This window comes from Apium graveolens, chromosome 8 (assembly GCF_009905375.1).
Source record: "Apium graveolens cultivar Ventura chromosome 8, ASM990537v1, whole genome shotgun sequence".
Lineage (NCBI taxonomy): Eukaryota > Viridiplantae > Streptophyta > Magnoliopsida > Apiales > Apiaceae > Apium > Apium graveolens.
Genome location: NC_133654.1, coordinates 242,996,393 through 243,068,481, shown reverse-complemented (window position 1 = coordinate 243,068,481; position 72,089 = coordinate 242,996,393). Strand labels below are relative to the sequence as shown.

General features: G+C 36.3%; 1 protein-coding gene across 1 annotated transcript; it reads left to right on the top strand.

The window, feature by feature from the left end:
- Nucleotides 1–35,786: 35,786 nt before the first annotated feature.
- On the top strand, nucleotides 35,787–37,324 carry LOC141680521 (V-type proton ATPase catalytic subunit A-like). Its single transcript, XM_074486724.1, has 5 exons — nucleotides 35,787–35,846; nucleotides 35,984–36,179; nucleotides 36,380–36,414; nucleotides 36,498–36,602; nucleotides 37,319–37,324. Exons 1-5 carry the CDS (start codon nucleotides 35,787–35,789, stop codon nucleotides 37,322–37,324), a joined length of 402 nt encoding a protein of 133 aa, XP_074342825.1.
- The last annotated feature ends 34,765 nt before the right edge of the window (nucleotides 37,325–72,089 follow it).

The following is a 72,089-nucleotide window of genomic DNA, read 5'->3' as shown; positions in this document are numbered from 1 at the left end:
CTTTGGCAGTTGTGCAATTTATCACATTATCAAACATATCCTTGTCAAGACCATTAAACAAAATGTTCATAGCCTTCTTATCCTTGTGGACTTCTTCTGTGTCTTCCATTGTCCATTCTGCTCTAGGTTTTGGAATGGATTGACCAACAGCAATTGTGGCCGTAGCAACTGTGGCTACTTTGTGGGGAATGTGAGGACCATTCTCAATGCAGTTTACATAACCTTCATCTTGGGAGAGTAGATGAAGGTGCATTTTCACCTTCCAATGGTGATAATTGTCTTTGTCAAGAACTGGGATTTTTACTCCAATATCCTTCTTACTCATCTTTGTTAGTTTCCAAGATCTTTAAACTCTTTGTGTGTCAAGAGCTTGCTCTGATACCAATTGTTATTCCTAGTGGACTAACAATGAGATTTACAAAAGGGGGGTTGAATGTAAATCTCAAAACTTTTTCAAGTTTTGAGCAGTTTTAAAGGCTTTGTGTTCAAGATAAACAAGTGTGTGAATTGCTTTAAGCTAATACAGACAGATATATATTCAAGCACTAATGTAAAGAACACAACAGACCTTAAAAACTTTTCTGGTGGATTGTTGTTCCACCAGAGATGGTATTTCAGAAAATCTGTGATTCAAGATGTTGATCACAGCTCCATCCTAGTACAAACTAGATAATTTTTCTCTCAAGATTTTTCTAAACAGCACTGGAAAAATTCTTATCTAATTACTAGCTGCTACTTGGTTTATATATCACCAAGTGTACAAGTGAAGACAAAGATAAAAATACAATAATAAAATAAGTTCTCCACTTGTTTCTTCTCCATATCACTCAAGTACTTAGTTGACTATTGCCTCTTTGTACTAGAGTAGAACGACTGCTTTTTCTGATGTTCCTGAAATTAGGCTTCCACATTTCAGTTATCTCTGTCAACCCATGTGCCTCTGTCTGCTGTTACAACTACCACTTATTAATTGCTATTTAACAGAACATCCGTTGAAGCCTTCATCCGTTGATGGCTTTATCCGTTGATGTGTTAGCAGTTGAAGCTCTATCCGTTGAAGCTTTAGAGACATCCGTTGAAGCTTTGTTTCTCATCCGTTGAAGGTCTTTAAGACATCTGTTGATACCACTTCATTTATACAAAATTACAAGGCATGAAATATTTACAATTGGCCTTCCTATTTGCATATCTTCTAGTAGTCAACATGACTTATATTTTCTCTCAACTTCTAAGAATTATATCTTAAATACAGAGACTGAAATGTGCTACAACACTAGACTTATTTCTAAGTAAAGCTGCACCATCAATGGATAGCCAAAGTGGTCTTATCCGTTGAGGCTGCAAACACTAAACTTCTACTTAAGTGTTTTATTAAACATTTCATCAAACTAATGCACATATATTCCTAACAGAAATGAATGAGGTGGGAAGAGAAACTATTGTTGACTCTGTGTTGATTGAAGATATTTGAGACACAGATGTCATAATAGAATCTGAAATAATTGGCAAGTGAGCCAACAAATCATCTAAAAGATGATGCTCACTTGCACTAGATTTTGGCTTCCCCAACATAGTTAAAGAAGGGGAATCAGGAATTGAAGTGTTTATCATGTCCACTTCCAGAGAGTTTGTTGGTGAGTATGGTGTTTCAGATGCTTCTATTGTTAGAGATTTTGGCTGTGACTCCACATTTATTGGAGCCACATCAAACTGAATTTGAGAAAATGCAGGGACTGTGTCTTTAGCACCAGTTTGCACTGTGTGTGTGCCCTGTGCATCCCCGGTGGTTTTGGATTTCTTCTTTCTTGTGTAAGTTTGGGGTGAGCTTATGTCCCTAACACTTTTGGCCTGTGCTCTTGGCTGAGAGCTTTGTTCAATAACTACATCCTTTTGGGAGGATGCAGCTAGAAGTGAGCTTTTGTCATTTTTAAGCACTGCAGTTTGTTGAGAAACTGCAATGTAGCTAGGCTGGGATTTACTCAACTCTCCAACCTTATCCTTGGGGTTTCTTTGATGTCCACCCATTCCCTCACCTAACTTGCCCTCCTTCACACTCCCCTCTTTGGCTTTGGTGGATTTTTCAACTGGTACCTTTTGAGAGATACCAGAGGGGGTTTTCTTTGATTTGGATTTAGAAATAATAGTTGTTTTGGCAGCTTTGGTAGGCAACTGTTTGGTCATTGTCACAGTTGCCATAGCTGCTCCTGAATTCAAAGAAATTGAGGGGGTTGGAATAGTTGAAGGGATGGATGAACTTACCTCACTTACCTGAGGTGCCTGCATTACAGGAAAGTAGAACATTGGCACATCCCTGTGATGGTTGGCTCTGTTCAAGTCTGCAATGAGTCTTCTCTCTTGAACCCAACAAGCCAGTTTGTTGTTTGGGTTCACAAGCACAATTTCTTGACATAAATGGTTAGCCAATAACATGAAAAATCTAGCATAATACACATTCTTTCCTCTTTTAGCTAACTCACCTAGTTTAAAACTTAACTCAATCAAGATAAGGTCACTGAAATTGTAAAATTTATCTGTGATTAGCATGTTAAGCATGGAAATGTTTACAGAATCAAAATTGTTGATTTTTTGAGAGAAAACCTTAGTAACTACATCACACATGAAACTCCGATCCTTCCTAAGACCCATTCTTCTACTATCACTTAGTTTAGAAGTTGGAAGTGCATAATGCATGGAATTAAGCATATTGATAAGGTCCGTGTCAGTGTGTGGTGAAGTCACATTATTATCAGGAATTTTGAAACATGCTTTTATCACATCACTATTGATACAGAATTTGTTACCTTTGATGGTTAGAGTGATGGTCTTGTCAGTAGAGTTGTAGATTGCAGTGGTCCACATTTCTTCAATAACTTCACAGAAAATTGTGGGTGATTCCAGCATGGCGTAATTTAACTTGCAGTTCTTTACAAAGTCCATCATCTTGTGATAGTCTTCTGATTGCTGAATACCCTTATTGACCAAAGCAGTGAAGTTGTTCTTCTCATAAATGAACCTAGTTTGAGACATAATCTTTACTACAGGTGCCATTGTTAGAGAAAGAAAGCTTGAAGAGAGAAAGAGAAGATTTGCTTGAGAGACAAAGAAATAGAAGTAGTTTAATTTGAGAGTGATAAAAGAAAATAATTTGGAATGAAATAAGCTTTTATACTATCTCAAAAACAACGGATAAAAATAATAAAGAAGAATAAATTAACCAATAGAAATTGCCTAAAATAGTCTTTTAAAAATAAACTGTAAAAATTCCACCCATTATCCGTCGTGTAATGCTTACAAACTGTAAGTATACTCGATGGATAATGTTCAGGGAATTAACAGCTGAGATTTAGACAATTCGACGGATGAGGATAAACTGTTATCCGTCGAGTTTTAAAAGATTCCAAAAAGGTAATTGATTTTTATTGGCAAATAGTACATCGACGGATGACTAAACTCGATGGATAAGGGTCATCCGTCGAGATGCAAATTTTGACTTAGCCAAAATTTCATCCAAGACTTAAAAATCAGCTACATTTCTGGCTACTTTTCAACTTGCAAGATAACTCAGATAAATTAAGAGTAATTAAGCATACCTAACTCACTTACCAACCTTGAAAAGGTGGATTCATCCAGTGGCTTGGTAAAGATATCTGCAAGTTGCTTCTCACTTGGAACAAAATGTAATTCCACAGTACCATTCATCACATGTTCCCTTATGAAATGGTACTTGATGTCTATGTGCTTTGTCCTTGAATGTTGCACTGGATTTTCAGTGATGGCAATTGCACTTGTGTTATCACAGAAAATAGGAATCCTCTCAACTTGCAAACCATAGTCTAGAAATTGATTTTTCATCCATAAAATCTATGCACAGCAATTGCCAGCAGCAATATATTCAGCTTCAGCTGTAGAGGTAGAAACTGAATTTTGCTTTTTACTGAATCAGGACACAAGCTTGTTTCCTAGAAATTGACAGGTTCCTGTTGTGCTCTTTCTGTCAATTCTACAACCTGCATAATCTGCATCTGAATAACCAGTTAGATCAAAACCAGAATCTCTAGGGTACCAAATGCCAAGTTTTGGTGTTTCCTTGAGATATCTGAAAATTCTCTTAATAGCTATCAAGTGAGATTCTCTAGGATCAGCCTGAAATCTAGCACACAAACATGTAGCAAACATTATATCTGGCCTACTAGCTGTTAAGTACAAAAGTGAGCCAACCATGCCTCTATAACTTGAAATATCCACAGACTTTTCAGTAGTGTTTAATTCAAGCTTAGTTGCAGTGGCCATGGGAGTTTTTGCAGATGTGCAATCCATTAGATCAAACTTCTTTAAAAGATCAAAAATATATTTAGTTTGGCTAATGAATATTCCATCACTAACTTGCTTAACTTGTAAACCAAGAAAGTAAGTCAGTTCTCCCATCATACTCATTTCATACTTACTTTGCATCAATTTGGCAAACTTTTTGCAAAGTTTCTCATCTGTAGAACCAAAAATAATATCATCTACATAAATTTGAACAAGTATGCTAGAGCCATTAACATTTCTGAAAAATAAAGTTTTATCTACAATACCTCTTGTGAAGTGATTTTCTAAAAGGAACTTTGACAAAGTGTCATACCAGACTCTAGGTGCTTGCTTCAGTCCATAAAGTGCTTTCAGAAGATAATAGACATATTCTGGAAATTTTGGATCTTCAAAGCCAGGAGGTTGACTGACATATACTTCTTCCTCCAAATCTCCATTCAGAAAGGCACTTTTGACATCCATTTGATAGACCTTGAAATTGGTATGGGCTGCATATGCTAGGAAGATTCTGATGGCTTCAAGTCTTGCAACAGGAGCAAATGTTTCATCAAAATCTATTTCCTCTTGCTGACAATAGCCCTTAGCAACCAATCTAGCTTTGTTCCTGACTACTATGCCATTTTCATCCATCTTGTTTCTGAATACCCACTTGGTGTCTACTGGATTCTTTCCTTTAGGCTTGGGTACCAGCTTCCACACTTTATTCCTTTCAAATTGGTTTAGCTCCTCCTGCATAGCTAAAATCCAATCAGGATCTAACAAAGCTTCTTCTACCTTTTTTGGTTCTTCCTTTGATAGAAAGCTGTTGTATAGATATTTTTCCTGAGTTGCTCTTCTTGTTTGAACTCTAGAAGACACATCACCAATGATAAGCTCAAAGGGGTGATCTTTTGTCCATTTCCTTTGCTGAGGTAGATTAGCTCTAGATGAAGAGGTCTCATGATTGTCTTGATGTGTGGTTGAGTTTTGATTGCTAGAAACTCCCCCTGAGTTTATGGATCTTTGATTTGAGAAGGAAGAATTTTCTGTAGGTGATCTGTCTTGACCTCCTACTCCTTTTGATAACCCGACGGATGATGAATTTTGATTATCGACGGATGATTCAGGTTGTCTTCCGATGGATAACACAGATTGCCTCCCGATGGATGAAGCATTATGCAACTCGACGGATGTAGAGTTTTGTGCTTCATTGGTAGTGGATTTATCTGCATTATCCTTAGACACTGTTTCATGATCACTTTCATCATTACTTTCATCACTAGCCATCTCCACATTGTCAAATTTGAGGCTCTCATGGTAATCTCCATCTTTTAGTCCTTCAATCTTTTTATCATCAAACACAACATGTATAGATTCCACAACAATGTTCGTTCTTAGATTGTAGACTCTATATGCTTTACCAACAGCATATCCAACAAAAATTCCTTCATCTGCTTTAGCATCAAACTTCCCATTTTTATCAGTTTGATTTCTCAGAATATAGCATTTACAGCCAAAGACATGAAGAAAATTTAGAGTTGGCTTCTTGTTCTTGAACAATTGATAAGGAGTCATGCATCTTGCTTGATTAATCAGAGAAATGTTCTGAGTGTAGCATGCAGTATTTACAGCTTCAGCCCAGAAATATGTTGGTAATTTTGATTCTTCAAGCATTGTCCTTGCAGCTTCAATAAGTGATATGTTCTTCATTTCCACTACTCCATTCTGTTGTGAAGTCCTTGCTGCTGAGAACTCATGTAGAATCCCATTTTCCTCACAAAATGCTCTCATGACAGAATTCTTGAACTCAGTTCTATTGTCACTCCTGATTCTTCTAACTTTGAAATCAGGATGATTGTTGACTTGCCTTATGTGATTGATGATGATTTCACTAGCCTCATCTTTGGACTTTAAGAAATATGTCCAAGAGAACTTTGAGAAATCATATACAATTACTAGGCAAAATCTTTTCCTTGAGATTGACAATACATTGACTGGTCCAAACAGATCCATGTGAAGCAGTTGCAAAAGCTCTTCAATTGCTGAATCAAGTTTCTTCCTGAATGATGCTTTAATCTGCTTCCCTTTTTGGCAGGCATCACATAGTCCATCCTTTGTAAACTCCACTAGAGGAATGCCCCTTACTAGTTCTTTCTTTACCAGCTCATTCATGGTCTTGAAGTTTAAATGGGATAGCTTCTTGTGCCATAGCCAACTTTCATCTTGACTTGCTTTACTGAGAAGACAAGTTACAGATTCTGCTTTAGTTGAGTTGAAGTCAGCTAGGTACACATTTCCTCTTCCCACACCAGTGAGAACCACTTTGTTGCTTTGATTATTAGTCACAACACAGGCTTCTTTGTTGAAGGTTACTGAATTGCCTTTGTCACAAAGCTGGCTAATACTCAACAGATTGTGTTTAAGACCATCCACTAAGGCAACCTCTTTAATGATGACATTGTCCTTTGAAATCAAGCCATATCCCACAGTATAACCCTTGCTGTCATCTCCAAAAGTAATACTTGGGCCAGCTCTTTCCTTAAACTCTGTGAGCAGGGTAGAATCACCAGTCATGTGTCTTGAACAACCACTATCCAAGTACCAAAGATTCCTTCTGTTTCCCTGCACACATCAAAATCAAATCAAGTTGATTTTGGTACCCAAGTTTCCTTGGGTCCTGCCTTGTTAGCTTTCTTCTTCTGTTTCTTAGGTCTTAACTCATTTTACTTAGGAATTTCAGATTCTTCCTTAGTCATTTGGGTTGGGCCTTTGAAACCATTTAATGCAACAGAATTATCATGCATATTATGGCTAACAGGAAATGGCATGCTTGGTATAAACATGTTATTCCAGTAAGGCATGCTAAATGGCATTTGAGGCATACTGTATGCAGCATAATATGGATTAGGTGCAAATGGCATATTAGCAAACTGTGCATTCATATTCTGTGTAGGCATGGCATTAACAGGCATGAGAGGCATTGCATTCATGTTAGGAAATTGAGACTGAACAAACATGGGAGTAGGAATGGCATATTTGCAATTAACAGACAAATGATTTACACTACCACACTTGACACAGATTTTTCTAGGAGCATATTTATCAGGTGTGTAGTTATTGTGTTTGTTAATCCCTACTTTACCATTCCTATTGTTTTTCCTTTTAGTCTCTGTTTTTACCTCAATTTTCTCAAGTCTGTCACTTAACTGTTTGACAGTCATGTGACCAACATTAGCCTTTTCCTTTCTTAGCTTGACTTGACTCTCCTGAAACAAAGTTCTTGGAAAAAGACCCATACTTCTCATTTAGCTTGAAAAGTTTGGCTTTGCTAATGGGCTTGCTCACAGCCGACGGATGAGGATTTTCATCTTTCGACGGATAACACTTTTTGTTATCCGACGGATAGTCCTCATCATCCGTCGAGTCTACATCTGTCAGCAAACCATCTACCAAAATAGGTTCTAGTTTCACTTTATTCTTTTTCCAAGCTTCATCATAAAAAGACTCAATTCCTTGAACTTTGGTGATTTGAGCATGGACATCCCTGGATGTTTTCCATGCTTTAATCACCCCTTGTTCACGCTCAAGCTGCTTCTTTAAAATCTCTTCCTTTTTCAAGGACTTAGTTAATTCCTCCTTGGCAATCTTACACTCAATTTTTTGTTTCTCAAACTCAACAAACTGAGACTCAAGCACATTATTCCTCTCACTTAAAAATAAGTTGTTTTCTTTAATTTTAGCATTTTCTTTAGCGAGAGACTTAAGTGTAACACGCAAATGGTACAATTCTGTAGACATGTCATTTATGGCATCATTACACTCAGCTTTAGATAAATGTGCAAGATTTGTAGTGATTACCTGATTGATTGAGGAACTTGTCTCTGTTTCATCAGACTTGGCCATTAGGGCTAGATTGACATAGCTGACATCTTCATCTTCATCCAAACCATCTGCTGCCCAGTCATTCTCTTGTGTAATAAAAGCCCTTTCCTTTTGTTTGAGTAGATCAAAGTATTTTTGCTTATAATCCACAGACTCAAAACTTTTCTTACTGGAATCTGACTTTCTACACTCATTTGCAAAATGCCCTGCCAAGCCACATTTGAAACATTTGAATTTTGACTTATCCACCATGTTTCTATTTAGCTTGGCTGCTCCAAAGTTCTTCTTGAACTTGAGCTTGGAAAATCTCCTGGAAAGAAATGCTAGGTGCTCATCAATGTCCTCCATGTCATCTTGGCTCAATAAATCTTCACTTTCTGTTGTAAGCCCCTTGCCCTTATTCTCACAGACCTTTGAAGTTGATTCAACAGCTTCCATCTTCATTTCCTTCTCCTTTTCCAAATCAGCAACTAGTGTAATGGATCCTCCTTTCTTCTTTCCTCTCTCTATCCTTTCATCCTGCTCTATCTCAAGCTCATAGGTCTTCAGGATGCCATACAGTCTCTCCAAAGTAAACTCCTTATAATCTTGTGAGTTTCTCAATGAGACTGTCATTGGTTTCCATTCCTTTGGAAGAGATCTGAGAAATTCCAGGTTAGAGTCTTTAGTCTGATAGACTCTTCCATGCAACTTAAGAGCATTTAGTAGTTTTTGAAATCTACTAAAAATGTCAGTGAGTGACTCACTTTCCTCATTGTGAAAATGCTCATATTGCTGAATCAAGAGCTGCATCTTGTTTTCTCTAACTTGCTCAGTTCCATCACATATTATCTGTATAGTATCCCAGACTTCCTTGGCAGTTTTGCAGTTGATAATGTTATCAAACATGTATGCATCAACTCCATTGAACAAAATGTTCATGGCCTTTTTATCCTTCCTGACTTGTTCAATGTCAGGATCAGACCATTCGTGCCTTGGCTTGGGAACTGATGGCTCGTTTCCTGTTGCAGCTCTCATTGGAACGTGAGGGCCTCTTTCTATACAGTCCACATAGGCCTCATTTTGAGAAAGCATATGAAGATGCATCTTTAACTTCCAATGATGGTAATTATCTTTATCTAGAAAAGGAATCTTGACTCCAACGTCTTTCTTGTTCATCTTGCTGAATTGTTTTGATCTTTAAACTCTTTGTAGATTAAAAGCTTGCTCTGATACCAATTGTTAGTCCCTTAACAATATAGCAAGAATTACAGAAAGGGGGTTGAATGAAATTCTTGAACCTTTTTCTCAAAATAAAAATGTTCAACTCGAATATAGATATAAATGTTTTGATTAGCATAATGCGGAATAGAAACTTAATTGAATCAAAACATAAGTAATTAAAAACAAGAGTCTTTAAAAACTTTCTGGTGGATTTAAACAATTCCACCAGAGATATATATTATATATCGAGAGGACTCTGTGTGCAAGAATGCTCACAGCTGCTTACAAATCGAACTGCTGAAAATACAGGGAAATGCTAAGGATTTTGCTTACAAAGATTTCTCTGTTTTTCTTTCTCAACACTTATCTTTTTATTTGCTACATTCTTGGTTTATATATTACCAAGATTACAAAGTCAAAAAGACTGAATAAATATAAAAACTATCAGTCTTAAGCTTTGCTGCTTTTCGTCCTCTATTACCCAGATAATGGGTTTCCACAGTAGATTTGTATACATCTCGACGGCTGTGTTCAGCTTTCACTGTTCAACTTCTGTTTGAATTCTTTACATGATCATCCGTTGGAATCTATGAACATCCGTTGGATATATGATCATCCGTCGATTTTCTGAACATCCGTTGATGGCTTCAATGATCATCCGTCGACTGCTATATTAAACATCCGTTGATTGTCATTTGATCATCCGTCGATGGCTTTGTTAATCATTCGTCGGTAGCTGTTTTGGCACTTGACTTCATTTCACTTATGCAGAATTACAAGACATCATTTAGATATAATTAATCAACCTATTCTGCATATCTAGTTAAAGTCAACATGACTTATAGGCTACTACAGAATCTATACAAAGATGTATACAGAACTGTGCTACAGACTTATTATTACATAAGCTACTCACTCGATGGATAGTTAGTTAACATCCGTCGGGACTATAATGAGTTATCCATCGGGACTATAATTCTTATCCGTCGAGTGCTACATTATTTCACTAAGTAAAAATCCACTTAGATGTTTTGTTTTATGAAATCATCAAGTACACAACATATGTACAATAGTTAGACTATTAGGTATAGTCTAAGGAAAGTGTGTATCAGTTAGAGTGGAAACTAGAGTTAGGGTGTGAGTTAGCTGGAAGCTTTATTTAACCATAATATTGTTTCTTGGTTGTTGTTTTGTGTTTTCTCTCAGGATCCCAGTAGTGGTAGTGACTCAGATTCAGAGATTAGTTTGACCAGTACCCCAGTGGAGCCCATTCCACCCTCTCCAGAGGAGTCTTTATATGTTAGTTCAGACCCAGAGGAGGACCCTTCTGAGAGTAGTGAGATCCCTATGCAGATTTCACCCTTGAGGCCAGATTCAGAGACCCCTGCCCCTGAGCCAGAGTCTGAGATGCCTAAGACTGTACCTGTCAGTGTTGGTGGCAAGTTAGCCCAAGATCGAGACCTTGTTTACTCCCGCATTCCTGAGTTGGGAGCTTTGGTGGATAGGCTAGCCCGAGAGTCTAGGTAGAGTGCTTCAGTTATGGATGATGAGTGGCGAGTTCGGGTGAAGATGGTGGAGCAGGTTGCCCGGAGGAGATTGGATGAGGGACCATCCACTAGTGATATTGATGCTGAGGCCCGGAGGCAGCATAAGATCATTCGCTGGATGTTAGTTGTGTTGAGAGAGATTGTAGATGATTAGACGGGACTGTTGGTTGAGCCCGTAGATTGTTGTTTTTCAGCGCCGGTAGGCTTTGGGATACTTGGTCAGATGCTGGGATCCCTTTTCTATTTATCTTGTTGTATTTCAGAACTGTGTTGTAGTAGGGGTAGATAGGGGGATATTTTCCAGTTTTTCCTCTATTTAACCCTGCTATATTATTGTACCTTATTTCAGAACTTGTGATAGCCAGACTTTTCTTTATGTACCTTTTGTTTAAATAAATCCATTATCTTGTTTTCATTGTGCACCCTAAATATCTCATAAACTGTTCTACATATCATGTTTCTATACAACCATGTTTTTGTATAACCATCGTAAAACCCTATTCTGTGCCATGATAAAACAACACTGATATGAGAATTATGTAGTAATAGGATTGCACGTGCAAATTGTGTAAATCTTAAAACCCGTAAAAGAGATTTTATAGAAACTGTTGTTATATATGCCATGTCGTCATATTGCTAAATAATTGCTCAATCAGGTTTGTAAGAAATGGCCAACTCACCAGATCACCAAAAAGAAGAAATTAAAACCCAAGACCCGGAAATAAACCCAGAAACCACCATGATGAGCAGACTTGCTCAACTTTTGCAACAACCTGTGGCCCCTAAAGTTGGAAATTTCAAACACTTTCAGTCTGTTCATCCCCCAGAGTTCTTAGGTTTGCCAGACCCGATTAAAGCTCAGTCATGGTTGAGAGAAATGGAAAAAGCTTTTGAGTTAGCAGAAGTTAAGGACGACAAGAAAGCTCAGTATGCAAGTTATTACCTGAAAGATGAAGCAAGTTTCTGGTGGGAATCTTCGAATGCGTTGTTGGAAGGTAAGGACTTAACATGGGAGAAGTTCACTTAGATGTTTCTGGAGAAGTATTTGTCGAGTTATATGCAAGATCAATTGGAAATGAAATTTATGGACTTAAGACAAGAGGATATGTCAGTAGCGGAGTATGAATTGAAATTCTCAGAATTATCTAGATTTGTACCTGAATATGTGAATACGGAGGCAAAGAAGGCTAAGAGGTTCCAACAGGGACTTAAGCCGTGGATTAGGAGTCAAGTAGCGTTGTTGGAGATCAAGAATTATGCTGCCTTAGTTCAAAAGGCAATGATAGTGGAAGGAGAGCGTGAAGCTGTTATGGTTGTTGTTATGGTTCGAATTAAGGAATAAAAGAAAAATGGAATAAAATGGTTTGTTAATAAGTGACAGTTATGGTCGCAAAAGATTTATTCATGAATAAATCATGTACTCGTAAGAGCTATACCAGTATGATTTAAGTTGATCGTCGAGTATATATAAAAGGTGTAAAGGTTAAGGTTAAAGTATATGATGTGTGATGTGCTATATGCTATGTGTATAAGCTATACTCGTATATTGAGTCAAGAGTATAATCGAGCTATCGTATTGAGTGATCGTTCCGGAACGAGAGTTGAGAACTGATTAAGATTTTGGTTTTATTGTAGATTCAGAGTGTGAGGGAATTCAGGCTAGGAAAGGAAAAGGTATACTTGGTGGTAGTAGTTTGACCTTCTGGAAAGCAAATTCAAGCAAGTAACTCTCATTGCTTGTGAAAATAAGATATAGAGAGGTTATTGTTCATACCATGTAGAGTATGGAACTGTTAATGATATGAGATATCCCGTGTTGATCTGATAAACTTTTATTTATAAGCTTACTGATTCAACCCTTTGATAACCTATCTTTTCTGTTTAAGTCATTTATTAAGCCATGAATGGTATTGAACCCTATAATTATCCTTGCAAACCCTATTTAATGATACCTCACTTCTTGATCACACTATTGATCCCTAAACAGATGTTGATCCTTCTATTTTAAGTACCTTATTATCCTTGATACAGAATCCTTAAAGTTGTCCCTTGCTTGTCTTGAATCACTCCCTTAACTTTGATTTCTTGAAATTTGACTTAAGAATGAGTTTCGACTCGAAAGAGTCCGAATGATTTTGTTAGGTCACACACACTGTAGAAGGGGGTTGAATACAATGTATAGCACAATCAAATCGAATTCAAAGAACACAAGTAACAGAAAACAAACTTTATTAAACTCTGTTACAATGTAGAACTGTCCTCTCTCAGTGATGAACAAATATCACGAGAGCTGCTAGGGTTATAATGAATAATATTCTCGATAATGATAACACTTATAGTGTAAACCCTATGTCTGTGTTTATATATCACACAGTTACAAGATAATCGCTAATTGATATGGAATATAATTCCGCTTCCTAAAATATATCAATCAGTTATCTTTTCTTCCAAGTATTCCATTCTTCACAGAATTCCTTCTTTATGCATATCTCTTCTTACGTTTGTCTTGATCTTCTTTCCTTTCAATCAGCCGCCTTCCTTATCTGAAAGTTTCCTTTAAGTCCTGATATTATCTCCTGATAAATATCTCCTGAACCTTAAGTACTGATAACTTAAGTTCTGACTTCAGTATAAGTGCTGATTTCAGTTAAGTACTGATTTGTCCTGTTTAAGTAAGATCTGAAAACTAAACATGAATCATATTAGACATGACATTATCAAATATATCTAACAATCTCCCCCAACTTGTAAATTAGCATAATATACAAGTTTAACAGATATTTGATGATGTCAAAAACATTAAGTACAAATGCATGAGAATTTGACTAGATAACTACAACTTACAATCCTTAAAGCTTTACCAACTTTAATTTCTGATAACAACTTCAGTCTGTATACATATCAGAATTTGAGCAGTTGTAGATCTTGACTTGGCTTCACTTTCTTATCTCTTTGATGTCAGGATTTGTTCTGAGATAGTTCTTTAACAAACATCTCTCAACATATCTGAGTTCATCAATCATCCTCCTTTTAGCATCTTTGAGTTCTGCAGTATCTTCACCAGTTTGGAAGATAGCATATCTGAGATCATTAATTTTTGTTTTTCTCAACTCCTGATCTAGTCTTATGACATAGGCTTTGTCAGACTCTAGATTGAATTCAAGTCCCTTAATACCAAGATATGTTCTGATCGTTGCAGTATTAGGCTTTATATCAACAATATCACCCTTGTGATCTCTATACTTGGGACAGTATGTGCTGTCAGACTTTACAGAATAAAGCCTTTTCTGTCTCTGAATTTGAGTCTTTAAATAGTTTGCAGCACTTTCTGTTATTCGGTCATTCACTTGAAGTAAGAATAAAACATGTTCTAGTTCCTCAAAATACTTCAGTTTTATAGCATTTTCCCTTATATGGTAAACCCTTCCATCTGTCATGAAATATAACAAGATGTGTTCTTTCAAGAAGGTATGGTAGACCATTTGTACAGATTCTAGTTTATTCAATCTTTCGGGAGTTGCTCCAACACCTGGTTCACTTAAGGAAGTTGGATCATTGGTTGTGTTCTGCACACTTCTTTCATCAGCACTATCCAATCCAGATTTATCTCTTGCTTCCTTTCCAGTAACCACTCTTTCTTCAAAACCACTTGCTGTAGTCTTCAAAGGTTGAGTCTGTTTGGCTTTAGTAAATCATGGTAGGAGTAACTTTGAGGATTTAACATGAGCAATGTCAGAGGTTTCCTTTGACTTATCTTCTGATATCAAGCCAACTTGAGCTATGTCAGAGGTTGCTTGCTTCATTGTTATATCAGAACTAACAATATCTTGACTCTGAACAACTTGAGCTATATCAGAGGTTGTCTTAGAAATCTTCCTTGAAGTCAGAGTAAGATCAGCATCTTCAACAGAAATTTTTCTTCATCCATAGGAGGCACATAAACCTTTACAGGTTCACCAACTTTTTCTTTGCCTTTGGACCTTGGATCTATCTGCAATTGTGATTTGGCCTTGGTTGCCACATGATTTGTCCTTTCTTTTATCACAATGCCTTTAGCTGTAGGTTAACAACAGAAGCTTCAGATTTGGAGTTGACCTTTTCTAACTTAAGTCTAGCTTCTTCTTCCATTAGACTCTCAAAGTCCATTCCTGGATTTTCTTTCAGAAATAACTGTCTTGAAATTTTTTCATCAAGATCCAAAAGTTCATCAGAACTTATCCTTTTACCAGTATCAGAAGTTATTCTTCTCCCAGTATCAGAACTTGTTATATGACTTGTAGTTCCAACTCTACTTGATGAGAGACCTCCACCTTGACCACGACCTCCACCCATTCCAGAGTTTCCCGGGTCATTACCATCATCCATTTTCTTTAGTGTCTTATCAGGTTTGCATTTGGACTTAATTACTTTCTCCCCCTTTTTGGCATCAGCAGGTAAAAGAAGAGAGAGAAGCAATTCCACTAAGGATTGGATCTCATTGAGTTGAGATTGCTGAGAAGCTTGATTTTTCAAAATTTTATAAATCTGAGACTGTTGCTTCTCTTGGGTTTTCTCAATGTTGGTAATTTGGTCAAAGGAAGGTTTGAAAAACCTTTTCTTGTCCATCTTGACAAGTGTATCTTGCTGCATTAAGGATTCTTGAATCTTGTCCACTTTGGCCTGAGTTACAGACTGTTGACCTTGAAGGTGCCTTGTAGTAAGTGCAATAACTCTTAGCTGTGTCTTGAAATCTTCATTGACTAACAACTCATCAGCTTTTTCCAAATGATCAGCAAGAATCTTTTCAATAGGAATAATGGTAACCGAGTTCCACTCCTTAGTCCACTCTTGTCCTCTAGGAGTTTCACTCCAAGGTATTGGTGCTTCCCCTGTAACAAACTTTTTGACTATTTCAGCCTTTAAAGGAGCTTGCAGAGGTGCATGTCCAGAAGGACCAGCTGCATCAGCATCTAAATTTGTAGCAGCATTACCAGTAGCATCAACATTTGCAGCATCAGAACTTACAGAGTCAATAACTTCAGCATCTTCTGATAAAAGTACAGTATGAGAAGCTATGGATGCTTCAACATCATCCTCTAAGGACTGATCTCCAACTATGTTCTGATCAACAGCCATATTCTGATGCTCACCTAAAATCTGATCTTCAGTATCTAGATGCAGAGAAGGTGTTGTAGGCAATTCTGGATGAAAATCAACATCAGGAATTGGTGTTGTTGGTGGAGTGACTTGAGTTGTTGGAGCTTCTAGATGCAAAACTTAAGGCACTTCCAAGTTATGAATGTCAATTTCATCACTTGGCCCCTGGGTATCAGCATTTATTGGAGATACTGGAGGTGTAGGAATGTGAGTGGATTCTGGATCATGTAGTGTTGAGTGATGAGTAGCATGAAAGTCTGAATCAACACTAGGAGAATTGTGAGCTTCAACAGGGTCTTGTGAGATCAGAGATTCCTGATCCCCTTCCTTAGCTGCTGCTTCCATTTCTTTACCAGAATCTTTAGGCCTTTTTGCCAATGTTTTGAATCTTTTAGCTTTTAAGGTGACTGTAGGAGCTTTATCATTAGAATTATGTTTTCTAAGCCTTTTTAGAGGCCTAGAACTCCTAATATCATCATCCTTCTGAGAAGAGACCTTCTCAGCTTCTTGAACAACAGGTTCTGATACAGGAACCTGTTCCTCAGCATCTGATTCATCTCGCAGAATGAATCTCCTTCTCTTCTGTTGTGTCTGGGGTACTTTCTTAGTCCTCTTAGATTTGGAAGATGAAGGATGCACTGTAGGTTCTGATGGTTGAGGTTGAGAAGTTTGTGGTGGTTGAGTAGAGGTGGTTGGTGCTGATGGATGAGGTTCAGATGGTTGAACATTAGGATATAATGCAGTGTACTTAACATGATCATAGGTTATTAAGGCTTGTTTAATAGATAAAGGAATTAAAAGGGGTCTTAACACAGCCTTCTTATTATCAGTAGATAATAAGTCAGTAAAAGCTCTTTTAGCTATTCTGAATGATGAAATTAATTCACCATAATTTTGGGGCTTATTATCACAACAGAAACTATAAATAAGTTGACAGAATCTAGCAAAATAAACAGTAGATCTATCTTCATTCATTATGTGCCCAATAAAACCTAAAATAGCACGTGCATAGTCAAAATTAGTTCTATTTATAAGAGCATACCCGATTTGTTGGCTGAATATGGGAATTGCATCAAAATTGGAACATTTGTTTGCAAAAGCTTTAGTTATGCAATCAAAGAAGAAACTCCATTCCCTCCTTATGAAAGATCTCTTCAACTGGCCCAGCTTTGCCAATGTTCTATCATATCCCAGTCTGGCCATCATGTTTTGAAGAACTGGATCATCAACAGTAGAGTAGACACAGTTCTCAGGTAGCTGCAGTGCTTGTCGAACCGTAGACAACGTCACAATATACTCATCCTCCCCAGATGAAAAAATAATGCTTGGGGACCCTTGAGCACCATCATCATCATACACACCGCTTCTCCAGAACTCCAGTACTTGAGTACCAGAAACTGCTTCGGGTTCATTCAGAGCATACCCAATATTAGAACTAGCAAGAAAGTCCTGAATGAAATAAAGTTCAGACGTTGCTTCTGACTTGCTAAGAATAGCAGAGAAGTTATTAGGAACAAACGTTGCTCCATCGAAGATTATGTCCTTGGGTGCCATGAGAATTCGTGAGAAAGAAAATTGCCTGTAAGGTGTTTGAGAAAATGTCTGTATGAAAAAATCGTCAGTAGATGAGAGAGTATAAAAGTAAAGAGAGAGAGAGAGGGATAAAATATGAAAGTAAATAAAAGATTGTACAATTTTTTCTCTCTTTTACTTATACACGGTAGAAAAAGTAACCGTTGAGACACCTGTCAGACATGCAGCAGTAAAAGATATTTAATGGGCACGGGTTTTCAGTAATCATTACTTATCACATGCAGTTTTTCAAGGAAAACCCGTTCCACTTACCAAGTAATCCCATTAATTAAGGTAGTTCAGTTTTATTTTAAAATTTAAAATTGTTCCCACTTAATAAATTTTTTATCACTGTGTGACCAATATTCTGTAAAAATAACCAATGAGAGAATGGCCATTAATAAACCAAGTAAACAAAAAAAAACTTCCACGTCAGAATCAGAACTTGATTTGTATCAGAGCTAAAAAGGTCATCAGAATATGGTTAGTATCAGGATTTAAAATATTATCAGAATATCAAACGACTCAGAGACAAAATCTTGCATAAATATAAAATTTCATTAATATATTGAGCAATTACATTTCATGAAATTTAAATCACATGCTGAAAAGTACAAGATTGTCCTAAGCTACAAATCCTAACATCAACAGCTTTTGTCCTAAGCTAAGAATCGAGACAAAGCTGACGGTGAAGAGAAACAGGGAGCAGAAATTATTTCTTCTTCCTACTCTCAACAAAAAGAATAGCAAGACGAATAATACGCTCCTGCTATCGGAGAGCTTCCAGTCGTTCCTCTTCCAGTCGCTCAAGATGGCGATGGTAATCCATGTAAAAGAACAAGAGGTCTGTGAGGACCTCTTGGGGAACCGAGTCCCAAATTTCATCAGGAATGGCAGTGACATGCCATTCCTGCTACCATTCTGTACACCTCATATTGATAGTGAAGGTGTCATAGTTTAGAACTAAGTTGTAATGAACCATAGTTGTGATGAGTGAAAAAGACATGAGTTTGAGAGTTTGAGAGAAAATGAGAGATGTGTTTGCTGGAATGAGGTGTTAGTTTATATAGCCAATAGAATGCCAAGAGATGCAAGGAAAATTGAATGGTTATAGGTAGAAATAATTCTACCTCGTCTCCCTAGACTGATGAGAATAAAAACAGCCATTGGAAGTGTAAAACAGGATTTAATGCGCACATAAAACAAGTAAAAATTATTGTGCATAGACGTGTACCACTAAACCAAATTATATTGATTGTTAATATCTCACCCAAACATATTCTGATTTTAAATAAGACTGTTTCAGATTTTAACCACAAATAAGTCAAGTAAAGAATCGGAGTTTAATATCAGAACTTAGACTTATATCAGAACTTAACAATCATCAGAACATGATTTCTTAACTCGAAAAGTGAATGCCTATTTCTGTAATTCTTCACACAAATTCTGATTTTGTTTCTTCAGAACTTAATCATCAGAACTTCTATCATAACTTGTCCTCAGAATTTATGCAACTGACACTTAAACGTTCATCTAAAACAACATTTATCACCACAGTAATTTTTATCATTCATATAGAGTGTATGTGTGTGCAGTAAGCTAAATATCAGATAAAGATTAAAGTCTGATTCACTTCAGTACATCTTAAAAATAAGGCATAACTAAGAACTTTGCTCAAAATCTGTCATGATTCTGAAGTCTACTTTAGAATGAGTTCATGCATGAGTCCACCTCAACTATTTTGTGCTCATTTTATGCATCTTTTGAAATTCTATTTTACAGTGGCTTCTCAGTGTAAGTGAGTCATGACTGCTTATCAGAATTTATGCTATTATCAGAGTATTTCTCCAGTAATCATAGAGTGTGAAAAGTCACCAAGAAAAATATTTATTTTTTGCTTTTCTGATGCATATTACTTAATACTAGCAATGCACTTGGGTCTTCCCTTCCACAGTTTTTGCTCTAGATCTCAAAGGAGTACCTGATTTTTATTTCTTTTTCTTTTCCTTTTCTTTTGATAAGTGAGGCTTATCAGCACTTAGTACATTCACAAGATTTACTAACATCAGAACTTAACAGAGGAGAAGCATTATTCTAGTTTATGACTTAGTAATAAGATAGACAAAGTAAACTTAATTAAGCTCAATATCAGAATTTGCTTGTGTCAACAGATTTGCACATAAACAATTACTTCAAACATGGGATTTGTTAGTATATTAAAGACTACTAGGTCAGCATCTAGCATATTTATCCTCATTGGATTGAATAATCACAGAAACATTCATATCACTATCAAAGTTTAGAAATTCACATCAGACAACAATCAGTACTTAAGCAATTTTCAATTAAGCACAGAATACACAAAGATGATAATATCTGTAAATACTGATCATAAAGTATGATGCATTAGAACAAAAACTAAGCAGATTTAGAGAAAGAACCTGAAACCATTCCAAGTTCATTTACCAATCTTGTAAAAGTAGCTTCACACAGTGGTTTTGTGAAGATATCTGCCAGTTGTTGATCTGTTGGAACAAAGTGCAATGCCACCGTACCTTCATCCACATGTTCCCTTATGAAGTGGTACCTTATGCTGATGTGCTTTGTCATTGAGTGTTGAACTGGATTACCTGTCATAACAATAGCACTTTGATTATCACAGTAAATAGGGATTTTAAAACTTGTTAACCCATAATCCAGTAACTGATTCTTCATCCCAAGAATCTGTGCACAACAGCTTCTTGCAGCAATGTACTCTACTTCTACAGTTGATATGGAAATTGACTTTTATTTCTTGCTAAACCAAGAAACCAATCTGCCTCCCAGAAATTGGCAGCTTCCACTTGTGCTTTTCCTGTCAATTTTGCACCCTGCAAAATTTGCATCTGAGTAACCTATTAGTTGAAAGTCTGATTCCCTAGGATACCACAATCCCAGATCAGCTGTTCCCTTAAGATACTTGAAAATTCTTTTCACAGCTGTTAAGTGAGGTTCTCTTGGATCTGCTTGAAATCTTGCACAAAGACAGGTAGCATACATGATATCAGGTCTACTAGCAGTTAGATAGAGTAGAGAGCCAATCATACCTCTGTAATCAGTAATATCTACTGATTTACCAGTATCCTTATCCAATTTTGTTGTAGTGGCCATGAGAGTGGATGCACTTGAACAATCTTCCATTCCAAATTTCTTCAGCAAATTTCTGGTGTACTTGGTTTGACAAATAAAAGTGCCTTCTTCATTCTGCTTGACTTGAAGGCCCAGAAAATAGCTAAGTTCCCCCATCATACTCATTTGATATCTTGACTGCATCAGTTTGGCAAACTTCGTGCAAAGTCTGTCATTTGTAGAACCAAAGATGATATCATCAACATATATCTGAACTAGAAGTAAGTCCTTTCCATGGTTGAGGTAGAACAGAGTTTTGTCAATAGTTCCTCTGTTAAATCCACTTTCCAGAAGAAATTGAGCTAAACTCTCATACCATGCTCTTGGAGCTTGTTGAAGGCCATAAAGTGCTTTATCAAGCCTGTAGACATGAGTTGGATATTTGGGATCTACAAAGCCTGGAGGTTGTTCAACATATGCTTCCTCCTCTAATTCTCCATTGAGAAAAGCACTTTTCACATCCATTTGAAAGACAGTAAACTTTTTGTGAGCAGCATAAGCCAAAAATATCCTTATGGCTTCCAATCTAGCAACTGGTGCAAATGTTTCATCATAATCAATTCCCTCATGTTGAGAATATCCTTTTGCAACCAACCTTGCTTTATTCTTTTTAATTATGCCATCACTATCAATTTTGTTTCTGAACACCCACTTTGTACCAACAACAGATCTGTTCTTTGGTCTTGGCACTAGGGTCCAAACTTTGTTTCTTTCAAATTCATTTAACTCTTCCTGCATTGCTTGCACCCAATCAGCATCTTGAAGAGCTTCTTCCACTTTCTTTGGTTCAGTCTGAGAAAGAAAAGAATTGTAAAGACATTCACTTGAAGTAGCTGTTCTAGTTCTGACACTTGCATCAAGATTTCCAATTATCAAATCAGGTGTATGTGATTTAGTCCACTTCCTTGTAGATGGAAGGTTTTCTCTAGAACTGGATGCTCCCCCATGATCCATGCCATCTTCATCAACATCTTCTGATGCTCCCCCTGAAAGTATGCTCTCCGAATTGGATTCTTCAGAATTTAAGTTTTCAGAAATATCAGAACTTGGCTTATCAGAACTTGATGAATCAGAACTTGAAGAGCCAGTTGTATGTTCTGATGCTTCTTGAGATGTGGTTGTATCTTCAGTATGCTCCCCCTGCACATGTGCATTCTCCTTTGACGTAGTCACCACAGTTTCAATGACATCAGAGTTTAATCCATCAAAGTTTGCAGTATCAGGACTTAGACTGTCAGGGTTTTCAGTATCAAAATTTAATTCTTTATTTTCGAATCTCAGCTGATCATGATCATTGAAATATTCAAGTCCAGTAATCTTCTTATCATCAAAAGAGACATTGATAGATTCCATGACCACCCTTGTTCTCAAGTTATAGACTCTGAAGGCTTTTGTGGAAAGTGGATATCCAACAAAGATTCCTTCATCAGCTTTTAGATCAAATTTGGATAGTTGTTCATGATGAGTCTTAAGAATAAAACACTTGCATCCAAATACATGAAAATACTTCAGATTTGGCTTCTTTTTCTTCACCATCTCATATGGTGTCTTTCCATGCTTGTTAATGAGTGTTGCATTCTGAGTAAAATAAGCAGTCTGCACAGCTTCAGCCCAAAAATAGGTTGGTAGCTTTGCTTCATCAAGCATAGTTCGTGCAACTTCAATAAGAGTTCTATTCTTTCTTTCAACAATTCCATTTTGCGGAGTTCCAGGAGCAGAAAATTCCTGCTTGATTCCATGGTCTTTGTAGAACTCTTCCATTGTCAAATTCTTGAACTCAGTGTCATTATCGCTTCTTATGATCTTCACAGAATCTTTGACCAATTTATCCAGTTGCTTGACATGATCAATCAAGATAGATGCGGTTTCACTTTTTGTGTGCAAGAAATACACCCATGTGTATCTGGTGAACTCATCCACTATGACTATAACATATTTCTTCTTTGTAATAGACATGACATTCACTGGACCAAATAGATCTACATGAAGTATGTGATAAGGCTCAAGAATTGATGATTCAGTCTTGCTCTTGAATGAAGATTTTCTTTGTTTAGCCTTCTGACATGAATCACAAAGGCCATCAGGAGCAAATACTGATTTTGGCAGTCCTCTCACAAATCTTTCTTGACTAGTTCATTTATATTGTTGAAATTTAAATGAGAGAGTTTCTTGTGCCAATTCCAGCTTTCTTCAATTAATGCTCTACTCATCAGACAGATTGCAGAACCATCAGTACTTGTTGAAAGCTTGGTTTCATAAATGTTACCATGCCTGTATCCTTTCAGAACAACTTTGCATGTAGATTTGCTTACAACTTCACAGTGTTCTTCAAAGAAATCCACATGATAACCTCTGTCACAGATTTGACTAACACTCAACAGATTGTGTTTAAGTCCTGAGACCAGAGCTACTTCTTTAATGATGACATTCCCAAGATTGATATTTCCATATCCTAGTGTCTTTCCAATGTTGCCATCTCCATATGAAACACTTGGGCTAGCTTTCTCCACAAAGTCTGATAGCAGGGCTTTATTTCCAGTCATATGTCCTGAGCATCCACTGTCCAGAACTAGGATGTTTTTCATCTTGCCCTGCAATCACAAAGACCACTAATCATTAGTTTTAAGGACCCATACTAGCTTGGATCCTTTGGCCTTATTAGGTTTGTTAACATTTGCAGCGGATTTAGCATCAGAGTTTATGTTAACATTTTTCTTATCAGCATTTACACTATCAGACTTTGTATCAGAACTTATACTAGAAGGAACAATGCTAACTTTCTTTAAAGAAGGTTTTATTTGATAATAATCATAGTACAAACTATGATATTCCTTACAAGTATAAATGGAATGCCATAAACTACCACAATGAAAACAAGGATTTTGTGGCCTATATCTAACAGACTGACTCTTAACTCCTGACTTTGAAGGTAAGGAGTTTATGTTCTTATTCTTTCTGTAAAAAGAAGCCAGATGGTTAGAACTTCCACAGTTATGACATATTTTTCTAGGAGCATTAGGAACAGGCTTATAATAATTGCTTTTATTCACACCTTCCTTTCCATTCCTATTTTTCCTAGGTGACTTTACCTTGTTTATATTCTTTACATCTTTCAGCTTATGCTTAAGCTGCTTCTTTGTCATTAAGCCTACGTTTACTTCGGTTGTCTTTTCCTGTTTTAGTTTGTCAGAAGTTAATTCCTCTTTAACTACTGATTTCTCAGTATCAGACTTTACAGCTACAAACTTAACAGGTTTTAACTTTGGCTTTTGTTTAACAACTATAGGCTTAATTTCTATAGTTCCTTTATCATTCTTATCATCTCCATAACCTAAGCCCTCTTTCCAGTTTCCACTACTTAACAAATTCTGAGTTGTTCTGCCAGAGTTAGTCCAAGTCCTGATAATCTCTCTTTCCTTTCCTAACTTAGTCTTTAGAAATTCATTCATTTTAAGTACTTCATCCCTAACATAGAAAGCATCATCTCTATCTTTCTGATTTTGATTGAACATGACTAACTCTTTTTCTAAATAATCATTCCTCTTTTTACAAGCAAGATTTTTAGAAGTTAATCTTTCACATGTTAAAGTTTGATCTCTATAACTAATGAACATGGTTTTAAGATATCTTCCCAACTCATTAATATCATCAGTATGAAAGGCATAAGTAGTTTGAGGTACCTTTAACTCAGCAGCTTCAGAACTGCTATCAGCATTTGCCATCAAGGCATAGTTCACCTCACTTTCAGAATCTGAAGTGTCTGTCCAGCTTTTCTTCTTTGTGACAAGAGCCTTGCCTTTGTCACTCTTCACTTTCTTGCAATCAGGAGATATGTGGCCTTTTTTCACCACAGTTGTAGCATTTGACATTTGTGTAATCTCCTTTGTCAGACTTCCCTCCTTTGCCTTCAGGTTTTCTGAAACTCTTCTTATCAGAACTTGCACCTTTCCTGGAAAACCTCTTTCCCTTTCTGAATTTCCTGTATGCAATCCTTGTGATTCCTTTCACCATAAGAGCACACAACTTCATCATCTCTTCATCAGCATCCATCTCAGGCAAGCTTTCAGTTTCTGAGTCATCATCACTATCAGAACTTGATGACTCAGTATCAGACTTTGTAATGAGCGCTTTTCCCTTGCCTTTCCTCGAGGTAGCTGCCTTGGGGGACTCTTCTTCAGCCTAAAGAGCAACTGTCCTTGACTTTCCTCCTTTCCTCTTGCTTCTTTGTTCCAACTCAAGTTCATGAGTCTTGAGCATCCCATAAATTTCATCAAGAGTTATTTCTTCAAGATTATAGTTGTCTCTTATGATTGTTGCCTTCAAATCCCAACTTTCCGGAAGAGCTAACAGGAATTTAAGGTTTGAATCTTCAAGATCATACTCCTTATCAACTAGTGACAAATCAGTCAAGAGTTTGACAAACCTGTCATATAAATCAGTCAATGACTCATTAGGCTTTGAGTCAAAGTGTTCATACTATTGAGTGAGTATCGTCATCCTATTCTTCTTAATCGAATCAGTTCCCTGACACCTTGTCTCTAAGGCAACCCATATCTCCTTTGCAGTCTTGCAGTTAATTACCATGTTTGACATTACATTATCAATGGCACTATGCAGCAAGTGTCGTACCTTAGCATCCTTAGCAATTGATGCTATATCTTCAGCAGTTTAATCACTCTTCTCCTTTGGTACAGACTTTGCTGCTTCACCTGCAACTAGAACAGCGAGCTTTGTTGGCTTCTGAGGTCCTTCATTGATTCTATCAAGATATTCTGGATCTGTAGCTTCCAAAAACATAGTCATCCTCAACTTCCATCTGGGATATTCAGATGGTTTCAGTATGGGAACTCTAATAGCCTCATATCGACTATGGATTTGAGTCTTTGGGGGATCTTCAGTTTTGGTGGGCTTGGTTGGAGTTTCTGCTTTAGACATGATTGTTTTTGGATCTTAAACTGTTTGTGTGTTAACAGATAGACTCTGATACCACTTGTTAGGTCACACACACTGTAGAAGGGGGTTGAATACAGTGTATAGCACAATCAAATCGAATTCAAAGAACACAAGTAACAGAAAACAAACTTTATTAAACTCTGTTATAATGTAGAACTGTCCTCTCTCAGTGATGAATAAATATTATGAGAGCTGCTAGGGTTACAATGAATAATATTCTCGATAATGATAACACTTAGAGTGTAAACCCTATGTTTGTGTTCATATATCATACAATTACAAGATAATCGCTAATTGATATGGAATATAATTCTGCTTCCTAAAATATATCAATCAGTTATCTTTTCTTCCAAGTATTCCATTCTTCACAGAATTCCTTCTTCATGCATATCTCTTCTTACGTTTGTCTTGATCTTCTTTCCTTTCAATCAGCTAACTTCCTTATCTGAAAGTTTCCTTTAAGTCCTGATATTATCTCCTGATAAATATCTCATGAACCATAAGTACTGATAACTTATGTTCTGACTTCAGTATAAGTGTTAATTTCAGTTAAGTACTGATTTGTCCTGTTTAAGTAAGATCTGAAAACTAAACATAAATCATATTAGACATGACATTATCAAATATATCTAACAGATTTCATATTCTTGGTAATGATAAAATGAATTTAGAAAACCTATCTTTTTTTTCCAAACTCAAGGTTTTCCAAACGAATTCCTGATGGATTGGATTGGGACGTAAGAGGCTAGTGGGACTAGTCCAGTCATGGTTAGAGACTAGCGGGGCTAGTCCAACTTAAGGTTAAAATTATGCTGATTGGTACCTTAAAGAGCGGATGGAGGTCGGTACGGGCTGATCACCCGTATTATAATGAAATGGAAAGATAAAGTGATCCAATCAAGGGTTCTAAATGATTATTTAAAAGGGAACTGAAACTTTCTGTTCAGTAAATTGATTCTTGAAAATGAAAATGGTTTATATTGTTTTAAAAAGAGTTGATTATGTTAATGTGAAGCTCAAAGCTCGAGAACCCTGATTTTTAAATCTGTTGATAATATGATTGATTCCATATAATGAAATACTGTTGCTTTCCTATTTCTGAAAGATCTATTCTGATCCTTTAATGATTTGTGATGAATGTTGGCTTTCGTCTTGCATTGAGCCTTGTTCCTTGAAAGCCCCACATTATCCTTCATAACTTTTCCTTAACCCAAAAGCTGGAAATCTGCCACCTAGAACAAACAAAGTAGAATGCCCTGAATTTGGTAAACGCAGCGGGGGCATGGCAAAATACTTTTACACATACAAAATCCAAATAAAAGCATATAAATCGTGAATAAAAATTCGAGGGATCGAATCTAACCTTTTAAAATAATTCGGAGACAACGATCAGAGATCCTTAGCAATTGCTCCTCAAGTGTGAAGCACTCCACCGGTATCCACCAAGAAAACGATGTTAAGGAGGAAGAAGGAGGTGGAGAGAATTGGGTTTTCCAAACTTTTTGGGTTTTCGGGTTTGATGTGTGTTAGAATAATATTAGGGTCTATAATAGTGTATTTATAGGCAAAATTTTCAGCTGAAATTTTCCCATAAATAATATTATTATTATCCCATTTATTATTCTCATTAATAATTAAAACACCTTTTAATTATTAATCCTTTTTCTAAACACTTTAGAAATAATTCTCTCTCTTGATTTAATTTCCAAAAATTAAATCCTTAATTAATAATATTAAGAACTTTTCTTAATTAATTTATAATCAATTAAATCTCATTTAATCAATTATTAAATTTGCCAATTAATTATTTATTTCATAAATAAATAATTATTAGCCATTATTAATTAATTCCTCCACCAATAAATCATTCTCTTTTTATGGTGTGACCCTGTAGGTTCAATATTAAGCCGGTAGTAGAAATAAATAATAATAAAACTATTTTATCATTATTTATATAAATTCTCTAATTTATTAAATATGATTAATTAATTAATCACATTTATTCTACATCGTGAGTGATGCTTCTCAACATATCGCGACTATCCGGATAATATGAATTCACTGCTTAGAATACCAAGAACCTGTCAGTGAATAGTTACCGTACAATAAACTCCTTCTACCCTACAATGTCCCGATTAAATACAAGGCATGGAACTCGTGTCAAGCCTATCTAATTCAATCACTTTGCTTACCATTTACTATGCGTAGTTCTATGCAAATTAGAAACTCCTTTCTAATTTCATTTACTCTGGCCAGAGATTCCTGAACTAGCATAAGTGGATCAGCCTTGAACATTCGCTTCCTTCACTGGAAGGGGTAGATCCTTTATTGATCATACACTATCTTCGTGTACAAATTCCTATACCCAGAAGAGCCCTAATAATTGTCCCTGGAGACTAAGAACTAAACCAAAGCATAGTTCAGTGTACACAAGATGACTATGATGACCTCAAGTCTAAGGATACTTGTACAACTATCACTATGTGAACAACTGCTGACACGTGAGTGAACTCCATCAGTTGTTCAGCTGTGCGAGTCATGTTCAGTGAACTTATTCTATAATAAGCACCTACATACTAGCTATAGTGTCACCACACAAATGTCTATGAGAACAGACATCCTTCATAATGAAGCAAGCATAGTATGTACCGATCTTTGCGGATTATTAATTACCAGTTAGTAATCCTATGACCAGGAACTATTTAAGTTTAGAGTTATCATCTTTTTAGGTCTCATTATTATGATCTCATCATAATCCATAAAAAGCTTTACTCTAAACTATGGTATATCTTATTTAAACACTTAAATAGATAAAGCCCGTAATAAAAACAAAACAAGTCTTTTATTAATATTAATGAAATCAAAACAGATTACATAAAAGTTATTCCTAAATCCTCATACATGATTGGACTTAGGACATATTCCTTTCAATCTCCCACTTGTACTAAAGCCAATCACTCTGGTATCTAATACCCATCCTGTCATTATGACGATCAACGTGACTTTCATAAAGTAGCTTTGTGAGTGGGTCTGCTATGTTGTTATGTGTGTCAACTCTAATTCAATACAATACAAGAAATGTTACCGCGCTCCCACTAACCCTTTTGTAGACCCATGGTACATCTTCGTTTTTGATAAAATCAAACTCTTTGATTGTCTCATCAAAACGAATGTTCCATCTTTCGAGAAGCCTGCTTTAAACCACATATGATTCGCAGTAGCTTACATACTAGGTTTTCATTTCTCTTGGAAAGAAAACCATCTGGCTAATTGCCAGATCTCATAGTCGTAGTAAGCAACAATCGCAAGCAAAATCTGAACTGATTTTAACAGGGCTACAGGTAAAAGGTTTCATCAAAGTCAATCCATTGCCTTTGTTTGAATCCTTTTGCCACAAGCCTGGCCTTATAGGTCTCCACCTGGGCATCTGCTATAATCTATCTTTTGTATACCGTATATATAGATTCCATTCTGGATTTCAAGGCACTATGCCATTTCTCTGAGTCAACATTACTTATAGCCTCATTATAGGTCACAAGGTCGTCATCATCAATGATCGACAACTCATTATCATTCTCAATGACAAGGACATATTACCTCTCAGGTTGGCGAGACACTCTCCCTGACCTATGAATGGGCTGTTCCACAAAAGGTTGTTCAGTCAGAACAGGTATTTCCACTTGATCCGTAGTAGTTTGTGCTTCTTGAACTTCATCAAGTTCAATTTTGCTCCCACTGTTTCCTTCAAGGATAAACTCCTTTTCCAAGAAGGTAGCATGTCTGGATACAAACACCCGATGATCGGTGTAAAAGTAATACCCTAAAGTCTCTTTAGGATATCCCACAAAACTACATTTTACGGATCGATATTCCAGCTTATCTGGGTCAACTTTCTTGACATAAGCTAGACATCCCCAAATCTTAACGTGTTTAAGACTCGGTTTCCTTACTTTCCATATCTCATACGGAGTTTGAGGAACAGATTTGGAAGGCACCTTATTCAGTAAATATGCTGAGGTTTCCAATGCATAACCCCATAGGAATACTGGAAGATTTGCATAGCTCATCATGGACCGAACTATGTCTAACAAAGTTCGATTTCTCCTTTCAGATACCAATCTGGAGGAGTCCACTGGGAGACTATACCATTTACTTTGAGATAATCTAGAAATACTCCATTAAAGTATTCACCACCTCGATCTGATCGAAGAGTTATAATACTATGTTTGGTTGTTTCTCCACTTCATACTTATACTCTTTGAACTTTTCAAAGGCTTCAGACTTGTGTTTCATCAAACACATATCCGAATCTAGATCTATCATCTATGAAAGTAATGAAGTATGAAAATCCACCCATGGCTTGCGTAGACATTGGTCCACATACATCTGTGTGTACCATTCCTAGCAAATTTGCAGTCCTCTCTCCATGTCTACTAAATGGAGACTGCATTGCCACTATAAAGTGAGATTTTCATCATCTCTTTTCTTTTATTAGTTTGTTCAATCTGAAGTAAATGTCACATATAAACAGACCATTATTTAAAGCACCACGTCCATAAAGAATATTATCTCTAAGAATAGAACATTCATTATTCTCAATAATAAATGAAAATCCAGCCAAGTCTAACATGGGAATAATATTCCTCACAATCGAGGGAACAAAATAACAATTATTTCAAACAATAGTCTTGCCCGTAGGCCTATGTAAATGAAATGATTCTACATCTTCAGCAGCAACTCTTGCTCCATTTCCATCAGTAGAATCACCACCTCTTCCTCAAGAGTCCTACTTCTCCTTGGTCCCTGCAACAATTGCAGATATGAGAACCACATGCGGTATCTAATACCCAAGTAGAAATTTGATTTAATGACATATTCATTTCTATCATGAACATACCTGAATCAGAAGCGGTAGTCTCACTATCCTTCTTCTTCTTCAATTCTGCAAGGTAAACCTTGCAGTTCCTCTTCCAGTGCCCCACCTTGTTACAGTGAAAGCAAACAACTTTGCTCTTGGGGTCTTCAACTTTTGGTGGAACCGGCGTTTTCTCACCTACTTTCTTCTTCTTGGAAGGGTTCCTCTTCCTTTTCTTAGGATTAAAACCTTCACCAATTAGAAGAACAGAACTCTTCTTAGGGGAAAATTCGATTCCGCAGTCTTCAACATGTTGTGGAGTTCAGGCAGGCTGACATCCAACTTATTCATGTGAAAGTTCACAAGAAACTGCGAGAACGAACTCGGAAGCGATTTCAAGACCAAGTCTTGGGTCAGCTCCCCATCCATGGCAAAACCAAGTTATCCAAGACGTTCAATCAAATTGATCATCTTAAGTACATGGTCATTCACAGATGATCCCTCAGACATCCTACAACCGAACAACTCCTTCGATATCTCATATCGAGCTGTCCTCCCCGCCACATCATACAACTCTTGTAGATGCATGAGGATAGTGTGAGCATCCATATGCTCATGTTGCTTCTGTAGCTCAATGTTCATGGAAGCTAGCATGATGCATTGAGCAACATTTGCATCATCTATCCACTTACGATACACAACATGTTCATCATTATGTGCATCACTAGCAGGTTCAGTAGGCTTAGGTGAGTCAATCACGTATTCCAGCTTCTCAATCCTGAGAACAATTCTCAAGTTTCGAAGCCAGTCAACATAATTAGGACCAGTCAATTTGTGAGCATCTAGTATGCTCCTGAGTGATAGTGCAGAAGACATAATGTATATTGTAAATCTGTAAATGATAAACACATAACAACACTTAGCAAATATTCGATTTCATTTTAAAACACTATATGAATCGGGTCTTTATTCATAAGTGGCTCCCACTAGTTTTCCTAATTTATTCAACCCCCTACGTGAAAAATTAAGCATTCATAATGCTAGTGGGAATAGGGATCCTACATTCCATTACACAACCCCGGCTGTAGCACGAACCGCCATGCAATGTTTAATAGGCAGACAACTCTTGTCAATTACATCTCATGTTATTCCCTAATCAAACTTTAGCCTCTTGAATAATTGATTCTCGGCTGTAGCACGACAAACTCAATATTCTAAGTCAAGTCTAACCCAACATTCCGTACAGTTGAATCAGTCCCCAAAGGCCCACGGCTGTAGCACGTACCGACCTTTAGATTCTTATTCAATGTACACATCTCTATGTAATAGACAAGTATTTCTTATTTCAAAATCAAAGCCCTCAGCTGTAGCATGAACCGACAATGATTCAAAAATAAGAACTACTTTTCTATCATGTTGGAAGGCTATGACCGACACAAGCCCGTTGTGTCATTGGCCAATTACTACTTGATATTATTTAATTTTAGAGGGATTATATTACGTTACAATCATAATCATATTATAAAGAGATTCTTCCTTTTAAATTAAATATTTCAAATCAATAATCAATAATCAGACGATTCCCAGATCGGGTGGAGCATTGTCAAGAGGCGTCACTTAATAACCCTTTCTTACAGATAGAAATCTGTTATTGACAGAATCATCCTTTCTCTCATATCGAAAATTCATATTCAATTACGTGTTTCACAAACACAAGAATCTCATGATTGTATTCATAATATTATTCTTAAGGTTATGAAACAATTTCACTATACTAGGTTGTCTAACAAACGCCTTATGTTTATTTAAGTTCACCTAAATCTATCATCGCATGATAAACTAAGCATATATCACATATATCAACATGAATAAACATCAAGGTAGGCATGTTACATCATCTAGCACATTAGTCTAAGCATTATACATCTCTATGTATCACATGAAGCATTTAAAATTAATTAAAACAATCAAAAACAGCTTTAAAACACTTCATGGAAATATAAACAGTTCAAAACTTTTATATAAACTAAAATTGATCACTCCATTAGATCCGTCTCGGAAAAACGAATCCAACGGTATATTGCACGCCCAAAACGGAGTTACGAAACTCCCAAAAAATCAATTTTAAAATCAACAGAAGGGCTGTAACACATTACAGGAACACGTTACAAGCCCTGTAACGCATTCCGGTGATGCGTTACACCCCTTTTCAGCCATTAAAGGGTGTAACGCATTCCGCGAATGCGCCACAGGTGTGTAACGCATTCCCGGAATGCGTTACCCCCTATAATTTTTTTTTTTTAATTTTCAGCAGCCGACTTCTTTTTCCTTCTCGATCAGCGTGCTTGTCAGACTGTTCATGTTCTGTGCAGCAGCAGTAGTACAGCAACAGCAGACAGCAATGCAGATACATAATATATACATACAAACAATTCATATATATATATAATTATTTAATTACGAATTTAATTGATACAACTTCAAAAATTCATAATAAAAAATCTATACATCATAAAATTATGAAAAAAATACCCAGACGATCTACAACACTTGTAGAACCCAGATCAACAATCAAAATTATTCTGAGAAATGATTTCTCATCAGGCAAAATTAATCCATAATATAACTTGTAAAAATCATAATTAATTCATACAAGCACATAAAATTCTGAAATTTTTACCACAGATCTATATGCATACAACCTATGCTCTGATACCAATGTTGGATTTTAAACGCAGCGGGGGCATGGCAAAATACTTTTACACATACAAAATCCAAATAAAAGCATATAAATCGTGAATAAAAATTCGAGGGATCGAATCTAACCTTTTAAAATAATTCGGAGACAACGATCAGAGATCCTTAGCAGTTGCTCCTCAAGTGTGAAGCACTCCACCGGTATCCACCAAGAAAACGATGTTAAGGAGGAAGAAGGAGGTGGAGAGAATTGGGTTTTCCAAACTTTTTGGGTTTTCGGGTTTGATGTGGGTTAGAATAAAATTAGGGTCTATAATAGTGTATTTATAGGCAAAATTTTCAGCTAAAATTTTCCCATAAATAATATTATTATTATCCCATTTATTATTCTCATTAATAATTAAAACACCTTTTAATTATTAATCCTTTTTCTAAACACTTTAGAAATAATTCTCTCTCTTGATTTAATTTCCAAAAATTAAATCCTTAATTAATAATATTAAGAACTTTTCTTAATTAATTTATAATCAATTAAATCTCATTTAATCAATTATTAAATTTGCCAATTAATTATTTATTTCATAAATAAATAATTATTAGCCATTATTAATTAATTCCTCCACCAATAAATCATTCTCTTTTTATGGTGTGACCCTGTAGGTTCAATATTAAGCCGGTAGTAGAAATAAATAATAATAAAACTATTTTATTATTATTTATATAAATTCTCTAATTTATTAAATATGATTAATTAATTAATCATATTTATTCTACATCGTGAGTGATGCTTCTCAACATATCGCGACTATCCGGATAATATGAATTCACTGCTTAGAATACCAAGAACCTGTCAGTGAATAGTTACCGTACAATAAACTCCTTCTACCCTACAATGTCCCGATTAAATACAAGGCATGGAACTCGTGTCAAGCCTATCTAATTCAATCACTTTGTTTACCATTTACTATGCGTAGTTCTATGCAAATTAGAAACTCCTTTCTAATTTCATTTACTCTGGCCAGAGATTCCTGAACTAGCATAAGTGGATCAGCCTTGAACATTCGCTTCCTTCACTGGAAGGGGTAGATCCTTTATTGATCATACACTATCTTCGTGTACAAATTCCTATACCCAGAAGAGCCCTAATAATTGTCCCTGGAGACTAAGAACTAAACCAAAGCATAGTTCAGTGTACACAAGATGACTATGATGACCTCAAGTCTAAGGATACTTGTACAACTATCACTATGTGAACAACTGCTGACACGTGAGTGAACTCCATCAGTTGTTCAGCTGTGCGAGTCATGTTCAGTGAACTTATTCTATAATAAGCACCTACATACTAGCTATAGTGTCACCACACAAATGTCTATGAGAACAGACATCCTTCATAATGAAGCAAGCATAGTATGTACCGATCTTTACGGATTATTAATTACCAGTTAGTAATCCTATGACCAGGATCTATTTAAGTTTAGAGTTATCATCTTTTTAGGTCTCATTATTATGATCTCATCATAATCCATAAAAAGCTTTACTCTAAACTATGGTATATCTTATTTAAACACTTAAATAGATAAAGCCCGTAATAAAAACAAAACAAGTCTTTTATTAATATCAATGAAATCAAAACAGATTACATAAAAGTTATTCCTAAATCCTCATACATGATTGGACTTAGGACATATTCCTTTCAGTTGTAAGTTATATTTTATGATTGGTAGTTGTAATCTTGTCTCATACTCTATCCTGTTTGATCATGTTAGTAGTTAATCAGGGTTTATGATTATTTAATTGTTAGATGAAAGGTGTGTGGGTCCTCATTTCCTAACCCCGAGATTGAGGGCGTCACAGGCTTCTGGTCGTTCTGGGCTTCCAGACTCTCAAAATCATACTGGAATCAGGATTTTGTGAAAACGACCTGGCGCGGCTGCGCGCTATCCCAGCGCGGGCGCGCTCTGTTTCTGTGGTTCCAGCGCGGCCGCCCCGCTTCTTAGCGCGGACGCGCTCTATTTCTAGAAGTCTGGCGCGGCCAGACTTCTTAATATTTTTTAAAATATTAATATTTTAATATTAATATTTTTTTAAATGTAATTTCTATAAAAAGTTTAACTTATTTTAGCAATTTATTGTATCAACTAATCATTTCATTTGGTACTATACCTCGGTCACGATTTTATCAATTTGGGCTACTTGAATTTGTTAAATAAGTTGTGTGGTTAGGTTAGATGTTTAATTCCCTTACTTATCATGAATTATATGATATACTTGTGTTTGAATTTTATTTAACTAGCATAAGATAAAAGTAATTACGAATTAAGCACTCTTGCTTCAGACGATCATGTTACATATATATATATATATATATTTGATGTGTCATTTTGATGTCTTTCCGTAAGCAGGCCTTTTCTGTGACCTTCATATCAAATTTTAGTAGAACACCTACATGATCACCATTTGTGCACTATTAAGATTCTGATAATATGGTAATGTGGTTTCCACCTCAAAAAAACATTACATGGATGCCCTTTACAGATGATGAAGTATGAATTAATCATTTCAAACATAATATTGTACTCTATATACCAGTTCAATTATTGACATTCTAGTTTGTCTTTACTATTATATACATTTGACATGTAATATTTAAGTTTCTAATTTGTTTCTCTTTCTTTTCTAGGCAGAAATGCCTGCTGACAGTAGGTATCCTGCTTACTTGACGGCTCGTCTAGCCTCCTTCTACGAGTGTGCAGGTAAGGTGAAGTTCCTTGATGGACCAGAACGTAATGGAAGTGTTACCGTTGTTGGTGTTGTTTCACCTCCAAGAGGAGATTTTTCTGACCCCTGTTACATCTGCCACATTCAGCATCGTTCAGGTCTGAACTTAGTTGATAATTCTCTCTTTTGCAATAATTTTTACCCTCAAATGCATGTTGATGGATATAGAAGTAACATTCCATCTCTCTAACTACTTGGTAGTTTAAATACTACACTGAATTGTGAGATTTATTCAATATTTAATGTTGTGTTGCCTTGCATTTTTTTAGTTATATTAACTTTATATTTTTATTTGAAGGTATTATGGGGCTTAGACAAAAAGCTGCCCCAGAGGTATTGCGTTGCTACTTGCTAACAAATCTGCCTACGCGGAATTTTCTTTTTAATTGATAAATTGATTTTTTCTGTTTATGCAGGATATGAAGTCCTTATATGAGAAATTTAATTCATACTTTGTTGACATCCGGATAAAAGCTGGTGAGGTTCTTCAGAAGGAAGATGATCTGAATGAAATTATTCAGGTAAGTCATCAATGTGATAAAAGTTCTTGGTATAGAAAGTGTAGGATGACCTCTGGAATGGTCGAAAAACACTCTATGATTAGTTGAGTTCGTAAAGCTTGATACTCTGCATAAATTTATTCTCGCAACATGTAGTAGTCATTCTTCTGCCTAGTATAGAGTATTTTTTTGTAGAATGAAAAAATTGAAGAGTCACATACAATACATCATGCATGTATGTTTTACTGTGGCAAACAACTAAAACAGACTGTTTCTGATATTGTTTGTTATTATATCCCTAAGAATGAATAATATATTGTAAGCTATTTCTGGACACAAGTTGCATATGATATTAGTTTGATGATAATATTTAATGGTCAGACTAAGAAAAAAGTAATATATATTTTAATATGCATCTTCTGAAGGAAGTATAAGGATAACTATTTTTGATTGCATCTGGCAAGCGCACTAGTTGATCAAGGAGAATCCATGTTATGACAAATGAGCAAGTGAAAAATGTGCAAACTGAGGTTCCCTCGCTTGGACGTCTTCTTCGGCTTGTTTCATTTTTAACATTCTATAGTTGGTTGACCAATATTTTTTGATAGTTTGATCTTTTTGTATTAGCATCAAGGAGTTGTATGTATTTTATTATATTTGGAAATGTGCATAGTTGACTAGATTGATGATCATCACGTTATGGTTTTATAATATAATGTTTTATTTTGGTTTAACAGATATAGAATTAAATTGTGTATGACAGATGAAACAAAAAAAACAAATTGGAAAAATGGAAAAATGGTTATAAATCAGAAATATATTTTAATTCACAATGAAATATATATAAATAAATAATATATTTTAATGTCCATATGGGGTCCATATTTTTTGAAACATATTCATTTCTACAACATAATTTTAATGTTGCAATAGAAGTATAGCTCATACCAACGTTTTCTTCCATGTTGCTATAGCTCAGAAGTATGTTGCATTTGGGACCAAATGCGACATCCAAAAAGCAACATGAAAGAAATGTTGTCGTAGCTAATTTTGGCCCTATGGTCACATTTTTTTGACTTATGTCTACACTACTAGCGTATTGCAGAAAGCCATCTATGGCATAGTGAGCAATCAACGACGGTCAATGCCACTTCGGCCATCTCCATCACCGTCCTTTTTAGATTTTTCTTAGATCTCCATATCCGTACTTTTTCTTGTTAATGCTTCTTGAAAGACCCGTCAAATTTGGTATAGCACTCGTATAAGCAGATCCAATACCCAATCCAACACCAAAAACTACTGATGCCCAGCGGGTCACAGGGGTTCGGAAGAGGAGGAGACCCGGTGAAAGCACCGCTGAGAAAGGAGTAAACGAAATGGGTTTCATGAGACAAAGGTTACAAAAAATGAACTTATGTCTAAAGCCTTCTTTTCTAATGGCTTTTCATGTTGCTCTCAAAGTTTATCAAGTTATACGTGTTCAAACTTTGTTACAGCTTTTAGTTTTCTTAGTTTTATTGCTATGGGTATAATTGAAATGAGTTGTTTTTGCTAGTAATCATTTATCATATATTAGTAAAGTTATTGTAATTTTACTTAGATAAATTACCAAAAATACTAACTTCCTTAAGTTTTTTGGGATTTTACTATTTTCTATTTATTTATTTTTTTGCAAAAATACGGAATTAACCAAAATCAAGTAGATATGGAACTGGTTGAATCGAGTTTTTTGGTTGAATTTGAGGTTGCATGTAATTGCAGAAACTCGTCGAAGGTTGCATCCAGTTGATTTCAATTGCAAAACACTGTATTTTTGCAAAAAAAATTGAAAAATGGTATTTTTGCAAATAAAAAGTTTTTTTGCAAATTTTTTTTAAAAAATGATAGTATTTTTGCAAAAATATTTTTAGACTCTGTTATTTTAAAAAAAGGCCATTTTACTTATTGTATAAATATATTAATTATCCTAACAAAAATAATATAGTAAAAGCGCTTGTTTCTTTTAGAGCCATTATTTTGTAGTATGGTTGTGTTAGAGATATTGTGAAAAATTTACATTAATAGAAATACATTGGTAAGATATAACACAAAAATATGTGTGATGTAAAATTACATTGATAAACTTCATTTATTCTTCCAAAATAAGCGTACTAAAATTATCATATATTACTTAAGTCTTACATAATATTCGAAAACAAACACATAAGTAACAAACACAAATTTAGAATTTGTCTTCACAAACAAAAAGTGTTTGATGTCAAACTAGGTCAAACGCTTCATCTTATGTGTTTGTCTACATCTTTACTCACTACCAAATAACCATTAATTAGGAGAGATAACATATTCTCTTCGCAATTTTTGTTACATATAGTATTAAGCTTTAAATTGTCTTATGCCTTAATTATTAATCAAGTAAGAATAGACATATTGAATGTATTCACATCTGTATGTGTAAAGGAAACTTTTTCTTATCGTTATAAGGAGAATTTTGTATAAAGTCTATTGGAGTTTATTGAGCAGTATAAAGCTTTAGAGTGATTTTTAGCAGCCGATGAAGGTTGTTTTGTGTTATGATTGAGCTTGTATGATAACTCCTCTAAAACTGAATAGAGATTTTGTTCTTTCTCTTACTTTTGTCAAGTGTCAATCTTTTAATTATATAAGATGTCTACACACCTCTATTAATGAATCAATCTTCACATAGTTCGTGGGGTAATAAGCTACCTAACCCGAGTTAGGACTTTACTAGCCCACACAGCCCAAAACCATATCCACATAAGGCCTTCAGACTAAAATCCCCTGACTCAGCCGGTCCCTTAAGTTTTCTCACGTTCTCGCGACATCTCCACATTTATTCCCATAAATATATAAACGTCATGTGATAAACCTAAGTCTAAGGATGAACACACCCATTTATAGGCTTCAGCTCAACATAATAATAATAATAATAATAATAATAATAATAATAATAATAATAATAATAATAATAATAATAATAATGCTCAATATGAGTCGGCCTAGTGCCTTAACACGCATTCAACTCCCACCTTTCAACACCCCGGCTAAGCGAGTTGGCCATCCTCTTTACTTTGCTTTTTTCTTTTAATTAACTTCATTTAATTAGATGTCACCACTCCGATTTTTACACAGTGCGGACTAGCCTAATGCCTGATCTTCCCCTAAATGCCTACCAAATTTTTCTTTGTCATATGTATATGTATATAAGGGTCACAACCCAATATGAAGCGAGCCTTAAGTCCAAATGCGAAGAAAACCAAGGTGGGTCGGTAGTTCTGCCTAGATCGTACCTAGCCTATTTATTACACATATTTGGTTGGTTTCATGTCCAAATCCTTTAATGGGCTTGTTAGATATATTTGATAATGTCATGGCTAATATGTTTTATGTTTAGCTTTCAGATCTTGTGTGAACAGGATAGATCAGTACTTAACTGTTGATCAGTACTTATACTGGAAGTCAGGACTTAAGGATATCAGTACTTATATTATCAGGAGATAATCATCAGAAGATAGATATCAGAACTTAAGTGCTGAAGGACAATCAGATAAGGACAGTAGTTGATTAAAGGAAAGAAGATAGAGATAAAACATAAGAAGAGATATGCATGAAGAAGGAATTCCGTGAAGAATGGAATACTTGGAATAGAAGATATCTGATTGATATATTTTAGGAAGCAGAATTATATTCCATATCAATTAGCGATTATCTTGTAACTGTGTAGTATATAACCACAGGCATAGGGTTTACACTATAAGTGTTATCATTATCGAAGTTATTATTCTTTATAACCCTAGCAGCTCTCGTGATATTTGTTCATCACTGAGAGGTAACAGTTCCATATTGTAACAGAGTTTATTGTTTCAATAAAGTTTGTTTTCTGTTACTCAAGTTCTTTAAGTTCGATTTGAGTGTACTATACACTATATTCACCCCTCTACAGTGTGTGTGTGACCTAACAATTGGTATCAGAGCCTATCTGTTAACTTACATACAGTTAAAGATCCAAACACAATCATGTCGGACACAGAAACTCCAACTAAGCCTGCCACAACTGAGGAACCACCAAAGACACAAATTCAGAGTCGGTATGAGACCATCAGAGTCCCCATACTGAGACCATCTGAATATCCCATATGGAAGGTAAGGATGACCATGTTCCTGGAAGCAACAGATCCAGAATACCTGGATAGAATCAAGGAAGGTCCTCACAAACCAACCAAACTCGCTGTTGCAGTTGCAGGTGAAGCAGCAACGACCGAACCAAAGGAGAAGAGTGATTATACTGCTGAGGACATAGCATCAATTGCTAAGGATGCTAAGGTACGACACTTACTACATAGTGCCATTGATAATGTAATGTCAAACAGGGTAATCAACTGCAAGACTGCTAAGGAGATATGGGATGCTCTGGAAATAAGATGTCAGGGAACTGACACAATTAAGAAGAACAGGAAGACAATACTCACTCAAGAGTATGAACACTTTGACTCAAAGACTAATGAGTCATTGAATGATTTATATGATAGATTTGTCAAACTTTTGAATGATTTGTCACTGGTTGATAAAGAGTATGATCTTGAAGATTCAAACCTTAAGTTCCTGTTAGCTCTTCCTGAATGATGGGATTTGAAGGCAACGACAATAAGAGACAACTACAATCTTGATGAAACAACTCTTGACGAAATCTATGGAATGTTTAAGACACACGAGCTGGAGATGGAACAAAGAAGCAAGAGGAAAGGAGGAAAGTCAAGGACAGTTGCTCTTAAGGCTGAAGAAGAATTTCCCAAAGCAGCTTCCTCAAAGAAAGACAAGGGTAAAGCTCTTTTCATAAAGTCTGATACTGAGTCATCAAGTTCTGAGAGTGATGATAACTCAGATTCTGAAAGCTTGCCTGAGACTGATGCTGATGAGGAGATGATGAAACTGTGTGCTCTTATGGTGAAAGGAATCACAAAGATTGCATACAGGAAGTTCAGGAAGGGAAAGAAGTTTCCCAGGAAAAGCATAAGTTCTGATAAGAAGAATTTCAGAAGATCTGAAGGAAGAGGAGGAAAGTCTGACAGAGGAGATTACACCAATGTTAAATGCTATAACTGTGGTGAGAAAGGCCACATATCTCCTGACTGCAAGAAGGTAAAGGGTGACAAAGGCAAGGCTCTTGTCACAAAGCAGAAAAGCTGGACAGACACCTCAGACTCTGAAAGTGAGGAGAACTATGCATTAATGGCAAATGCTGATAAAGAAAGTGCTGAGAGCAATTCTGAAGCTGCTGAAACAAAGGTACCTCAGACTACTTATGCTTTTCATACTGATGATATTAATGAGTTGAGAAGATATCTTAAAACCATGTTTGTTAGCTATAGAGATCAAACTTTAACATGTGAAAGATTAACTTCTGAAAATCTTGCATATAAGAAAAGAAATGATTTCTTAGAAAAAGAGTTAGTCATATTCCATCAAACTCAGAAGGATAGAGATGATGCTTTTTATGTTAGGGATGAAGTGCTAAAAATGAATGAATCTCTAAAAACTGAGTTAGAAAAGGAAAGAGAGATAATCAGGACTTGGACTAACTCTGGCAGAACAACTCAAAATTTGCTAAGTAGTGAAAATTGGAAAGAGGGCTTAGGTTATGGAGAAAATAAGAATGATAAAGGAACTGAAGAAATTAAGCCTGTTATTAAGCAAAAGCCAAAGTTAAAACCTGTTAAGTTTGTAACTGTAAAGTCTGATAATGAGAAATCAGAAGTTAAAGAGGAATTAACTTCTGACAAACTAAAACAGGAAAAGACAGCTGAAGTAAACATAGGCTTAATGACAAAGAAGCAGCTTAAGCATAAGCTGAAAGATGTCAAGAATGCAAACAAGGTAAAATCACCTAGGAAAAATAGGAATGGAAAGGAAGGTGTGAATAAAAGCAATGATTATAAACCTGTTCCTGATGCACCTAGGAAAACATGTCATAACTGTGGAAGTTCTAACCATCTGGCTTCTTTTTGCAGGAAAAATAAGAATATTAACTCCTTACCTTCGAAATCAGGAGTTAAGAGTCAGTCAGTTAGATACAAACCACAAAATCCTTGTTTTCATTGTGGTAGTTTATGGCATTCCATTTATACTTGTAAGGAATATCATAGTATGTACTATGATTATTATCAAATAAAACCTTCTTTGAAGAAAGTTTCCATTGTTCCTTCTAGTATAAATTCTGATTCAAAGTCTGATAATGTAAATTCTGATAAGAAAAATGTTAACATAAACTCTGATGCTAAATCCGCTGCAAATGTTAACAAACTTAATAAGACCAAAGGATCCAAGCAAGTCTGGGTCCTTAAAACTAATAATTAGTGGTCTTTATGATTGCAGGGCAACAGGAAAAATATTCTAGTTCTGGACAGTGGATGTTCAGGTCATATGACTGGAAATAAGGCCCTGCTATCAGACTTTGTGGAGAAAGCTGGCCCAAGTGTTTCTTATGGAGATGGCAACATTGGAAAAACATTGGGATATGGCAATATCAATCTTGGGAATGTCATCATTAAAGAAGTAGCTCTGGTCTCAGGACTTAAACACAACCTTCTGAGTATAAGTCAAATCTGTGACAGAGGTTATCATGTTGATTTCTTTGAAGAACAATGTGAAATTGTGAGTAAATCTAAAGGCAAAGTTGTTCTGAAAGGATATAGACGTGGTAACATTTATGAAGCTAAGCTTTTAACAAGTACTGATGGCTCTGCAATCTGTCTGTTAAGTAGAGCATCAATTGAAGAAAGCTAAAATTGGCATAAGAAACTCTCTCATTTAAATTTCAACAATATAAATGAGCTGGTCAAGAAAGATATTGTGTGAGGATTGCCAAACACAGTATTTGCTCCTGATGGTCTTTGTGATTCATGTCAGAAAGCCAAACAAAGAAAATCTTCATTCAAGAGCAAGACTGAATCATCAATTCTTGAGCCTTATCATCTTATACATGTTGATCTATTTGGTCCAATAAATGTCATGTCTATTGCAAAGAAGAAGTATGCGTTGGTCATAGTGAATGAGTTCACCAGATACACATGGGTGTATTTCTTGCACACAAAAAGTGAAACTGCATCTATCTTGATTGATCATGTCAAACAGCTGGATAAAATGGTCAAAGATTCTGTGAAACTTTTAAGGAGTGATAATGGCACTGAGTTCAAGAATTTGATAATGGAAGAGTTCTGCAAAAGCCATGGAATAAAGCAGGAATTTTCTGCTCCTGGAACTCCACAGCAAAATGGAGTTGTTGAAAGGAAGAATAGAACTCTCATTGAAGCTGCACGTACAATGCTTGAAGAAGCAAAGCTTCCAACCTATTTCTGGGCTGAAGCTGTGCAGACTGCTTGTTTTACTCAAAATGCAACACTCATTAACAAGCATGGAAAAACACCATATGAGATGGTGAAGAAAAAGAAGCCAAATCTGAAATATTTTCATGAATTTGGATGCAAGTGTTTTGTTCTCAAGACTCATCCTGAACAGCTATCAAAGTTTGATCTAAAAGCTGATGAAGGAATCTTTGTTGGATATCCACTTTCCACAAAAGCCTTCAGAGTCTATAATTTGAGAACAAAAGTGGTCATGGAATCTATCAATGTCTTTTTTGATGACAAGAAGATCACTGGTCTTAAAGATTTCGTTGACCATGATCAGCTGAGATTTGAAAATGAAGACTCATATTCTGATACTAAAAAACCTGACAGTCTAAGTCCTGATACTACAAACTCTGACGGATTAAACTCTGATGTTATTGAAACTGTGGTGACTACGTTAAAGGAAGATGCACCTATGCAGGGGGAGCATACTCAAGATCCTACCACATCTCAAGAAACATCAGAACATGCATCTGGCTCTTCAAGTTCTGATTCGTCAAGTTCTGATAAGCCAAGTTCTGATAGTACTGAAAATCTAAATACTGAAGAATCCAACTCAGAGAGCATAGTTTCAGGGGGAGCATCAGAAAATGAAAATGAAGATAGCATGGATCATGGGGGAGCATCCAGTTCTAGAGAAAACCTTCCATCTGCAAGGAAGTGGACAAAATCATATACACCTGATTTGATAATTGGAAATCCTGATGCAGGTGTCAGAACTAGAACAGGTACTTCAAATGAGTGTCTATACAATTCTTTTCTCTCTCATACTGAGCCAAAGAAAGTAGAAGAAGCTCTTCAAGATGCTGATTGGGTGCAAGCAATGCAGGAAGAGTTGAATGAATTTGAAAGAAACAAAGTCTGGACCCTAGTGCCAAGACCAAAGAATAGATCTGTTGTTGGTACAAAGTGGGTATTCAGAAACAAAACTGACAGTGATGGCATAATTACAAGGAATAAGGCAAGGCTGGTTGCAAAAGGATATTCTCAACAGGAGGGAATTGATTATGATGAAACATTTGCACCAGTTGCTAGGTTAGAAGCCATAAGGATATTTTTGGCTTATGCTGCTCACTAAAAGTTTACTGTCTTTCAAATGGATGTGAAAAGTACTTTTCTCAATGGAGAATTGGAGGAAGAGGTATATGTTGAACAACCTCCAGGTTTTGTAGATACCAAACATTCAGATTATGTCTACAGGCTTGATAAAGCACTTAATGGACTTAAGCAAGCTCCTAGAGCATGGTATGAGACTTTAGCTCAGTTTCTTCTGGAAAGTGGATTCAACAGAGGGACAATAGACAAAACACTGTTCTACCTCAACCATGGACAGGACTTACTTCTGGTCCAGATTTATGTTGATGATATCATTTTTGGATCTACAAATGACAAACTTTGCAAGAAATTTGCTAAACTAATGCAGTCAAGATATCAGATGAGTATGATGGGGGAACTTAGCTATTTTCTGGGCCTTCAAGTCAAGCAGAATGAGGAAGGCACTTTTATTTGTCAAATCAAGTACACCAGAAACTTGCTAAAGAAATTTGGAATGCAAGATTGTTCAAGTGCATCCACTCCAATGGCCACTGCAACAAAACTGGATAAGGATACTGGTAAATCAGTAGATATTACTGACTATAGAGGTATGATTGGCTCTCTACTCTATCTAACTGCTAGTAGACCTGATATCATGTATGCTACCTGTCTTTGTGCAAGATTTCAAGCAGATCCAAGAGAACCTCACTTAACAGCTGTAAAAAGAATCTTTAAGTATCTTAAAGGAACAGCTGCTCTGGGATTATGGTATCCTAGAGAATCAGATTTTAAACTAATAGGTTACTCAGATGCAGATTTTGCAGGTTGCAAAATTGACAGGAAAAGCACAAATGGAAGCTGCCAATTTCTTGGAGGCAGATTGGTTTCTTGGTACAGCAAGAAACAAAAGTCAATTTCCACATCAACTGCAGAAGCAGAGTATATTGCTGCAGGAAGCTGTTGTGCACAGATTCTTTGGATGAAGAATCAGTTACTGGATTATGGGTTAACATATTTCAAAATCCCTATTTACTGTGATAATCAAAGTGCTATTGCTATGACAGGTAATCCAGTTCAACACTCAATGACAAAGCACATCAGCATCAGGTACCACTTCATCAGGGAACATGTGGATGAAGGTACAGTGGAATTGCATTTTGTTCCCACAGATCAACAGTTGGCAGATATCTTCACAAAACCATTATGTGAAGCTACTTTTACAAGATTGGTAAATGAACTTGGAATGGTTTCAGGTTCTTTCTCTAAATCTGCTTAGACTTGTTCTGTGTTATCAGACTTTATGCTCAGTATTTACAGAATTAATCTCATTGTGTATTCTGTGCTTAATTGATAAATGTCTTTAAGTACTGACTGTTGTCTGATATATGTTTCTAAACTCTGATAAGTGATATGTCTGTTTCAGTAATTATTCAATCCTATGAGGATAACTGTGCTAGATACTGACCTAATAATCTTCAATAAACAAATGATTCCATGGAAGAAGTAATTATTTCAGTGGAAATCTTATGACACTAGCAAATTCTGATAATTGAGCTTAGTTAAGTTTACTTTGTATATCTTATTACTAAGTCACAAATTAGAATAATGCTATTCATCTGTTAAGTTCTGATACTAGTAAAACTGCTGAATGTACTAAGTACTGATAGACCTCTCTTATCAAAAGAAAAAGCAAAAAGATCAAAGATTAAAATCAGGTACTCCTTTGAGATCTAGAGTAAAATTGTGGAAGGGACGACCCAAGTGCATTGCTGGTATTAAGTAAATATGCATTAGAAAAGCAAATTATTTTCTTGGTGACTTTTCACACTCTATGATTATTGGAGAAATACTCTGATAATAGCATAAATTCTGATAAACAGTCGTGACTCACTTACACTGAGAAGCCACTGTAAAATAGAATTTCAAAAGATGCATAAAATTAGCACAAAACAGTTGAGGTGGACTCAAGCATGAACTCATTCATCAGTAGGTTTCAGGATAATGACAGCTCTTTAGCAAAATTTTAGTTATGCCTTATTTCTAAGATGTACTGAAGTGAATCAGACTTTACTCTTTGTATGTTATTTAGCTTAATGCACACACTAATCACTCCATCTGAATGATGAAAATTTCTGTGGTGGTCTATGTTATTTTAGATAAACAGTCATTGTGTCATTTTTGCACAAATTCTGAGGACAAGTTCTAGTTACACGTTCTGATGATTAAGTTCTGACATTCATAACTAAGAACTTGTATGAGGATTTACTAAGATGAGCATTCCTTTTTCGAGTTAAGAAATTATGTTCTGATGATTGTTAAGTTCTGGTATAGGTCTAAGTTCTGATTTCTCAGTCTAATCCTTTACTTGGCTTATCTTTGAATGAAATTTAATAACAGTCTCAGTTTGTACTCGCATATGTTGAAGTGGAAGATTAATAGTCACTATGATTAGGATTAATGGTTTTGTACTTGAACAGTCCACTGTTTCTTGTGTTTTGTGCGGTCTAGACCATGATTCCTCTTTCCAATGACTGTTATTCTTTTTCAAAGTCTAGGGAGACGAGGTAGAATTAATTCTACCTGTCAGCATTCAATATCTTTGCGTCTCTTGGCATTCTTTTGCCTATATAAACAACCACTCCACATCAGTCTTTCCATCACATTCTTCTCACACACTTATCCTCCTTCTTTTGTCAAAAACACAATGGTTCGATACAACATGTTTTTGAACACACAAACCTTCACAATGGAGCTCAGTTGTGCCGACTGGCAGTAGGAGTGGCATATAACAGCCATTCCTGAGGAGATCTGGGACTCTGTCCCACAGGAGGTGCTGGCTCACCTTCTATTCTTCGAGATGGATTATCATCACCATCTGGAGCGCCTGGAGGAGGAAAGACGGGAAGCTATCCGTCAGCAAGAGCGAATCATACGACTCGCCATCTTGTTCGTCGAAGATAGGAAGAGGAAGATGACTTAATCTCGTCTTCTTCCTGTTCTTCTTCATCCTCAGCTTTGTCAGGCTTCTTAGCTAGGACTAAAGCTGTTGACGTTAGGATTAGAAGCTTAGGGCAAATCTTGTATGGATGTAATTTCTATTTCATATATGTATTGACTTGATATATTAATGAAAACTGTTTTTACTTCAAGATTTTGTCTCTGAGTTATTTTATCTTGTGTTGATTAAATCCTGCTTGATATTCTGATGACCATTTAAATTTTGTCTTCATTTAAGTTCTGATTCTCTGTCAGCACTTATTCATCGAAATTATCTCGGTCATTTTTAACATGATTCATTTTCAGAATATTAATGTTGCAGTGAAAAATAATTCAATCAGTGCTAACGGTTTAAATTTTGAATTAAAACTGTGTCTCTTGATAAATGGAACGGTTTTTCCTTGAAACAAGGCAACTGGGTAAGTAATCATTATTGTTTTCTCGAGCCCAGTAACTATCCGTTATTACTGCATGTCTGACAGGTGTCCAACGGTAACATTTTTTTTCAGAGTATAAGAACAACAGAGAGAAGATTTCTTTAATCTTTTATTTTCTTTATACTTTATCTCTCTTCTTACTTTTACTCTCTTTCTCATTCTTTCTCACGTTGGTTTTTCATATAGACATTATCTCAAACATCTAACAGGCATACTTGAATCTCAATATTTTTTCACATGGCACCAAAGGATTTAATCATTGATGGAGCAAAGTTTGTTCCAAACAACTATGCTGCAATTCTTGATCATGCTGAAGCTCCATCTGAATTGCACTTTGTGCAAGATCTTCTTGCACATAGTGAGGTTGGGTACGCCTTAACTCAGCCTGAATTATTTTCAAGTCAACAAGTTCTGCGGTTCTGGAGGACTGGAGTTTTTGATGATGGTGGTAAACGAGGAACTCCCAGTATTATCTTCCAAGTGGGTGATTCATCCTATGTAGTCACTCCTGGTACAGTATGAAGAGCATTACATCTTCCAGAAGATTGTACCTTCTCTATACCAGAGGAATCAGAACTTCGGGGGTTAATGACTGATTTGGGATATGAAAAGAGTCTGACGAAACTTGGACAGTTGAAACGGGCTAATATCAGAAGAGAATGGAGTTTCTTCTTCGATTGCATCACCAAGGCTTTTGGCAACAAGTGTTCAAATTTTGATGTTATTCCCATTATGAGTCAGCACATCGGGTATGAAATTATCAATCAAACTCATTTTGATTTTGCAACTGCTTTAATTGGTTTTATTGGGGATAGGATGACAGAGGATCGAGATGTTGTTTATTTTGCTAGATTCTGTCAACTTATTTACACTTATTGTACTGATGAACCTCAGTTAGTCAGCACTCAAACCCCACCTTTTAAGGTTGCAAAAAGGTAATTTAACGACCTGATAAATGCTGACACAAAGAAATCAATGGTGAGACAATTACAGATTCCTCAGTCTGTGAAACAGATTCTGGTAAATGCTGATCCTGCTACTTACAAATCTGTTTACTCAAATGTTCAACCAACTCACCATAACCAAAATCCATCAACCTCAGTACCTACCTCTCATTCTACTCAACCTACCCTCAGAACTTATCTCAAATCCTATCTCTCCACTTCACAGACTGCTCAACCTTCTTCTTCCGCACCTACTGTGAAGCCTACATCCTCTAAGCCAAAAAGAATAAAGACTGTTCCTCAAACACCTCAAAAGAGGAGGAGAATTACTTTGAGAGATGAATCAGATTCTGAGGATCAGATTCTTTCTTCAGAACCTGTGGTAAATGAAGCTGAGAAGGCAACTTCTCAGAAGGATTCTGCAATTGGGGGTTCTAGGCTTCTCAAGAGGCTTAGACGTATGACGGTTCCTGAAACTCCCAAGGAATCCAAATCAACAAGGAAGTACAAGAAATAGAGGGCACAAAGGCCAGTTTCAGATGATGAGGAGGAAGCAGCTAAGGAAGTGGATCAGGAATCTCTGATCTCACAAGACAAGGAATTTGCTCCAGTCACTTCTTCTCCATCAACTCCATCTCAGGAACCTGTATCTGACAAGGCTAATTCACCTTCTGTGTCTCTTGTTGATCCAGGCACAAGTGCTGAAATTGATATTCAGAACCTGGTTGTGCCTGAAATACTTTTCTTAGAAGCTCCAACAGCAAATAATCCTTCCACAACACCTGTTACTGATGCTGTTCAAACTCCTGAGTTATCACTAACACCTTCTCTGCATCAAGATGCTGATGATCAGATTTTAGGTGAGCATCAGGATATGGCTGTTGATCAGAACTTAGTATCAGATCAGCAATTAGAGGATGCTGAAGCCTCCATTGCTACTCACACTGTTGTCTTATCAGAAGATACTGATTCTCTAAGTTCTGATGCTGCAAATGTTGGAGATACTGGTGAGGCTGCTACAACTGTAGATGCTGATGAAGCAGGTCCTTCAGGACATACTCCTCCACTGACTCTTCCTAAGTCTGAACTGGTAAAGGAGTTTGTTATCAGGGATGCACCAGTACCTTGGAGTGAAACTCCTGCAGGTCAGGAGTGGACTAAGGAATGGAACTCAGTTTCCTGTGTTCCAAATGCTTTACATCTTGCTGAGCACTTGACTAAAGCTGATGAAATGTTACATTCTGATGATTTTAAAACCCAGCTTAGAGTCACTGCATTGAGTACTAAACATCTACAAGGTCTTCATTCCAACACTCATGCAGAGCTACACAAGATTCAGGAGAACTTTATCAAACAGGAACAAGTTTGGAAAATTGATAAGAAAAAGTTCTTCCAACCTACCATTGACAGGGTTGCTTATATTGAGAAAACTCAAGAGAAGCAACAAGCTCAGATTGATCAAATTCTGACAAATCAAGCTTCTCAGCAATCGCAACTTACTGAAATCCAGACCTCAGTGGAACTACTTATCTCTCTTTTATTACCTGCTGATGCCAAAAAGGGGAAGAAGGTAATTAAGGCCAAATGCAAAAACAACAAGACACTGCAAGGAAAGGATGATGGAACAGATGACCAAGGAAACTCTGGAATGGGTAGTGGTCATAGTCAAGGTAGAAGGTTTATATCAAGACAAGCTAGTCACAGAACAAGTTCTGATACTGGGAAAACAATAAGTTCTGCTGCTGGTAAAAGGATAAGTTCTGATGAACTTCTAGATCTTGATGAGGAAATGTCAAGACAGTTATTTCTTCAAGAAAATCCAGGGATGGACTTGGAAAGTTTAAAGGAAGACGAAGCCAGACTTAAATCAGAGAAAGTCACATCTAAATCTGAAGCTTCTGGTAAAAAGTTACTTCCAAAACCTAAAGGCATTGTGATCAAAGAAAGTATACATACTGAAGAAACTTTGGCTAGATCACAACCACAGATAGATCCAAGATCCAAGGGTAAAGAAAAGGTTGGTGAACCTATCAAGCCTTATGTACCTCCTGAGGAAGAAGAAATTACTGGTGGAAAAGATGATCTTGCTCTGACTTCAAGAAAAGTTCTTAAAACAACCTCTGACATGGCTCAAGTTGTTCAGAGTCAAGAAATTGTAAGTTCTGATATTCAGAAGAAGCAAGTAACCTCTGACAGTGCTCAAGTTAACTTGATATCAGAAAATAGATCTAAAACACTCCTACCAGGATTCACTAAAGCAAAACAGACTCAATCTTTGAAGACTACTCCAAGTGGTTTTGAAGCAAGAGTAGTTACTGGAAAGGAAGCTAGAGATAAAACTGGATTGGGAAGTGCTGATGAAAGAAGAGTACACAACACTACCGATGATCCAACTTCCTTGAGTGAACCAGGTATTGGAGCAACTCCTGAGAGATTGAATCAACTAGAATCTGTACAGATGGTTTACCATACCTACTTGAAAGAATACATCATGTTGTATTTCATGACAGATGGTAGGGTTTATCATATAAGACAAAATGCCATTCCTTTGAAGTATTTTGAAGAATTGGAGCATGTACTTTTCTTACTTCAAGTGGATGACAGAATAACAGAGACTGTTGCAAACTACTTAAAAGAACAGATTCAGAGACAGAAAAGGCTTTATTCTGTTAAGTCTGACAGCAGATATGTTCCAAAGTACAGAGATCACAATGGGGATATTGTTGATATGAAACCTAATACTGCACAGATCAGAACGTATCTTGGTATTAAGGGACTTGAATTCAATCTTGAATCTGACAAAGCTTATGTCATAAGACTAGACCAGGAGTTAAGGAAATCAAAGATTAATGATCTCAGAGCTGCAATCTTTCAAACTGGTGAAGATACTGCAGAGCTTAAAGGTGTTAAAAGGAGAATGATTGATGAACTAAGATATGCTGAGAAATGTTTGTTGAAGAACTATCTCAGAACAACTCCTGACATCAGAGAGATCAGAAGTTGATGAAGCCAAGTCGAAGATCTACAACTGCTTAAATTCTGATATTTATGCAGATTGAAGTTGTTATCAGAAGTTGAAATTGGTAAAACTTTAAGGACTGTAAGTTGTAGTTATCTAGTCTATTTCTCATGCATTTGTACTTAATGTTTTTGACATCATCAAATATCTGTTTAACTTGTATATTTTGTTAATTTACAAGTTGGGGGAGATTGTTAGATATATTTGATAATGTCATGGTTAATATGTTTTATGTTTAGCTTTCAGATCTTGTGTGAACAGGATAGATCAATACTTAACTGTTGATCAGTACTTATACTGGAAGTCAGGACTTAAGGATATCAGTACTTATATTATCAGGAGATAATCATCAGAAGATAGATATCAGAACTTAAGTGCTGAAGGACAATCAGATAAGGACAGTAGCTGATTAAAGGAAAGAAGATAGAGATAAAACATAAGAAGAGATATGCATGAAGAAGGAATTCCGTGAAGAATGGAATACTTGGAATAGAAGATATCTGATTGATATATTTTAGGAAGCAGAATTATATTTCATATCAATTAGCGATTATCTTGTAACTGTGTAGTATATAAACACAGGCATAGGGTTTACACTATAAGTGTTATCATTATCGAAGTTATTATTCTTTATAACCCTAGCAACTCTCGTGATATTTGTTCATCACTGAGAGGTAACAGTTCCATATTGTAACAGAGTTTATTGTTTCAATAAAGTTTGTTTTCTGTTACTCAAGTTCTTTAAGTTCGATTTGAGTGTACTATACACTGTATTCACCCCTTTACAGTGTGTGTGTGACCTAACAGGGCTTAATCTCGAACTTTTCAAATGAAACGATATAACATTGGTACCCAGCCTTATCCAATCTGACCATAGAAGCCCAATTAGGAATGATAATTCATATCAATCTGATTGATACTCAAACCATATCGAACCGATTGGGTCTTATTGAACCTGAATATTTTGGGATTAGGATCGTGTTTCGGACACGAACTATTTTCGGTTCGGGTTTGAATTTAGGGAATACCGTTCCAGACCCTACCCAAAACCCGTTTCGGATCTCTAAAATATTATGACTATTACGACTACGAGTCAATAATAAAAATATTATTATATCTAAAAGATTCAATGTCATTAATTGAGATATGAATGTTTCTCTCCTCTGCACTCTATCATTCTGCCTCATCTTATCCCTTCACCATATTCGCTCATCGGAGTTTGACTGGTAAGATCAGATTGCTTCAAATTGCTCTTTCACCGCCAATGATTCCGCTTTAATTAGATTTTGTTCTTTGAATATCCTTAATTTGTAATTGATTTTCCAATATTTGGGTGAGAATCTAGACTTTAACTGAACCAAAACTTTACTTTTGTCATGTACTTTGTTTAAACTGCTATTTCTTTTGAATGGTACACATGCTGAGTTTCGCATTTCGGTTAAACCCGACTGAAACCCTTCAGGTTCGGTTTTGGATTAAGGGATTTGGGTTTGGTATTTGCAAAAGTTATTTCGAACGACCCGTTTGCTATCCCTACGCCCAATTTCCCGTAAATCCCAACTATACTCGTGCATAGCCATGTTCGAAGTCAGGTATAACAACCATATTTTGTTTAGAACAAATAAGATTGACTATGATTCACTGAGAAATATGTAACATGTGATATAAAGGTTTTTTTTATAAAAACTTGATGTAGAATATAAAATATCAATAAATATTTATTAATGATCTGATCAGTTCAATTTTTTCAGTAGGTTAAAACATATATTGTATGTTATCATATCAACCCTTAAGTGGGTCGAAGACTATCTTATTATAGCCGAATCTATCCCGATTTTTAATTTTAATATACATATGTCCATGCATATTTTTAGAAATTCGTTCATGAGGAAGGACTGATCTCAATACCAATTCCAAGTCTTTTATTCCTCACAGTTCAGAAGTGTGGAAAAGAAGTTTATAGTGTGTGATTATCAACTAAATTAATCTGATAAACAAATAAAAGTTATATAATAAATATGAGAGAAAATAATGCAAGAATTAGGGTTTTTCAATGGCTATCATGAATGTATAATCTATATTCTTGTTTGTTAAAAAAAATCCTTCTAATGTTTATAAAATTCTCTCTTAAGGTAGATTAAGTGCCTATAATTATCCCTTGAAAGCCACTCTCATGGTCAAAGAAAGTATAAATATAGACTATTAAGAACCAAGGATTATCAGCTTCACAATTATAATATCAAACTCCCGATCTAATACTTAAATTGTGTCTATCATATCACGTGCTAAAATTATAACTCCTCTCCCGATTCGCTATAATTCCTATAAATACAATCAAAGGTTCGCGACTCTCTTAATTCTGTTAAGCCTTCAATAACAGATTAATAATTATAATAAAATCATAATACAACTAAACAACACAACAAGCCAATGAATATTACCAAATTTTGGATAAAGTGATTAGCTACTCATGATATAATAAATCAAATATGTATTAATACCACAAACCATGGGTTAAAATTTAAATACAGAGAATACAATTTGAAAAGTTTCTTTAAAATCCGGATAAATCCCTTTGCTCCTTCTCCCAGTCTCGCTCTCTAGCTGCCTCTTTTCTTTCTCTCTCAAGAATACAGTTATCTCTATTTTATTCTCCACTATGGTTGCCTGTATACAATGTGTAAAAATCTAATATAATAAATAGTTTTGAATGTTTCCCCAAAATAAATTGGATTATGTAAAATTCTTAAGCTGTCTTCCAGGCCTGATTCTAAACTGCTCCAGTTGGAACCTTGATGTTAGACCATTTGTAAACTGTAGATAATTCTTTTCGCATGGGCTGTAAGATCGCACAATTCTCATGTCTAGAACTCAAGTTACGACCCAAATAGTGATGTATGCACATGAGTCCAATAAATCCGAATTTCTTTATGATTTACATCCAAATAAGCCCAATTCCATCTAAACTTGAGAATTCTTTATATCCTCTTATAAAATAATAAACTCTCATTAATAATATTTAATTAATAATAAAATTTCATAAATATGAGAATAAAATTCTTTAAAATATATAAATATAGGGGCTACTTTAATAAAAATCAATTTACAATAGAAACTAAAAACTATTTTTTTTTAAATTATTTCGAATATAACACATATGATATGCAAATCTATTTTTGAGAGATGGAAAAAAATACAATGAAGTCAGATTTAAAAAAAACTTACTGTGACCATGTTGTATTGGTTTTTTGAGACCAAATCATAATTGCTAAATGATATAAATGTTACTCCCTCCGTCTCACGACTGGATTATTTATATTGGGGGACGGGGAATCGACACGCATTTTAAAACTCTCATAAAATATGATTTCCTAAATAATTTTAAATATTTTTTCTTTTAAATAAAAATATAATATTTAAACTTTTATACAAAAAAAAATTAAAATAAATTATAGAACTATATTTTATAGTATCCTTAAAATATGTGTCAGTTATGAGAAAAAAAATATGTAAAGAATCCGGTGGTACCGGAGAGCATAAAGATTATCATCGACTCCTCGCTGGCTCCATCCATGAGTCATGGTCTATGTACTCTTACGATCTCATTAGTTAGGGTTAGGACAAAATTGTGTTGAAAACCGAATTTCGTAAAAGATATTGAAAATTAAAATGAATCGAAATTGACAAATTTTCAAAACGATCCTTTTTAAATAGTTTAATTTCAGGATTTTTTCAGTAGGTTAGAATACATAACTTAAATCAAACTATTTAAAGCGAACAGATTTTTAATTTCTATCCTATTCGATTTCGAATAAATTTTTTTAAAATTTGATGCTCGGATTAATTTTGTGCTCAACCCTAGCAGATGAGATCGTCGGTGTACGTAGACATGGACGGTGACTAAAATTATCATGGATTAAGGCAAGCGGGGGATGACAAATACTTTAAGAAATTTATATCATTTAGCAAATAGGTATTTGGTCTCGAAAAAGTCCAATACGAAGTTCGCTCTTCACCCAACTCACTTTATGTATATTATTATAACCTTTAAATGCTATCTGGGCTGCACTCGGCCAGAATAAGACAATCTTGCTTCACAATTTATATGGATCTGGCCCAAACTAAATAATGCTCGGACGTGATTCAAAGAAGCAAATCATAAGAGAGAAGTTCAATGTTAAAATACAAAATGATTATAATTATTATTAAAATTTGGTATTAAAAAGTGACTTTTTAAGCTAAAATAGCACTTATATTCCAATGCTAGTTATATATTATAATCAAATAATTTCAAATTTAGCTAATATTTTATGTAATTATTGACATTAATTTAAAATAGAACTCTTTACATTTTATTATTAGTTAAAAAATATTATTATAGTCAGAGGCGGATCTAGGGGGTTCAGAGGGGTCCATGCCCCCCTGAGTTTTAAAATATAGTTGAGTTAGTGTGTGTAATTGTAGAATAGTAGCTGTAGTTCAGCTGGTTGTGGGTTCTGTTAGTATGTGTTGGTGGAGACGATACTTCTATTTTTTACTCCTCTAATTTTTACTTTTTTCCTTTTCTTATAATTATTTATATTGATTTATGTATATATCTTGTATATGATAGAACGGTTTGAACGGGTGATGTGTAAGAATAATTCCTAAAATCTTAAAAAAAATTATATTTATATTTTCAATTTTTTCAAAATTTAACGAACTTAAAAACTTTTACACTTTAAAAATCAATACCATAAATTTACGCAAATAAATAATTCAACTTCACATTTCAAATAAGATCTTTTTTTGTTTATTTTGTTTATGTAATTCATTAGCAGGATATATACTGATATTATATTTGTCCCCGTAATTAAAATAACGGCTTAATATTCTAAGTACGTATTCACGTAACTTAAGTATGTATAATTTTTTTTATTGTGATTATAGTTCTACTATATACTCATATAACTCATTTAAATACGTATTTGAGCACATTTTTTCTTAAAATTTAAATATAATATAATTTATTTAAAAAAAAAATCGCCCCCCTAAAATATTTTTCTGTTTCCGCCACTGATTATAGTCATTCTTGATCTCAATTCTCCAATGCATTGAAGCTAAATTTATAATTAAAATCTTATATTATAAATATAAGACTAAATATAATTATGGATTGGACTTCCTCGTGTACAAGGAGTACTGGAGGCAAAAGTTACACCATACAACTACACTATAGTATGGCATAATTAAAAAAATTGCGTTCATCCATGATAGGAAAAAAAAATACACGAATTTTAAATTAGCCGATTTTGTGTTTAATAATAACATATATGAAAAACGATAATATATAACACGAGACTACGCGACGTGAATAAATTATCAGGTTTAGTAGCAGAGGAGTTTTTATTATGTGGAAAGAATATTTAGATATATTTGGGGTAAAAAATATTGATACGGCATAGAATAATATATTTTGTATGTATTTCAACTAACTCAACGTAATATTGATCTGATAAAATTTTATATATATATTATTTATGTGTCCCTTTAGTTGTTAAACTTCATTCCAATAATATATTCGTCAATAAAATTACAATAAGTACCGTGAAGATACAAAGTTTTCGGTTATTTATTTATAATATAATACTAATATATAACTCCTGTGATATACGATTATTTTTATTCTTATATATTTTAAATAATAATTTTAATATATCATTGGTGCTATTCGAAACTTATACCTCTTGAATAACAAAATTTAAGATTAGATCTAATAGACGGATTTCGATGGATTGAGAGACCAAGAAACAACAATCATACTTTCAATATTTAGTTTTTAATATAATAGTATAAATACGTACTTTGTTATGTAGCATTTTTCAATCAATAATAATTATAGCATAATTTTTATTGTATAAATAAATTTAAGGAGAAAACATTCTTACATTTGTATTTGTTAAAAATGACTTCACCATACATTTATCTATACTAATTTAACTCGGTGATCCATTTACGAATCTACTTCATTCACTGATAACTTGGCAGAATATCAAGCACTACAAGAAAAACGGGTTATTTTCACAAGATAAAATCCGTGGTATATAGCTTTTTTTCGACAGAAATCGGTGGAATTAAACTAAACTCGACTGATTCCTGAACCGTGTCATATAATCGGGTAGTAAATAAAAAATCCGTCGTATTTGAACTAATTCGACGAAATTTAATTTGACGGACTGAAATTCCACGGAATCTAAAGCCACGGATATAAATGCTACGAAACTTAGTACCAGGGACTTAAATATTACGGAACTTAGTACCACGGACTTAAATACTACGGAACTTAGTACCACAGACTTAAATGCTACGGAAAATAATACCACGGAATTAAATGCTACGGAATATATTACCACGGACTTAAATGCTACGAAATATAGTACCACGGATTTTATTTCCACTGAATTTAATACCACTGATATTTAGTACCACAGAATGTATATTCCACAGAATATTTATCACTGAATTAATTTGACGGATTTAAATACTACCGAAATCGGTAAAACAAAAGTGTCATTTCTGAAATAAAATTTTTGTTTCAATTAGCATATATGCACTGTTATGGATTAAAAACTAAGGTATAAAACTGCTGTATTTATTACTAAGGAACGTGAGCTTCGAGGCTCGATTTGACTGCTCTTGTGTTTCGTGACTCGATCTGCCTTAACAAGATGCCTACGTACATTGCTGATTGTCAAGGATCAAGTCAAAAAACGTAGTTCTTATTTGTGGGGTGAGTCCGCTTATATAGATGTTGGGAGTCCTTGAATTGGACTTGGGTTAGGAGACTTGGTGAGCAAGTCTAAGAATTAGAATGGACTTTGGAGTTCTAGGAAGTAGGAAGCTGATTCCTTATCCTACTAGGTTCCTTGGAGGACAATCTACAAGGATTTATATCTCCACTAGGACTTATCTTAATAGCTGTTTTTCTCCCTTATTAATTAATTACGAAATTAATTAATATTCAGGGTTTTGGGCCTTCTTTGTTCCATCAGGCCTGATCTGGTCCATCAGGCCTGATCAATGTGTTAACCTTTTTGGTTTGAATGTCATACATCTTCTTATTGGGCTCCGTGGCCCAAATCATGTGTAATTAATGCAACTTTAACCACATAATCAGGATTTATTTATTCCCTATCATTTGCCCCCCAATTTTTGGGAAACAGTGACTAGGTTTCGTAGAAGTTAAGTTCATTTGTTCCCTTACAGGGTATCGCTTTTGCGTAAAGTGTGGAGCGACCTACACATTTACAATGATTTGCTTTTATCCCTATTATTTAGGAATTATCTTAATTTCCAGGAATTTTCCTTGAATTCTGGGGGTTTTCCTTTAATTTTCTGGATTTTTTCCTTAATTTTCTGGATTTTTCCCTTAATTCTGGGATTTATCCATAATTTTCTGGATTTTCCCCTTAATTCTGGGATTTTTTCTTGATTTTCTGGATTTTTTTCCTTTAATTCTGGATTTATTCCTTGTTTTCTGAAAATATTTTCATTTTTTCAGAAAATATTTCAAGGAATTTCCTTTAATTTTCTGGATTTTTCTTCCTTCTTTTTCTTTTTTCTTCTCTTTTTCTTTCTTTTTTTTTACACCTGGTTCGACCAGGAATCCTGTTTGACCGGGATCCTGGTCGAATTAGCCTCTATTGTGCCCTGGTCGACAGAAATTCGAGCAGGATTTTTCGAGCTCAACTCCTGGTCGAATTTCGACCAGGATTTATACTATATATATATGTATATATATATGTATATGTATATATATATTCAGGAACATTTCGGTCAGGATCAATATTTTTGACCGAATTAACCTCCTTTTCTAGCCTTGGTCGAAGTTGTTTCAAGCAGGATTCATTCGATCAGGATCCTTGCTTACTTCCTGGTCGACAAATTCTCTTGGTGTTAGGATTCTTCGGTCAGGAATTAGGATTTTGACCGAATTAACCCTTTCTCTTAGCCTTGGTCGAAGCCTTTTCGACCTCAATTAATTCGACGAGGAATACAACATGAACCCTGATCGAATTGGGTCAAGAATTTGGGATATATCACTTTTTGTGACTCCATATATTTGATTTGGGCCCTAAGTCTGGGCTGGATTCCTTTGGGCTCCTGATTTGGGCCTGAATTCTCTTGGGCCAACCCTTTAGTGGGCTTTAACTGGGGCCCATTTTTTCAACTGGGCTTTCTTTGGTTTATCCCTTAATTGGGCTTTAACTTGGGTTCATTTTTTCAACTGGGCTTTCTTTGGTCCATCCCTTAATTGGGCTTTAACTTGGGCCCATTTTTTCAACTAGGCTTTCCTTTTTTCAGGTCCAAAGATTTTTCTAGATTTTGTGGATCCTTCCAGAATTTAAAGATTTTTCTGGATTTTGTGGATCCTTCCAGAGTTTTCTTAAAACACATATATTTTATATTTTCTCAAAATCCTCTAAACTGTTCTGGATCCTTCCAGAGTGTTTTGTTCTTGGGCCCAAATGGGCTTTTCTAGGCCCAATTAGCCTTCCTTGTGGCTATATAAGAGTGAAGTGTAGGGGGAGTGATTTCACACTTCTCATTTCCACTCTCCACAACTTCCTACAACCTTCTACTCTCCTCTCTCCAGCCTTCAAAACTCCTCCCTTTCTAGGAATTTTCCGGCCTTCCTCCAAGTTTTCAAGTCTTCCCTACTCACCATTAATGGCAGACGGAGGTGCTGAGAGAGCGGTTAAGATTGCCTCGGCTTCAAAACGAGGTAAGGATATCAAGATCCGCTCTTCTTACATGTCTATGATAGATATGATCAACACTAGGGGGGACGAATATCCCTCCACTGCACATCTTGATTCTTTTAATCATTGCAACACTTGGCACAACATAGATTATGATAAGTTAAATGCTCGTTATAACGTTCGTCCTCCCCTTAGGCTAGTTCTTGTTTCTGGTGGCGACCGTACTTGCCACTGGAAACCTGATACTCTTTTTATTTACACAGATGCCCTTGATGCTGGGCTTAGGTTTCCTTTTCATCCCTTCATTCCTCACCTTCTAGCTGATTTACAAATTAACCCATGTCAGCTTCCTCCAAACGCTTGGAGGAACATTTTATGTTTTATGGTTTTCTGTCTTAGGGAAGGTTTTCACCTATCCGTAGCTGTTTTTAGGAAATTTTTTCAATTTTACAACAGTTCTTCTGGTAATTGTGGTTGGGTCTATGTTAAACAAAGGCCCAAGTGTAAGCATATTTTTAACAGCGCCTCCATTCCCGATAATAACCAAAATTGGAGGAATAGTTTTTTCGGGTTAAGGTGGGAGAATGGCGACTGGGGCACACTCTTCAGATCTTTCTTTGGGAAGGTTAGTGATGGTAGCCTCAAATCCATTCACTTAACCCCCGAGGAAACTATCATTTATAATGAGCTTACTCGGGATGACGGTACTACTACCAGCTGGACTCTTTTAGAGGAGTTATCCCTTATCCATGTGGGGCTATCCTCTGTTTCCCAACAGGGTATTTTTCTTCCCTTCTCAATTTTATTTCATTTCATGCATTATTGACACCACTTATTTTGTTTTTATCTTGTTTTGCAGCTGCTAAGGAGATCAACGAGGATAATGTGCCTCCCGTTGAGGAGACTGCCAGGATAAAGAAGGCTCGTCTCGGGCCTAGATACTCAAGGAAAGGCTACGGAGCCTACCTTCCTACGGAAGAACAAGGAGCCCATGGTGGAGGTTCCAACTGAGGGAGCTGAGGGCCACAGTGCCCCCATCACTACTGCTGCTCATGTCCCTGCTGCTACAGGCGCCTTTCAGCCTCTCTGGGGATTCCGCCGAGGGGATACCGTGGTTGGATCCACGAAGCACGCCTGGGATTGGTCCTACCACGGCGTAACTCCCAAGGACTTCACCGATCTGGTGGCTACTCCTGACTTGGAGAGGATCAAGCTCATGGGAGCTCAGTCCTTAGCCTCGGTATGATTATTTCTTGGAATTTATCTTTCTTACTTGTAGCATTCACTTGCCTTACACCTTTGTTTATTGTTTCATTTCAGTCTAACGCCTATTTTCAAGGCGCTGTGAGGCAAGCCGAATCATGGAAGAGGGCTTCTGACAAAGCCGACAATGCCCTCAGGAGGCAGCAGAAGAAGGATGCTGCTCTAGAGAGGAAGTTCAAGCGTAAGGAGGAAGAGCTCGGAGAGTCTAACACCGAGCTGGTGGTGCTTCGGGCCGAGAAAGATAAGGCGATTGATAACTATCTGGACTCGGAGGAGTTTACCCAGTCCATGAGGGTAAGGGACGACTCAGTCTTTCCTGGGTTTTTTAGGACTGGTTGGGACACGGCCCTTGGGACCGTGAACGAGGCTTGTCCTGGTATTAACCCGACGGACTATGTTTGCCCTGATGACGAGGCTTTGTTGCAGAGGTTTCATACCCGAGTAGTTGTCTCGGATCGTATCCCTCAAGACCCGCTTCTTCCTCCTCCCGAGTCGTCTTCCAGGCCTACTGAGGATGACAACTCTTCCTCCTCCGATACGACAGAGACTTCGAGCGAGAACGGAGGAGATGATGATATGGATGTCGAGGGCAACTCTGCTCCTTAGAGCTTTTCCATCCCTGCGCGGCTTATTTATTTTATCTTGTCTTTGAGATTTTGTTTATCAGATTTTATATTATTTATTCGAACTACTTTTATTTATCGAGCTTTATGCTTTAATCTTATGCACTTAGTTTACTTGCCATGTCATAGAGACTAAAACATATTTTGAAAGCTTTCTGAATTTCACAAATTGTTGGGATTCATCCCTTACACAGGTCTTAATAAACCTTAAAACAAAACTAAAATATGTAAATCCTAAGCAAGAAAAGCTTCAAGGTGCTTTTCAACCTACTTGTCATCTTGACAAGTGAGAATCATTCTCAATCATTTCATACATAGTAAACCTTTAGGTTTTATGCATGCCAAGTTCTCGGAACTTCAAAACCATCCATAATCTTCAGCTTGTAGGTTCCTCTACCTTGAACACTCTTGACCTTGTTATGGCCCTTCCCAATTTGGGGCAAGCTTCCCTTTCTGCCCTACACCAGAAGCTTCTACCTTTCTCAAGACTAAGTCACCCTGTTTGAAGAACCTTTCTTTAACTCTTAGGTTGTAGTAAAACGAAGCCTTTTTTCGATATTCCACTATCTTCGCATGTGCCTCATCTAGCACTTCATCAATTAGATCCAGGGCTAACCTTTTCCCTTCCTCATTTTCCTCAGCATTGAAAGCTTGAATCTTGGGGGAGGAATGTGATATCTCTACAGGAACAACTGCTTCTGCCCCATATGCTAACATGAAGGGAGTTGCTCCAATCGTGACTCTACAGGTAGTCCTATAGGCCCATAGTATTGGGAGTATTTCATCAACCCAGTTATTCCTCGACTTCTCGATCCTCTTCTTAAGTCCATCCAGGATTATTCGATTCACCACTTCCGCTTGCCCATTGGCTTGCGGGTGAGCCACAGAGGTGAATTATAACTCAATTTCATTCTCCTCACAATACTTCTTGAATTCCTCATTGTTAAATTATGTTCCATTGTCAGTGACTAGGATGCGGGGAATTCCATATCGGCACATGATATTTTCCCACAGGAATTGTGCAACCTGCTTAGTTGTGAATTTGGCCAAAGGCTTGGCTTCAATCCACTTAGTAAAATAATCAATGGCTACAATCAGGAACTTCCTTTGTGTCGTGGCCATGGGGAAAGGCCCCAGTATATCCGTTCCCCACATAGCAAAGGGGATGGGCGAGTTGATGGTGGTCAGCATCTCGGGGGGTTGTCTAACGACTGGTGCATGCTTCTGACAGCGGTCACACTTTTTCACATATTTTTTGGCATCAGCCATCATTTCTGGCCAATAGAAGCCTAAACGGGTTATCTTATAAGCTAAAGCCCTGCCCCCCAAGTGTTGCCCACAGATACCTTCATGTACTTCTTCAAGATCCAAGCGTGCCTCATCGGGCCTGAGACACCTTAAGTAAGGAACCACGAAAGATCTTTTGTACAGGATTCCATCTATCAAAGAGTATCTTAGTGCTCGAACAGCCAATTTTCGTGCTTCAGTAGCATCGTTCGACAACCAACCAGTTTGAATGTGAGTCTTAATGGGATCTATCCATGACGTCCCCAGACCTATAGGAGCTACAAGCTTAACATCAATGCTCCATGTCTTCAGAACATGGAAGTAGACACTTCCTGAACTTTCCTCTATCTCAGATGAAGCAAACTTTGATAATGTATCTTCCTTAGCATTTTCCTCCCTCGGAATGTGCTCAACATGGCATTCATCGAATTGGGTCATCACAGCCCTTACTAGGCGAACATATTTAGCCATCGTATCATCCCTTGTCTTAAACTCTCCCTTCACCTGGGATATGACCAGCTTCGAGTCTCCACAGACTTTTAAGTTCTTGACTCTAAGTGTCCCTGCTAAGCCAAGACCAGCTATCAGAGCTTCATATTCTTCCTCATTATTTTTGGTTGGGAAGTCTAACTTCATGGCATACTCAATTAAGAACCCATCAGGGCTTTGTAAAACCAAACCTGCTCCACTTGAATTTGTTTTTGATGCTCCATCAAAATAGAGAACCCAGTATTCTTTCTCCTTATCAACCTTTTCTTTGTCCTCCTTATCCACTTTCTTGTCTTGAGGTATGGTATCTTCCTGCCCCCCGACTTCTTGGTTGGGTATGGTACATTCCACCACGAAGTCAGCCAATGTCTGGGCTTTTATCACCGCTCATGGCTTATACTTGATGTCGAATTCTCCCAACTCTATTGCCCACTTAATCAGCCTCCCACTAGCCTTGGGACTATGAATGATATTTCTCAGGGGTTGATTTGTTAGCACCTCAATCTTGTGAGCCTGGAAGTAAGGACGCAACTTTCTCGAAGCCATTACCAAGGCTAAAGCAAACTTCTCAATAGTTGAATAATTCAACTCAGCTCCATGCAAAATTTTACTGACATAGTACACGGGTTTCTAGATTTTTAGTTCCTCCTTGACCAATACATCGCTCAAGGCACTCTCTGAAACGGCCAAGTATAAGTATAAAACTTCATTCAAAGCTAGCTTGGCCAACAACGGGGCCTGAGCTATATATTTCTTTAATTTCTCAAATGCCTTCTGGCTTTCTTCACTCCATACAAAATCCTTAACTTTCTTTAAAGACTTGAAGAACGACAAACACTTGTCTCCAGATTTTGAGATGAATCATCCCAATGCAGCAACCCTTCCAGTGAGCTTTTGAACATCTTTGATAATTTTTGGGGGCTCCATGTCCAGGATTGCCTTTATTTTATCAGAATTGGCCTCGATTCCTCTCTTGGAGACCATCAATCCCAAAAACTTTTCGGATCCTACTCCGAAAGCACACTTTGTAGGATTTAACATCATCTTGTGGTATCTCAGGACCTCAAAAGCTTCCCTTAAATGGGTCATATGGTCAGTCTTCACTAGACTTTTGACTAACATGTCATCAACATAAACTTCCATGGTCTTGCCAATAAGATCCTTAAAAATTTTATATACCAACCTTTGATAGGTGGCTCCTGCATTCTTGAGACCAAATGCCATAACAAGATAACAATAAACACCAAAGTCAGTGATGAATGATACCTTTGGGATGTCGTCCTTGTGCATCTTGATCTGATTGTATCCACTAAATCCATCCATGAAGCTCAACATCTCATGTCCTACAGTGGCATCTATCAAAGTATTTATCCTTCGCAACGGGATACAGTCCTTAGGGCATGCGTCATTTAGATCAGTGAAGTCCACACACATCCTCCATTTCCCATTGGCCTTCTTCACCATTACAGGGTTTGCTAACCATTCTTGAAATTGTATCTCCTCAATGAATCCAGCCTCTAAGAGCTTCTCTACTTCCTGTTTTATAGCTTCTTGCCTCTCTAGGGCAAAACTTCTTTTATTTTACTTCACTATCTTCCGATTTGGATCCACATTCAACATGTGAGTAATCAATTCCAGGTCTATGCTTGTCATATCAGCTGCTGACCATGCAAACACATCACTATTTTCTTGCAAAAATTTCACCAACCTCCCTCTAAGGGGCTCCTCTATTGTGGCTCCAACGAAAGTCACCTTCTCAGGATCCTCGGGAGCTAAAGGAATCGAGACGTGGTCTTCTGCTGGCTTCCCTCTTTTCACATCATTCTCTCGAATATCCAGATCTTCAATAGGCAGGACCTGCCCCCGACTCCATCTGCCCTCAGTGAGGCCACATAACAACTTCTAGCCATTTTTTGATCTCCTCTTTCTTCTCCAATCCCATTCCGGGTGGGAAACTTCATTACTGAATGGTAGGAGAAAGGGACTGTCTTAAAGGCATGCATCCCTGTTCTTCCCATTATAGCGTTATAAGTCGAACTAGCCTTCACCACCACAAAGTCCAACATCGGTGTTGCTTGCCTTGGTTCCTGACCTATGGTTGTTGGCAACTTGGTTATCCCTTCTGTGGCGCCCTCCAAACCCGGGTCAGAAGTTTGGGGTCCACAACACATGCACAATATAAACCTGCATAGGAAATATTATTTGCAATGACCCTGTTTCACATAACCACGGATCCCAACAGGTTAAAGTATGAAAACAAGCCACAATCTTAACCTTTATTACAAAGTACCAAATCCAAACTAATTTAACTTACAATTGATAATAAAATCATTCTTACAATCTGACCATCTCTATACCGCATGAAACTTCTGCTAGCTCGATTCAGCTCAACTGGAACCTTAGCCCGCACTTTGGACTGAGGAACTTAACTATCATCCATATTCTTTTCAACTGTAAAATATATAAAAGAATCGCAAGGGTGAGCTAACTAGCTCAGCAAGTCTTAATAGGGATAACTGAGATTAAACAATAATCAAATGAAATGATTCAGAGGAATTAAGTTTCTTTTTAACTAAGCATTAGAATTGGATATTCATTTTAAATTTTAAAAACCAAGGCTAGGCTGCTGATCAGTCACGCACTAACCCCGAGCGAAGCATACAGCTCTGCTCTACGAACTGGATCCAAGGCACACATTGGCCTAATTCAACCACGAATCTGGTCTGACCACGAATCTGGTCCATATAAAGAAAACTATCCAATTCTAAAACAATTTAGTGTAATAAACAATGTAATTCAATAAGCAAGATCATAATCAACAGCGATAAAGCATTGGTATAAAAGCATAATGCAATTCTTGAGTATCACAAGGGTATATCAGGGTATGTATAAGAAACGGTTTCCAGTTTGTAAAGGATCAGGTATTAGACAAATAATGATTTTTCAAGGTATAGTTCTTTGATGTTATAAAGAATGGTTGGAGTATAAAAGTTTCTATATTTTCAAACAATTTTGTTCCAGTGTTTGGTGTTTGGTAGTTATGCATTTGGGAAGTAGTATCATATTTGTATGGTTTGGTGTCTGACGATCAACAAAGGATGGTTTACAAAGAATAAGGCTTACGGCTCAAGATCAAGAAAGATCAGGGTTCAAAGGTAAATAGTTTAAAGCATTTGCAATATAAAACATGGGTTGTTTTGAATAATAGCGACATGTTATGAAATAGTTCAAAATATTTGTGATATATCTTGAAGAAAAGTTCAGAAGTACTTGCCTTCCATGGCTTTATAACTAATACTGATCAATACTGAGCCAACTTTGTCGCTCAGGCTTTAATGTCCAACCACTAGATTCCATTGGATTCTTCTTCGACACTCAGGTTTTTCTGTTGGAACTATACTGAGTTCGTCGACTGATCACTAGGTTATGCGTAGTCCATTGTCCACTTTTGGTTTTCCGACTGAAACCTACAGAGTCGAAATACTCTATGTTAGATACCCAGTTATGCCTGACATATCCTCTTTATAACCTACCCATACGATAGCATATTCTGACTCGTAATTATTTATATTATAATATCACATACAACAATTAGGGTTCACGTTCTCGAAATCGGTTCAGTGTTCATTTTCAGAAAATACGTATACTCGGTATTTTACGAAATTAGGGTTATTGAGTTTTGAACAGAACGTTCACCACAACATACAATCAAGTTCGTATAAAGTATAAGTATATATATTCACTCGACGTCCCGATAATTATTAGATACGTTCCTGTATTTACATAGTTCAATTTCCCGGAAATCGGGCAGCGTCCCCTTTGTTTATCAGACTACCCGTCGAAACATCCATCGACGTCAATTCAATAACGACAATCCAATTCATAACAACTACAATCCCAATCATCAATTCAACCCAACAATCAATCCAATCACAATTCGTCAACTAAATTACGTACTCGACTTAATGTAAAATCAAATTCTCATTTCAAAGATAATCTTACGAATTAATTTATTTATTTTAAAATATTAGGACTCAGAATAAACATCACAGTCCACCGTCGACTCACCGAGGCTCATCGTCGACGGCGGCGAAATTCGGAGGTACCCGAATTGGGTTTTCAATCGCGAATTTCACCGATTATTCTTAATAATTTCCCGCACGAAATTATCTTTTATTTAACGAATAATAATATTCAAGAAATTTCCTGCAAAAAATCAATAAAATAATTATTAATAATAATAAAAATCTTATTTCAGTTGAAGCAACACGCGCTACACGCGCACAACACATCACGACATCAAGACAGAAAGGATGGTCGAAAAAGCAATAAACATTCGGCAACCCACACAAGAACACAGCCCATTCAACAGGTACATACATACATACACACGTATGTATGGATGTAACAATCAACAGAACAAGTCGAAACAAATAACCAGAACCAGCAATAAGACGGCGACCTGCAAGGAGCTGGGAACCGAACACTGGCGGCGACGAGTCACCGGACACAGGCGGCAAAATGCGGAACACAGAGAGTTATGAGAGGGAAACACCCAGGGAATTAGAGAAATCGATTGAACAGAATCAACCGAGAGAGAGAAATCCGAGAGACAATACGAGATGGTTCCAGAAAGAAAAAGACATGGTCGAGGGGATGGGGAGGAAAAGAAATACCCCCAACTGTTAAATGGCTGACACGTATCAACAATTGTGATACGTGTCATTTTTCATTTTCATTTTTTTTATCCAGACTATAATTACGCACCCTCGTTCTGTATCAGTAAGTAATTTATGGACTACGCTGCATTTAAAAAGGTTCCAGAAAATCATGAAATCAATCTTAAAATGTTATAAATATCCCGAAGTTAATAAAAACATAAATTTAGTAATTTTAAAATAATTTTCGAAATACAATTTATACCCGATTTTTGCAATTAAACGAATCGACACGACGGTGAAATTAATCCCGAAAATTTCCAAAATAATTTTAAAATTCTCAGAATATTCCAAACTTACATAAATATGAGTTTCAGAATTTTTGAAGAATTTTAGAATTAAATATGGATTTTACCATTAAACACACTCAGAAAATCATTTTAAGATAAATAATTAATGAAATATGAATTACTCAATTTTATAAAATCCTAAAAATAATTAATGTAATTATAAAATCTCAAAAATAATTTAAAGACAATCCAAGTATTTACGCAAATAAATTTGCACCAAATTCACTTTTTTTTAAAAAAATGACCACAATCCAATGCGACTCCATAATTAATCACACGAACAACCCGGTACATTATAATTCATTCATCAATAATCAAACAACACATAGAGGTAAAAACCAATACACATATTTTATTTATTTAATAACTTCCACAATTATACATTTAAATTATATAAAAATACACGAGTCGTTATACCTTCCACGGGGCACTCTACTCCAGCAAATCCATATATCGGCATATCGGTCGGGGTTAATTGAGAATCATTACAACCCATCCTTAAAAAGGTGTCGTGGAGCAAGATATCCACTCAAGCACCATTATCTACTAAGACCCTCTTCACCGGGTTGTTTCCTATTACTGGTGTTATGACCAGTGGGTCGTCATGAGGAAATTTTGTACCTTCTAGGTCAGAATCATCAAAAGCCAATGTTACTTCCATCCTGGCCCTCTTCGGAGCTTCTCCAATAATTAGCATAACTTCTCGGGCATACGCTTTCCTGGAGTTCTTGGATAATCCAGCAGCAGTTGGTCCTCCAAAAATCGTATTTATCACAGGCCCTCGAGGTCGCGGCCCTCCGAAAATTGCATTTATAACCGGCCCTCTTGGCTGGGGATTCCGCCCCTGATCGTCTTGGTCCCTCCTACGATCTTCAAAGTTCTTTCTTCCATTGTTATTCCTATCCCCTGCTTCTCCAGTGTATTTGTTCAATCTTCCTTTTCGATTGAGGAACTCAATTTTATCTTTCAGTTGTCTACACTCATCGGTGTCATGACCAACATCTTTGTGAAATCTGCAATACTTGCTCTTATCTAGCTTAGCAGGATCAGCCTTCAAGGGTTTAGGCCAACGAATATCTCGATCTTTCTCGATTTCCATTAAGATATGGCTTATAGGAGCATTCAGCTTAGCGTATTCAGTGAACTTTTGCTTAGGTCCTCCCTTTTTAGGGGTTGAATCAGAGTTTTGCTCAGTTTTAGGATACTTGTCCTTAACAGTATATTCCAGGTCATTTTTCCGCTTCTTGCCTCCAGCGGGCTCATTACTCACCACGGCCTTTCTCATGCTCTCTTCCACCTTGATGTATTTCCCGGCCCTATCTTGGACCTGCAACATGCTTTCCGGATGGGAAATTTCATTACTGAATGGTAGGAAGAAGGGACTTTCTTAAAGGCATGTATCCTTGTTCTTCCCATTATAGCGTTGTAAGTCGAACTAGCCTTCACCACCACAAAGTCCAACATATGTGTTGCTTGCCTTGGTTCTTGACCTATGGTTGTTGGCAACTTGATTATCCCTTCCACGGGGCACTCTACTCCAGCAAATCCATATATCGGCATATCGGTCGGGGTTAATTGAGAATCATTACAACCCATCCTTAAAAAGGTGTCGTGGAGCAAGATATCCACTGAAGCACCATTATCTACTACGACCCTCTTCACCGGGTTATTTCCTATTACTGGTGTTATGACCAGCGGGTCGTCATGAGGAAATTTCACACCCTCTAGGTCAGAATCATCAAAAGCCAATGTTACTTCCGTCCTGGCCCTCTTCGGAGCTTCTCCAACAATATGTATAACTTCTCGGGCATACGCTTTCCTGGAGTTCTTGGATAATTCAGCAGCAGTTGGTCCTCCAAAAATCGTGTTTATCACAGGCCCTCGAGGTCGCGACCCTCCAAAAATTGCATTTATAACCGGCCCTCTAGGCTGGGGATTCCGCCCCTGATCGTCTTGGTCCCTCCTACGATCTTCAAAGTTCTTTCTTCCATTTTTATTCCTATCCCCTGCTTCTCCAGTGTATTTGTTCAATCTTCCTTTTCGATTGAGGAACTCAATTTCATCTTTCAGTTGTCTACACTCATCGGTGTCATGACCAACATCTTTGTGAAATCTGCAATACTTGCTCTTATCTAGCTTAGCAGGATCAGCCTTCAAGGGTTTAGGCCAATGAATATCTCGATCTTTCTCGATTTCCATTAAGATCTGGCTTCTAGGAGCATTCATTTTAGCGTATTCAGT

What these genes read in the sequence shown, in the direction of transcription:
- LOC141680521 (XM_074486724.1), top strand. Translation starts at nt 35,787, where the DNA reads ATGGTAATGTGGTTTCCACCTCAAAAAAACATTACATGGATGCCCTTT. An exon ending in TGCCCTTTACAGATGATGAA is followed by an intron (nt 35,847 to 35,983) that starts GTATGAATTAAT and finishes TTTCTTTTCTAG; the next exon opens with GCAGAAATGCCTGCTGACAG. An exon ending in CCACATTCAGCATCGTTCAG is followed by an intron (nt 36,180 to 36,379) that starts GTCTGAACTTAG and finishes TTTTATTTGAAG; the next exon opens with GTATTATGGGGCTTAGACAA.